The 72,089-nt window shown below is 45.2% G+C and overlaps 1 protein-coding gene across 1 annotated transcript; it reads left to right on the forward strand.

Annotated features, from left to right (window-relative positions):
• Window positions 1–12,086: 12,086 nt before the first annotated feature.
• LOC144752585 (uncharacterized) lies at window positions 12,087–52,437 on the forward strand. The gene is made up of 3 exons (XM_078640468.1): window positions 12,087–12,157; window positions 49,175–50,713; window positions 51,655–52,437. The coding sequence occupies exons 1-3, from the start codon at window positions 12,087–12,089 to the stop codon at window positions 51,716–51,718; spliced, it is 1,674 nt and encodes a 557-aa protein (XP_078496594.1). The 3' UTR covers window positions 51,719–52,437.
• Window positions 52,438–72,089: the final 19,652 nt, after the last annotated feature.

The following is a 72,089-nucleotide window of genomic DNA, read 5'->3' on the forward strand; positions in this document are numbered from 1 at the left end:
GTTAATTCATCCAGGAGGAGACCGGCGTAGTATTTCGCCTCAACATCAATTAAGGCTACAAGTCTGTAGATGGTTGCTGTATTCTTATCTCCCTTCTTGTAAATTTGAGATATCATGGAGCTTTTCCAGGAATCTGGAATACCCGCCCCTTCTCCTATGGTATTAAACACTGGTAGTAATGCGGACGCCCAATAGTTTGGGTCCGTTTTAAATAAAATTGGGGGGATGCCGGTGGGGCCAGGTGTACCCTCTGGTCTACCTTTTGCTACTCAGTTTTTAATCTGCAAAGTCGTGAAATGCAGATCTCCTGTTGACCTCCTGCTGGTGATTCCATGGGGGCTCAGCTTGTCGGGCTGACCAGACCCCGGTGGTGCTGTAGCTGGGCTTTCCCCTTTTGAGTTGAAGTGTTCCAGAAGGCGGCCTGCCCAAATTTCCTCTGTTAGGTGGGAGTTGATACCCTGCACATTGGCATTCCCTAAGTTGTTTATTGTTCCCCAGAAGTTTGCGCTTTGATTTGTCTTAGCGTCACATAAGAGCTTAGCCCACAAAGTATCTTTTGCTTCCCTTTTTTATTGCCAGATAATTTTTTTCTTTGTTGCTTTTAACTGCGCATGGGTTTTTGTAGAGTAGTTTAATTTCCCCTTTGTCTTAGCTTTGATAGAGCTTTATTTATATAATTGTTATATCAGATTTGATATATTGGAGATTGGTAGATGGTTGAGCTGGTTTCCAGATCGCGATCTTACAATCTGGGTGTTGGGTGGTCTGTTGCCTGGTACAGGGCCTCCTGACCTTTTGGTGTACTGTTACCCTATTTTTTTTATCAGTATTTCCCAGCTCACTTTCACATCACTATGTGCCTCTGCTTGGTTTTCCCAGATTGATTTAGCTATGGTTTGCAGTTTGTCTGGTTGGCTGGTTTTACAGTTGAGCCTTCTGAAATTCACGGGACAAATAGTTGCTGGATCCCCCACTGGGAAGATCAGGGGCCTCTCCTTTGTACACATCGAAATTTCCTGGGGCTGATGGTCGCTGTGCTCTTTTGTTCCAATCCTGAAACTAGAAATCCTGCTAAACAATTGCAGAGTAACCAACGTGTAATCTATTGTAGAGCTTGCCATAGCTTCATGATAAGTTGCCGCAGGCGGTTGATCTCCCGGAAAGCGACCGTTTAGCATCACAAGGCTCAGGTGCTCCATATCCTGTATAAAGTTCCTAGACTGGGCTGACAGATTTATCTTTTTGCCCTGTACCTGGATGGGAATCTTCCCTGCCATAAGTTGTTCCTCGAGCTTGTTGTCCCTTGATTGTGGTCCTAATAGATGCATGTCAAAATTTCCGGCCAGCACAAGGTTAATTGTTGACTCTTCCAAGAGTAACTTTGTTATTTCCATGGCCACCATTTTAACTTCTCTGGCTTTGTCTAGTGGGTGAATATAAACATTTACCACTATAATTTGTTGTTTGGTGTTGCCCTCATCTATATCCAATGCAAGAGTGTTGTGCCCGTTTGTTGGGGTTAGAATGGAGCCAACTTCTCTTGTCCCCCTTATGGTGCTAATTGACGAGTAAATAGATATGCCAGCCTTCAGGTGGCCAAATTTGGCTCCTTTGGTTGCTGGAAGGTGAGGGGTTTTATAGCCAAGTAAGTGGTAAGGTTCTTCCAACCACGTCTCCTGCATTAGAATTAAGTTGAATCCTTGGATATAGGAGAGAAATTCAGTGTCCGATACCTTGTTTCCTAGGCCATTTACATTCCACGAGCATATTCGAAGTTGTGGACCGCCCTCAGGGTCTTTGGTGCAGCTAAGTCAAGTGCCCTTTCCTTGTGGGTTTATTGTTCTAGCTAGCCAGGTCCAGTTGTCCTGTGGGGGTTCTTCGTCCTTGCTTTTCCCTCCCGATGGATGAGTGTCCATGCTACTCACCCCCTTGAGGACTGATTGGACTCTCCTGGGATGTGGATAGTCTGAATGAACTGGCCTGTTGGGTATGAGAGGTTCAGGATAGCCCGGTTGTTGGTGTAATAGTATTTTGATTTCCCAGGCTTTTAATTGGGGACCCTCCGCAAGGATCCTCCTTTCTATTTCCTCTCAGGCCCAAGTTGCCTTGGTCATCTCTCTTCTTGAAAGCTCTTCATTGGTTTTGAACTCAATTCCTTCAAGATCCGCTGAGTTGATGTCTGCCAGGCTCCTGATTGATTGAATCAGACGCAGGATGTTCCCTCTATTAAGGGTATCCCCCTGGCCTCTCGATTTGAATTCAGGAATGAATAAGATTGCGGAGATCTTCTGGTTCATGGTATTAATGGGAAAATTCTTGGTCTGGTTTATATGATCTAATAGTGGGGGGATCGATGCCACTGGCTGTGTCCACAGGGGCCTGCTTTTGTCTGACAAGCGAGTATGCCGGTGTGTTGCTAATTATGCCGACCAGGTTGCTGTTACTGTCGATCGGCATACTTTTTCTTCTCGTGGAGCAGTTTGCTTGGGCTGTTCTACTTTGGGAGCTTCTGCCTCTGGTTCTGGCGTCTCCTGCGATGACTCGGAAATGTGCCAGTGTTCTGTTAGGTCTGCAGGCCAGGTTACTGTTTCTGTTGGTAGATGTGCTTTTGGATCCGATTTTGCTTGGTTCGTTGTACTGCGGAAGCTTCCACCTCTAGTTCAGGTGTCTCCCTAGATAGCTCGGGGGCATCTCCTGGGAAGTCTTCGCTTTGTTTTCTATCTTTAACGAGGAGGGATCAAAAATAGCAATATCGACCGAACTTATTGTCCCAGAATCTGATCTGTTTAGAGGAAAGTAGTCTGTTATGTTCTTCTTCCTATTTCTCCCTTTTCTCTTTTTCTTGTGGTTTTGGGTCCGCTTCTCCTTGCCTTGTCCGTTCTACACGCCTTGGATGTTAGGGGCTTGTGTTATCAATGGTTCCCCTTCTGGCTGCTGAATGCAATCACTTTGTTCTGAGTTGATGCTTGCTTCTTTTACTTTGTTACCATCTCAGCTTAACCTTTCTGCCCAGGATAACTCTATTGGCTGGCCCTCAGCGGCAATTGATGTATTACGCCGGCGTGCACTTGGGCAGATAGTAGATCTGTTCTCCTTGGTGTGAGCCTTTAAGGGGGAAATGCCCCTCCCCTTATCCTCAGGGGCTATTTCTCCACTGGGTATTACGTCGATTTTGTCTGTTTTGAAAGTTTCTTTTTTTTAATTTTTTTTTTTTATTGAGAATTGACACGGTATCAAAAAGAAAAAGGATGCAAATGTTATACAATGATTAATATCGCACAGTTCATATATACGATCATCATGACAATACATAAATACATAATTACACTTCAGTATTATTACCAAAAAATGAAATAGATGGCCAAGATAAATATCATTATATAAATATGTAAATGTATGTCATAGAAAAGGATAATATTCATACTGAAGATTAATAGATTATATCAGAACAGCATTAGCGACTATACCCTCCCTCCATAGCTTCACTGGGGCCCACATTTTATAGCCAAGATCCCGCAATGTTCTGCCTTTATGTAAATAAAGCGAAGATTCTATGTTATGGATAGCAAGGAATCTAGCCAGCCACATTGAGAAGGTCGGGGGAGAGGAGTCCTTCCAGGCAGCTGATAGCAGAATCCGTAAAACGGCCACAGCCAGAAAGACAAGGGCCTCTGTTTCTCTCCTACTGCTCAGACCCAGCTTACAATCAATCCCAAGGATCATTACTGTTGGGGATAGACTGATCTTCGAGCCTAGCAGCCCCTCTAGGAATTTCTCAATCTCGGTTTTGATTGTGGTAAGTTTGTCACAGAAAAAGAGCATATGTAACAGATCAGCCGAGCCTTGTTGGCATCTCGGGCATTTACTATCCACCCTCATACCCCAGTCATATAACTTAGAAGGGGTATAATATAGATTGAAGAGAGTCATAAAATGTTGAGCCTTCAGATTAGAGGACCTAAGTACCTGTTTATCTAGAGATAGGGCTTTATCGAGATCTACATCTGGGTCTTGTAGTTTTGCTGCTTATGTTGCCTCATGTTTCTCCAGATCATCTGGTAGCTTGTCTATTAACTCCTGATAGACAACCCTAATCCTATCTCCGCCTTTCAGTAAGTATTCAAGATCAGGGCTAGGAGCAAGAGAAGCAGTGGCTAATACATCTGCATTGAATGTTCGTGAGATCTAGAGGTACTTAAAGCTGTGGCCCGTGGGTAGATCATATTTCTGCTGAATAGCTTCAAGTGACATAACCATGCCATTACACATAACATCCCCCACCGTCTGGATGCCCTGTTGTTCCCATACTTTCCAGGCCCCGTCTATACTTAGGTTCGGGAAAAAAACTGATTTCCACAACGGTGTATATCTGTTAATTCTGGGAATCTGTAGGGATTTCTGTATCATTTTCCATAGATCCCAGGCTCCAAACGGAACCTTAAGCCTTGTTTTCTTAAAAAACCTACGCCCAGTTTTTCTTAATAATGCACCTACAGCTTCCTTCTCCATTAAGAGCTCATATATTGAGGGGAGGGTATATAGGTCTGAGGTTGGATCCAAAGGGTATCTCTCCCTACTAACAGCTTCAAATAGGACAGACATCTGGGTCATTAAGCAGGCCCAGTGATAAAATCTTATATTTGGAACACCCAGACCTCCAAGTTCCTGGGGAAGACACATATATTTGGCTGCCCTTCTTATCTTGCCATATTGCCACAGAAAGCTGTTAAAGATGGATTAAGTTTCTTTAACATCCGTTCCTCAATTAGGAAGGGAATAGATCTATATAGATACAAAAGCTTGGGCAGCATAGTCATTTTCAGAACATTTGTTCTGCCTATGAGGGACAGATGTAATGCATCCATACGTTTTAAATCTGTTTCTATTTTTTTGAGGAGTGGATCGAAATTGTCTTGTATGATTGACCCTGTATCTGCCCTGATAATGACCCCAAGATAGGTAGCAGAGTCAACATACCGTTGATCCATTTTTGTTATATTCTTTGAGCAAATCACCTGTGTTTTTGCCTCGTTTAACCTATACCCAGAATAAAATCCAAAATGCTTAGTAACCTCAACTAGGATTCGCATGGTCTCTGCCGGATCTGGTGTAAGAACCGCCAGATCGTCAGCATATGCTAGTATTTTACTCTCGAACCCGTTGGTTATTACTGGTTTGATGCTGTTATTTACCAGTATCTGCCTGATCAGCGGATCGATATATAAAGCGAATAAAATTGGTGAGCAGGGACACCCCCGACGGGTGCCCCTTTCTATCTTAATTCTATCCGAGCTCAAGCCCATCATCTGTATACGAGCCAACGGATCACAATACATGGCCCTGATAGCTGTCCAAAATTTTGGGCCAAAACCTCTCTCCAAGAGTACACCCCAAAGATATTGCCATCTAACGCGGTCGAACGCTTTTTCGGCGTCGAGGAGGATCATGGCGACCCCCTCCCCCCCAGCATGGGCCTCGAATAACGATATAGCTCTTCTCACATGGTCCGTTGTACCGCGGCCAGGAATTAACCCATGCTGCCAGGGGGAGACGAGCCCACCAATGATCCTCCCCAACCTCGTGGCAATGATCTTCGCATACAACTTATTATCAGAATTTATAAGAGAGATCGGTCTATATGATCCGGTGCTTTCTTTTGGCTTTCCCTTTTTATGGAAGACGACTATATTAGTATCCCTCCATGTTTCGGGAATTTTACCCGTACAGATAATTCCATTAAAAAGATCTAATAATAATATGGCAACCTCGATCGTCATGCATTTGTAGAGCTCCAGGGGTATGCTGTCAGGGCCAGCAGCCTTACCTGCAGCCAGCTGAGATAATGCTTCCCGTACCTCTTCTATTGTTATGTTAGACTCCAGGTTTGCCGCCTCACGTGGCTTCAACTTGGGGCCTAAGTCCGGGTAGTGGCCACCTGGGGTATTCGGGCGTGTATCCCCTACTTCTTCCCTATATAGATTTTGATAAAATTTTGCGAATACCGATATGATATCTTGAGGTTCAATATGATCCTGCCCCTCATCATGTATACATGTTATGACATTTTTAACGCTATCTTGCCTGATTCTTAGGGCCAGTGCCCTCCCAGCCTGCTCCCCTGTCTCGTACATTTTCTTCCTGTACGTCCAATATTCTGTAGATGCCTTTTCAGCCATCTGTTTCTGTATTTCGGCTTTAATCAGGCAGATTTTGGTTTGACTCTGAGTACTCTCCTTCCCTAATGACAATTCAAGGCAGTGCTGTTCTTCTGACTTAACCAAGTCTCCCAAAAGTTTGTTCTTATCAACCTATTGTTTTTTCCTTACCTGGGCGGTATAACTAATAACTTCCCCTCTTAATGCTGCTTTGAACGAGTCCCAAACAGAGTTTCTTGAGGGACTATATTGATTTGCGTCAAAAAACTCGCGGGTCCATGTTCGTAGATGTTCTACAAATGAAGCATCAGCCAGTAATTTACGATTGAATGTCCAGGGCCTTCTCTTCCTAGCTGGACCTAGGCTATTGTGACTAATCACTAGCGGATTGTGGTCAGAGAGGACTTTAGGGAGCTTCTTTATGTTAACCTTCCCGATCTCACCTGAGGAAATTAAAGCATAATCTAATTTACAATATTTCTGATGGGGGCATGAGAAGTACGTGAAACCTGGATCGTCAGGGTGTTTTAACCCCCATATGTCAACTAAGCCGTGTGATAGCATCATAGATAAGAGTGCCCTAGAGACTCTTGGCTTCCTGCCGATATATGGTACACTATTAGTCAGATCTATCGATATGTTGAAATCGCCACATACCAAAAATAGGTACAGGCCAGCTTGACAATTCCCCCTCCAGTATTTCAAACACTGCAGGGTCATCCTGGTTTGACCCATAAATCCCACAGATCGTTAATCCACACCCTAGTTCCGCTATAGCCCATCGTCCCAACGGATCCGATTTAGCCCGTTTAGCCCCCCCAGCATTGTTTTGCCTAAGATTACTACCCCTCTTATTGTTGAAGTCTGAGAGGAGCATGATAATATCTCGAAGCCACCAAATCTTAGCAGTTTTCTTTTCGCCCAAGAAAGATGCGTTTCCTGCATACACAAGATGTCAATGGGTTCAGATTTAACAAATTCTATCAGTCTGGCTCTTTTTCACCAATCGTTCAACCCCCCTATATTGATCGAATACATACTAAGACTAAGCATTTTCGTTTTTCAAACATCTCATAATTTTTGAGACCAGGGATTGATTGCAGACAACGACCATTCTATACAGGTGACACCACAGAGATCTGAGTTTTATATCATCAATTCTCAATATATATATTTTTTCCATGTTTTCCCCCCCCACCCTCCACCACCCGTGACCCCTTTACCCTCCCCTAAGACCCCTCCCTTCCTCCCTCCCCTACCATCCCACCCTCTCCCCCTAGAAGCGCTCAGACCGAGGTCTGTGCGTTGATGAATGGATGCAGCAACGTGGTGTGTGTGTGCAACTATAAATCGCCAAAATCCTACCATTAACAAAACATATCCTACCCCCAGAAACCCCCCCCCCCCCATTCCCCTGTCCCCTTGCAAGGGTCAACACAACAGAAGGAAAAAGTAAGAACTAGTGATCTTTCCAGCCATACATCGCACCTGAATCTCTCAAATACTTTTTCCCAATATTAACAGATCATAGTGAGTCCAGAAACTCCTTTGCCTTCACCTCAGATGAGAAATATTGAGTCTTGCCCTCTCTCACAACCTTGAGCTGTGCAGGATTTACTAAGTAAACCTGCATATGTTTGTCCTGAAGAGGCTTAATCAGCTGCCGAAGTCTCCAGCGCCTCTCGACCGTTGCGTGGCAAAAGTCTGTTCGGACAAAAAAGGATATACCCTCGCTCGTTCTTTTGGCGTCGGGTCTGGCTTTATCAGATATAGTTTGTCTGAGGATAAAATTTCCTAAGAATATTAACACTGCCCTTGGTTTATCAGTAGTAGCCCCTGCACGGATTTTGAACGGAGTGCGGTGGGCTCTCTGGATTTCAGATGACCAATTCCAGTCTGATAGTTCTGGGAATGCATTCTTAAATAGGGTGATAATATAGGCCCTCGTGTCTGACCCCTCAGCCCCTTCCGGAACCCCCAGGACGCGGAGCTTGTTGCGTCTTAGTCTGTTTTCCATATCTTCCAGCTTCCACTGGATATCAACAACCTGCGCTGCCTGAGAATCAACTTTGAGTGACGCAGAGGCAGCTTCTGACTCAGTCGCCACAATCCGTTCTTCTAAATTAGTGACCCTGTCCCCCACATTGGCATGAGCTTTCGACAGTTTTCTAACAACAGTTTGTAACTTACGCATTGCTGACTGTGACTTCCTCGTATCCTGCCTAGCTTCTTCTCTGTGCGTGAGCATAGTCTGGTAAATAACATCCAATAGGGGGGGATGAGGAGCAGATGCCTCAGCCTCCTGGATACCCTGGAGTGGCGTAGCTGAGGAGTGATCCCAGGTCAAATCCTTGTGCGATTGAGTGCGGGTCTTCTCATTACCAGCTGGTCTTTTAGCCGTGTTAGGGGGGGTTTGATCCAGGTCACTGTCTGACTCTATATTACTTCCCTCCTGAGAAGAACTCCTCTCGTCGTCAGACCACTCTGCCTCTTCGGTCACGGAATAAAAGCATTCACTACTATCCTTCTCCTTCTCCTGCTCGCTTTCCGCACCTTCCGCCATGGTCATTGAAGTGAGAGGAGGGCATAAGAGTGTAGTATCTTTTTTCCTGCGATCAGCTTCTTTCACCCCGTCCTGACCGACAGTAGCGTCTACAGGTTCGATGGTCATTAGATCCCCCATACATGTTGTTACGGATGGAGTGCAAATATTTGTACCTTCGCTAATTGCAACCCCTTCAGCTTGTTCTTGTTCCTGTTCCTGTTCGATCTTCTCTGTACCAGTAGGTTCGGGGGTCAACTGGATTGCACCTTCACCCCTTGCTTCAGGCAAAGCGACAACACTCTCCGCAGCCAATTCTCGTAGTGCGCTACCTACACCCCCCGGTGGAGTAGCATATATAGCGCTGGTACCTGATTCATGTGTCACTTCTTTAGCCGGTATGTGGGGTGCTGCAATTGCTGTATTTTTCTGATTTTGACCGCTGCGAGCAAAGAGTTCAGGAATTGAAGAGGTCTGCTTCGATCTCACCGCCGTTTGTTTATCTATCTTAATCTGTTCAGGGACCTCCGACTGCTCCAATAGTGCCCCAGCCTCCAGAACAGCTTCCTTCATCTGTGCCGTGGTTACTGGATCAGCTGCCGCCTGAGAAGCCGCCCGAGCAGCCTGTGCCTTTTTCTTTGCGGCGGCCGCCGCTGCTTTAGCTGCTGCCCCGGAGGCTGCTTTTGGGGCTATTACCAGCGTCGTCTGCTCACGATATTGCCCACACCAGCAGGATCCACTCCCGAGCCCTACTTTCGCTCGAGGCTCAGATGCTACCGAAGACCGCCAGACACGCCCGGTACTTCGCCGTTGCCGCGCCCAGGTAGTGAGCGCCACCGTGAGAAGCCAGAGTATCCTGATCGCTCCTGCCGCTCCCGATATTGGTTTCACCTGCTGGCTCCTTCGGGCTCTGGCAAGGTGCGTTCTCTCGCTGCGGCTGCAAAAGTCGAGCATGAATGAACGGATCGCGGATTGCGTCCAGTATGGTAGGCAGAAACGGTTTAGCTATTCACTGCTATTCACTGCCATGCGGGGGAGATGAGGAGGAATCCGGGGGTATGTTGCACCACAACGCGCTGCTGCTCCGCGGCTCCTCTCACTCAGCCGTTTTGAAAGTTTCTTGGGGGTTTGTCCTGGCTTTGTTTGTTAGGATCCTGATGTCACTCATCAAATTCCCCATTGCTGCAGGGAGTGTGGACAGTTTGTCCACTATGGTGTAGCATGTAAAGTGTGCTTGCGTTAATTGTGTTCACTCCTGCATCCTGTGTATCTTTTCAGCCATGTTTGTGAGTCTAGGGTCAATATTAGCGATGTGATTAGCAACTGAATTGAGAATAGTTGATTGTATATCCATTTTGTCTGAGTGAAATTGCATTGCCTTGATGGACAACTGCATAGTATCCAGTAGGGATGACCACAACCTACCTCTATCTAGGCCATCCGCTTCCATGGGAAGGATTCGGTGCCAATTTTGAGCCTCTGGATGCCTAATACAAGAAGTGTTTGATGAATCATGCCACTCTTGTTCTGCCCACGTATCCGGCCCACTGCTGTCTGGCACTTCTGGTTTCCCCAAATGTTGGGTCAAGATGTTTCCTGTTAGATAATTGGGAGATCTGTTAGACACAATGCCTGAAGATGCAATTGTAGTGTTACTTTTAGCATCTGGCCCGTAGCGCTGAATTCCACTTTTTGCCTCACCTCGTCCTTCCCCCTTTCCTCCAGGGCTGCCTGAAAACCACAGGGCAACCAAATCAGACTCCAATATGGAGGAAGTTTGTTCTGAGTTTCCCTGTACCTCTGGTGTGGAAGGCGGCACTTCGGCCGCAATTGAGTTTAAAGAAGAAATGTCCCTAGCAATAGTAGTTTGCCCCTCCTTGAGAATTTGCGAATACTTGGAGCTTGAATCTTCTCTTCCTGTCACTGCTGTGACCAAGGGTTCAGGTGGTTGGCCTGTTCTTGATTCAGGTGGCGCGTCAGGAGCTTTTGGCACAGCCTGGATTAAACCGACCAGTGTTCCTCTCACAATGGATTTTGAGGGAGTCAAAAGGTCTTTGTTGAGTGAGGCTGCCTTTAGTGTATTTAAAATATGCCCTTCTTCTTGGGGTGCATCCAGGCATGGGGCAGCCCATTCTTCTTTCTTGCCCTCACCCTCACCCTCGCCCTCTTCATCTTCTTTTTTTACTGTATTCTGTTGGTTAGAGTAAGGTACTGTCTCTGGGCATAGGGGGAAATGGAGGTTACTCAAGCTTTCATTATTGAGAGATATCACTGCCCCTGCGTCCTTCAAAAATGAAAACTTCGAATAGATCTGGGGCTGAAAGCCGCCCCTGGACATAACCCGGTTCTGTATCTGATTGTCATCCAGTGCCACCAGACTACAGTGAGATGTATTCTCCTCCATAGTCTGCTTCTCGTTGCTGGAGATCTCGCTGAGGGCTTTGCTCTTCCTTTTCCTCTTGCAGAGTATAGATGTAAGTGACCGTCTTTCTTTCCCTGATCTCATTACTGTTGTACTCCTTAAGTCTCTTTAGGTCACCCGAGGTCTCCTTGGTTTTTAATTTTAGTTTTGGTAGACTTGAGGTGGCCTTAAAGGCTGAGTCCTATTGGCTCCCTGACCTCCTTGGGGCAGTTGGCTACTGTGGCTACAGTGGCCTGTTCTGTTGGTATTACAAGGCCTAGTGGTGGTCTTATAGCTGTGATGGTAGAAGGGCATAATAGGGGATAACAAGCAGTAAGTCTCCCAGTGCCTTCACAACCTTCCACTCGTCTTCTTCGTGCTTACTTCCCCCCCTCCATCGGGCTCCCTGTTGAATCTTCTAAGCCCCCGTCCTTTCCCAGCCTCCTTCGCCGGGGTCGTCGTAATCAGGGAGCCGGCTGAATATCAGAAGACACTTGGGAGAAGAGGGAAACAGTCACAGGGAGAGGGAGAGCGAAGGGTGGGGAGGGAAGGGGGGTGGGGAAGCAAGCAGGGCTCACAGTTGGGCCCCGCAAGCTATGCCCAACCTAGTTAGGCTGCTTCTACAGGTCCGCCGGGCACGCACTCCGCCACCACCTGCTAATATTGGCAGCACTCGCTGTCCCTCCTTTCCCCCTTACCTACTGCCTCTCTTCTTTTCCTCTTACCGCTGTACTGGCTCCTCTCCTCTGTACGAACCCTGCTACTGCGTGCTACTGTGTGCTGTTCTGCTGATCCCTACTCCTGGGACCGAGGCAAGGCGGAGGAGCTGCCGCAAACAGGAGCCGTGGGCAGTAGGCCAGAGGTATGTCCTGCCACCTTTACTGTTTTGCTGTTTTGCTTTGCCTTTGCCGCCCCATGCCGCCCTCAGGCTTGACACCACAAAGTGAGGCAGCCAAACTGGGCAAACCTGGCTGGCAATCACCCCAAGATGGAGAACGCTGGAGAACACCCAAAGCTCAACGCCTGGTGCGAGGCGGAAATGCCTGGCACCATTGCCTGGTGCCGCTGCGGAACACTGCATGATCTCTGCGCGATCTCCGGGATCTGGTGTCTCAGTGTCTCTCAGTGTCTCAGGGATACCGCTTTTGCCGCTGTCGGCCTCCCCTCCCCTCAGACCATGGGGGAGCGAGCAGGCGAGGGGCCGCCGCAACCGCAGTACTGAGACTGCAGGCTTCAAGGGAGCGGGGCGGGAAGCGGGTGATTGCACGGCTGCGCGGCCGCCCCTCCAACCTGCTCCACCCGACTCAACCCGGCTTGTCAGTTTGCTCTTGTCCGACCCCCTGTACCTCCAGCCGCTGATTCTTCGATCTCCGATCTCACCCGGATCAGTCTTGACCTCCGCTCCGCTCAACCTCCGCTCAACCTCCACTCAACCTGCTGCTGGCTGCTGACTCTCTGCCGGCTCTCCGTGTGTGTCTGTGAGTGGGTTCTGTGAGTGATGCTATGGATTTTGGGCACTTGCATGCTTAGGGCATATAAAAGGGAGAACCATGTACTCTACTCTTACCCATAAGATGACAAGAAAGAAACCACTCATTCCAGTCACAACAGATTGCGCTCCAATAGACCAACAGTGCATTCACCTCCATTAAGGATTTCACATCGGTTTTCAATGTGATATATGAGCGGAAACACACTTGCTTTGCTTCTGCGAAGCCAATAAAGTTAGGATCTTTTGTGCTATACATAGATGTAGCTTCAACTTGGGCACCTGCTATGTTTATATTTGTAAGTGCTTCCTGTTGAGGTTTAATTTCTATGTAATGGGCATCAGGGCCATAATGGAACCTCATTTTTTCCAAGAAGAGTCCACAGTTTTTCTAAAAATGTCTACCCAACTGGAGTATTTTATACTTGTTAATTAGTAAGTGCTACATTGTTGGGTAAATGTCTAGTGCATATTCTACATTGCAGCTGTGTCAAGGACTACGAGGTAATGTTTCCAACAACCTTGTGTGCATTTAATTTCTGAAATGTGATTGTTACACAAGCGTCTTCATCCGCAAATCTGTGTTAGCATGAATCCTTGTCAAGAGAAGTTGAAGTGACTACAAATAGGTTCTCCATCAAAGAGGGGTACTTCCTCTTAACTATATTAAATTAAGGGATAGGGGGGCTATGCAACCCACATCCCGGGCCGATTTTAGCCCCAGGAACCCCATTCCTCAATGCCCGGCCTCTTGATGCTGGGTACCCTGGAGCCCAACCAGGGCACATAGTGTGCAACTTTGGGAACCATGAGGGGAGCCTCAACCCCCACGATCCCTACCAGCTTCCCTCCACAAGCGGGAGCCATCATTGCTCCCTCATATAGGGAGCAGCAAAAAATGCTTCTCCCTGTGTGTGGGAGCAGCACAAAATGCTCATCTGTTTTCATGCCCGCTTGAAAGTGAGCAAGACAGCCGGCAGGAAAACAGATGAAAAATTCGCTCCCAGTGAGCGGGAGCAGTTTTCTTGCTCCTGCCCACTGGGAGTGGACTTACTGTTTGCTATCACCTGGCAGGAGCTGGCAAAGCTCCCACCAAGCGAGAGCAAACAGCTATAGCCCGGGTGGGCACCCTGGGACATAGGGTGCCAGCCCTGGGGTGTGGTGGTGCCCAGGGTCATTAATGGCTCGAGGAGGGGGGTCATGTTGCCCCCCTCGTTTCTGTTTACAAGGCATGCCCCAAGGAGGTGGTGGTCCCTGGGGCTGAATATGCCCTCCCCCTTTGTTTTGAATTTCTGGGCCCGGGTAGGTGGTGGTCTCCAGGGCCATACAGGAGTAAGGAGAAGGGTCACTGCGGCCTCCCTCCAATTAACTAGTAAAGCCCTGGGGAAGTTATGGTCCCCGGGGCTCTTAAGAGCCTGAGGAGGGGAGTCCACAGAGCTTTCCTCCAATATAATGATTAAGCTCCGGGGAGTTGGTGGTCCCCAGGGCTCTTAGAGCCTCAGGAGAGGGGTCTGTATGGCCCCCCTCCATTATTGCATAAAGCACCGGGGAGGTGGTAGTCCCCGGGGCTAAAAAGAGCCTCAAGAGGGGGGCCACTTGTGCACCCTCCCAACCTTATGTACCACTCAATGCCCCCACAACCTGGCCCACCTGGAGGGGCAGTCTTTAAACAAGCGCGGGAGACCATGCTTTTTTTTATTTTTATTTATGCAGACGATTCTCAGTACCTCCCATGATTTCGCAGCAAAAAAATGTTTAATGCTTTTTTTTGCCCTGATGGGATCCCTAGGGCCCCCAGCACCAGGGATAGGGGGTCTGGGTATTCCTAGCCTGCCGCCTTCTCTTTTGTAACGTTTTTCTTTGGGACTCGTCTGAGTCTGAGTCTCAAGATGGCTGGCAACACTACCTTGTTTAAGTGTTGGCAGCCAATCAGATCTCTGCACAAGATCATTAGGATTCGCAGAGGATCGTCTGCATCCCTAGATATACAAATGTCTTTTTATTTTAATTACTCAAAAACTACTGAACAGATTACCATCAAGTCACCAAAAGCACGCTTTCTGGCATTTTTAAAGCTCTTGCCCGCTGGAAGCAGACTTTGTGTTTGCTCCCTCATGGCGAGAGCAAACACAGGTTTTTCTACCCACACTGGTGCAGGCAGGGAAATGACAGTGTCCCGGGGGTGGGCTACCTAGGACACAGTATGCAAATTGTCTCCAGGGCATGGGCATCCCGTGACCATGGAAGGCTCAGGGAGGGGGCTGCGTGGTCCCACTTCATTTTAAAAGGTTTAGCAGCCCTGGGAGATGGTGTCCCCCTGGCTTTTTGAGGCTCAGGGAGGGGGCCATGTGGCCCCCTCCCCATTCACTTTATTAATTGCCCCCTGAGGTGGACTCCCCAAGGCCTTCCATGACTTGGGGTGGTGCAGCCTCCCTCCCCAAAAATGTAAAATATTGGCCCAGCTGATGGAGTCCCCAGGGCCTCTGAAGGCTCGGGGAGGGGGGTACGTATCCTCCTCCGCTTTTTGGCATTTCAGCACGGAGGTGGTCTCCCAGGTCCTCTAATCTCTCAGAGGGGGGGCCACAATTACCCCAACCCTTATGTTAATGCAGCCCTGGGGGAGGGGTCCTCAGGCCTATAATGGCTCAGGGAGGAGGCCCTGCACCCCCTTCCTTTAAATAAGCAATTCGGTTCCGGGGGTGGGCTCCCTAGGGTTTATAATTGAAGAATTCCGCTCTGGCTGCCATTTTGTTTTTTACAATCCAAGGGGATTGTGGCAAAAACTGCTGATTTATTTTTTTAATTTTGGCACCGGGGGGGGAACCATCTGCCCCCTTACATTGTATAGTTTTTATACTTTTTATATTGTCCTAGGATTGATACCATCAAATAAACAGTTCAGGAAAATAAGTGATTCTGCCATGCCACATTTAGTGGTATCTGCTAATATTACACAATTGATTTTGTTGACCACATTCCAGAGAACAATCCACACATATTTGGTAACACTGAACTCCAGATATTCAAGGCAATCTTTCTTAGTTAGCGTTCCATAATTTATTGTTGTCTGTGTGGAAAATATAATAACATATTGAACAAATTTGTTAACAGTAATGAAGATATTGCTACATTTTAAATATCTCTATGGACAGAAATGAGATATTGATGTGGGATTTGTGCCAATATATTGCCTTGAAAGTGTTAAAAATATAAATTGTATGATTGCACAAATAACCCAAATAAGCGCATGTGATGAAACAACATAAGGCTGTTAGTCAAGTCAAAGAAAGCTTTATTAAATTGCTATATCAGACAATCATAAAAGCACATAAAAAAAAGCATTAAAAAGAGCATATTCACGAATAGATTGGTTAATAAAGTACTACAAATGTACACATAATCTCTGATATGATACATGATTAAAAAAGAAGCAGTGTTAAATAAAAAAAATAAAAAATATCAGGCAATACATAATTTACAAAATTAACCTACATATGTACACATGATCAATAGTATAATAGAAAGTTTAGCCCCTTCTCTGCTAGGCCTTTTCCCCTCCTGTGCTAAGCCTTTTTTTGGCTATTTGGGGTGGTGGGTGCTTAGGCCCCTGTAACTTTTTGACCACATAAGGCATCCACGCCAATTTTGCGTCCTTTTCTCCCAACATCATGGGGATTCTAAAGGTACCCATGGTTTGTGGATTCCCTTGGAAGGGTCCCAGAAATTAAGCAAAATACAGTAACATTTTAGTTTGTTTCAGAAAAATGGGAAAACGGGCTGCAAATGAAAGCCTCTTGGTTTTTCCCTGCAAATGTTATCAAAAAAGGTTTGTGGGGCTGAAATCACCATTTTCCCAGCTTTTAGAGAATGACAGTCTTTTGTCACAGAACCAACATTTTTCACACAGTTTTGCAGTTTTCTGGGACATAGCCTATTTTTGCTATTTTTAGTGCTTCCAACCTCCTTCCAGTTAATGGTAAGAATGAGTATGAAAGCAATAATGTATCCTGGAGAGCTACTTGTGAAAAGAAAAGGGGGCCCCTGCCTAAATGGATGAACCCTAGCAAGGAAACTAAACTTGTTTAGAAAGAAAGAAAATGGCACCGGGTTATGTGCATCTATTTACCTGACACTAGTGAACGCTAAAAATAATAAAGTCAATGCCTAATTGAATTTGGTATGAAAATATTTTTCTTTTATTTTATTGTAATTATAAACTTTTTTCGGATATTTGAGACAATTGATAACTGACTGTATATTTTTTACATGTGTATAATACAAATTAGTGCTTTACAATTCAAAAACGAAAACAAGATAGATTGTTCCAAATAATACAGAATTAATTCCCCTTCAACGCGTTTCGGCGGTTAGCCTTCCTCAGGAATTCTGTATGTGCAAGTTGATACTACAAAAAGAAAATCATATTTACAATTAGTCTTGTACCATTTGACTTTTAAAATCTCAGCGTTCATGCAGTTGTATTATCCAAAAATGACAGCAGGTCTATAATACAGTTTTAGTCTAGAGGGACTACTCTGTCACCGTTAGGTCCTGGCTCGGTCTGACAGTTAATTTGATATTTAATACTTTCTATGTGCAACCTTCCTATACATATATATACATTCCTTCTCCCAAAGACATTAAATACAAATATACAATATGTACAATAATAAAAACAAATCACAGATTAAACAGAAATGTGAATGTAGTGATTCTAAGTGGGATCAGGGTATACGTTTCTGCAAATCACAGGACTGTGGACAACAATGGTAAAATGAGGGAACCCCTATAAAACTGCAGGGAAAATATCCCAAGCTGGTTAAGTATCTCCCAAGTGCTCGGCCCATGGATTGGCGCTTATCTAAATGTGAGTTGAAAATATGCACAGGCAGCATGAATGTATCTATCAGCATGACTATGTACCTGTTGGCAAGGCTAGGCAAAGCCTAGGGTGATTTCTTAGTCCGGAAGCTCTCAGTCGGGTTCTGACTGGTAGGTGATTCTGTAATGATTTCTGGATAATGTAGAAAAAGACAGCAAGTTGTATGTACCACCCAAGTCCGGATGACTGAATAACAAGTCCTATATGTGCAGGGTCTGCACTGGTAGCATGACTGTATCTATCAACATGGCTCTGTACCTGTTAGCAAGGCTGACGAGGGCCTTGGATAATCTCTTTATCTGCAATCTCTCAGTTTGATTCTGTCTGATTAGTGTTTCTCTAGTAATGTCTAGATAATAAAAAGGAAACAGAGAGTTTGTATGTGCCAACAGTTTCCATGCGACTGGATGACATGTCCAGTACATGCTGTGATGTGTGTACTCTGATCTTACCTAAAGCCACCTTAAAGTGCGCCGAAATGGGGGATGAAGGGTTGTGGCAATCCCCAATTAATACTGTGAGGTGCAAGCCACGGTGGGTTGCATCGCAATGCAGGTGAAAAGTCCCATCTTGAAGAGCGGGGCTGCAGTTATCTGTGAACCCAAAAAGTGCCAGTAATTAGTCGTGACCTAGGGTGTACCATCTATTCATCGTTTATGTGTGGCGCGACGGTAGCTTAATTTGCAGTACTGAGCACTCGTGAAATTAGTGCACCCCTCTTGATGGTTCTGGTGAATCAGATTCAGGGTCGGCATGCTGGTTTGGCGTTCTAGGGCATGGCGGTGCTATTTGGGAAAAGGCAACGCAGTTTGAGCAGGGAAGGGCTGTGGCTTAAATACTACCGATGCGAGTACTATCGCATGCTCCGAGCACCCGATGTTGCATGAATCACCGGCTATGCAGTGAGAACAACGTGGTGCGAGCCTATATTGCTGATCAACAAAGCGGTAAACAACCTCAATTGTTGAACTCTGACTCGCAGTGCTCGCGGTCAGAGTTAAGTTCTGAACCGTGTAATGAGCGCATGCTGTGCGCTAGCGTACGCACTCTCACGGATAATGTGTAAACAAAGGTGGACCTGGTGAAAACGTTGAACGCTGGTAAACTGAGCGGTTGACAAGATCAATTGGTGGGCTCGGGCTCGCATGACACACGGTTAGAGGTAAGCTCTAAACCGTGTTGTAAACGCATGTTGTGCGTTGGCGACCGCACTGTGACGGATAAAGTGAAAAACTAAGGCGGGCGCGATGTGAACGTGAATGCTGGTAAACAAAGCGGTTGGCACAATATTGCCTTGAAAGTGTTAACAATATAAATTGTATGATTGCACAAATAACCCAAATAAGCGCATGTGATGAAACAACATAAGGCTGTTAGTCAAGTCAAAGAAAGCTTTATTAAATTGCTATATCAGACAATCATAAAAGCACATTAAAAAAAAGCATTAAAAAGAGCATATTCACGAATAGATTGGTTAATAAAGTACTACAAATGTACACATAATCTCTGATATGATACATGATTAAAAAAGAAGCAGTGTTAAATTAAAAAAAAAAAAATATCAGGCAATACATAATTTACAAAATTAACCTACATATGTACACATGATCAATAGTATACTAGAAAGTTTAGCCCCTTCTCTGCTAGGCCTTTTCCCCTCCTGTGCTAAGCCTTTTTTTGGCTATTTGGGGTGGTGGGTGCTTAGGCCCCTGTAACTTTTTGACCACATAAGGCATCCACGCCAATTTTGCGTCCTTTTCTCCCAACATCATGGGGATTCTAAAGGTACCCATGGTTTGTGGATTCCCTTGGAAGGGTCCCAGAAATTAAGCAAAATACAGTAACATTTTAGTTTGTTTCAGAAAAATGGGAAAACGGGCTGCAAATGAAAGCCTCTTGGTTTTTCCCTGCAAATGTTATCAAAAAAGGTTTGTGGGGCTGAAATCACCATTTTCCCAGCTTTTAGAGAATGACAGTCTTTTGTCACAGAACCAACATTTTTCACACAGTTTTGCAGTTTTCTGGGACATAGCCTATTTTTGCTATTTTTAGTGCTTCCAACCTCCTTCCAGTTAATGGTAAGAATGAGTATGAAAGCAATAATGTATCCTGGAGAGCTATACATTTGATTGAAGTAGACAAAATTCTGAGTTCAGAAAGGTGTCATTTGTCTAAATCCATGAAGGTTTCTTTATAGAAACTAACAGTTAAATATTGGAAAAAATTAAAATTAGTTGAAAAAAACAGCCTTTTATGTCAACGTTTTCACCTGTAACTTCTTATAATTATGACTGCTCTTTCAAATCATTATACCGTTACATTTGCTGGACCTTCCTGGTTGTGGGAATATATAGGACTTGTAGGTTCACCAAGAACCCGACGAACCCAGAGCCAAAAACTGCGCAGCAACTTGCAATGGAATTTTATTATGTACCGGATTTAGAGCAATTATTCTTCAAAAATGTATGCATGGAAAAATCGGTATGAAAGACACCTATGTATTTCTGAAATAGGTACAAATTATAGAGTTTAGTAACACTACATATTTGCACATTTTCAAAATTGGGAATACTCATACTAGCATGAGAATTATTGGTCAGTTTTTCAAAATGACTGCTTTTTTACACAATGTCTTTCATTTGGAAGGGAGAAATGCATGACAACTCAATAGGTAATAACAGTTCATTTGCAAATCTGAATTACCTTAAGTCTCCCGATAAAAATGGTACCCCACTTGTGTGGGTCGGCCTTGTCCCGTGACAGGAAACACAACGTGGTCACACCTCAATTTTCGCAGTGATAAATTACCCTTTTTTGGCAGAGTGCCTAGCTGTAGTTTGTGTACCCTAGCTCGGCCGGAACCTAGGGAAACCTAGCAAACCCATACATTTTTGAAACTTAGACACCCTGGGGAATCCAGGATGGGGTGACTTGACTGCCTCCCACCAGGTTCTCTACCCAAAATCCCTTGCAAATATAAAAAATGTACAAAAAAAACACATTTTCTCCATATTTCTGTGGTGGAAAGTTCTGGAATCTGCGTGGATCCACAAATTTCCTCCCACCCTACGTTCCCCAAAGTCTTCTGAGAAAAATGGTACCCCACTTGTGTGGATCGGCTTAGTGCCTGCGACAGGAAACGGCACAAAATGCAACGTGGTCGCACCTCAATTTCGTAGAAAAAATTACAATTTTTTGGCAAAGTGCCAGCTGTAGTTTTTGAACCCTAGCTCTGCTCGTGCCTAGGGAAACCTAGCAAACCTATACATTTCTGAAAACTATACACCCAGGGGAATTCAGGATGGGGTGACTGACTGCCTCCCACCAGGTTCTGTTACCCAGAATCCCTTGCAAACCTGAAGAATTGACAAAAAAAACAAATTTTCTCCACATTTCTGTGGTGGAAAGTTCTGGAATCTGCGTGGATCAACAAATTTCCACCCACCCCGTGTTCCACAAAGTCTGCTGAGTAAAATGGTACCTCACTTGTGTGGGTCGGACTAGTGCCTGCGACAGTAAACGGTGAAAAACGCAACGTGGTCGCACCTCAATTTCGCAGTGAAAAATTACCCTTTTTTGGCAAAGTGCCTAGCTGTAGTTTTTTTAACCCTAGCTCTGCCGGCACTCAGGGAAACCTATTAAACCTATACATTTTTTAAAACTAGACACCCAGGGAAATCCAAGATGGGGTGACTTGACTGCCTCCCACCAGGTTCTGTTACCCAGAATCCCTTGCAAACCTAAAAAATGGACAAAAAAACAAATTTTCCTCACATTTCTATGGTGGAAAGTTCTGGAATCTGCGTGGATCCACACATTTCCACCCACGCCGCATTCCCCAAAGTCTTCTGAGAAAAATAGTACCTCACTTGTGTGGTTCGGCCTAGTGCCTGCGAAAGGAAACAGTACAGGGTGAGGGTTGTCTACAAGGGATTTTGTTTGTTAACTGGTTCAGTTTATTTGTTAGCGTAAGTCATTGAGTTTGTTATAAACAATCCAACTGAAATGTGTCCATAGGACAACAGTAATATGTATTGATATTAATCACAAAGAGAAAAATCACAAAGAGAAAAAGCACACGGGAGATCCTATTTGTATGAAAATATATTATATTTTATGTATCAGAAATAAATAATAAATGATTTAATATATGGTTTTGCAACTGTACTGCTTCGTTGCCATTTATATTCTGCAATAACAATGTGGCCTCTGTGGGCACACTACAATACGATGCTTACTCTTCTTTGTCTAAATGAGCTGTAATTTGAACTGTCCAAATGCTTTTTTGATTGTATAAATTTGTCGACATACATCTGTTATCTCATTAACTTGTACCCTTCTTCAGATGTTTTATGCCACAGTAATGTTTGTTTATTAATTTTTTTTTTAAATGTGAAATTGAGCGGGTCAAGTGGTACGGCTAATTTTTCAAACCACTCTCCCAGATTGTTGTTATCACCACCATCGTCTTATATACTTATAACTCATTGCCATTAAACACTATAGATGTTCTTCGACCTTTCAAGATGGCCGCCACAGAGTCTATAAGAATAATTGATAAATATGTTTGAACATTAACCATAGACGGCTGCCTTTGCAGTCCGTCTCCAGTTTTGTTTAAGTCTTTAATACTTCCGGGGCAGGGTATTCAAAAAGGAAGGGCCGAAACCCGCCGCCTTTCATATCCCGAAAAAACGCTTCCGGTTGCTGGACCGCTATCGGTGTGCTGTTGAAGCCGTTAATGTAAGTTACCTACCCGCCTCCGTCTCTGTATGACTTTCATTGCCCAGCAGACTGTAACGTGCGCTGCCCTTTAGTTGTTAGTCTATGCATTTGATTTGCTGGCAATAATATAGATGAGGATGGTCAGAATGCTTAATATTTCGACAATTTTTAAATATAATGCATTGTTTGCCGTGCCTGTAGCACTATCAGTTTCGGCATCTGTCACGGGTAATATATGTATTTATACTATGCCCGCAGCACTATGCTTGTCTGGCATGCGCTATGAGTAAGATTTGCCTTCGTAAGCTGACAACCACCGCAATACATGCCGATGTGGTTCTATCCCCGGCAGGTGTTACATGGTGTTACAAATGTGACCTGTTTAGCATTTTGCCTACTAATCACGTTAGACGTCCTGAATAGTGAGATGGTTGTAGACAGACTGAAACTGCATAGCGCGAGTTTTCCAAGTGCTCCTATATAGACTAGATAGAAGAGTTAATACTCCTCTTTTGGCCACAATAGCAGGAATAATCCTCGTAATTAGACCTCTCCACAGAGATCTGATACTGGCCATATTGTCTCCAACCTATGCAGAAGTGACCACGAGATCACCGTGTGGAGTGTTACTCAAGGATCGCGGGTTTCCACGTTGGTTGGATTTAATATGACTTATTAGTCTTGCTCTAGTCTTGTCAATCAATTGACTGTTTTTATAATTTACAAAAGAATCCTTCAGTCATTTTTTGGTTTGCTCCTAGTAATACTGACAACCTTCTACTTGAAGAGCTTTCTACCTGAAGAGCTTTCCCTCATTGTTGCTGGATCGCTGGCCCGCATCAATTAATACTGCATTCAAGAATTCTGCAGGTAGGATGTCTCCTGACACGATTATAAGTCAGCTGACACTTACACGACGCAGTTTATATAATATCTTACCTTTCCTCTGACAGATTGCTGCAGTTACATATCTCCACCCATAAGCTATACGTATCTAGAAATTCCGCTTCCATCGCAATTCTCTAAGTAAGTTCGTACCTATTCTAATGGTATAAAGGGCTTTGGTGGTGACTCACTTGTTTGTTGTTTGATATACAATTGGTTTTTACATCTGTAAAGATTGATGTCATATTTCGAAGAATGTCAAGTAACACTACTTTAGTGTTACGCACACAGTTATCCTCGGTGAAATATTTGTAATATGATGTTTGAGTTGTCATCATGTGTAGTTGATAAAAGAACTGATCGATAATATAATTATATTGTATCTACACAGGGGGCTTCCTCTGCAATACACAACTGTCCTGATGATGGTCTTATAGACAACTGCAACAATGACCGAAACGTCGACTTCTTCATCATCTCCCAAGAAATTTAGATTCCTAAGAGCAACTTTTGTTCATCATTGGTTTTAGTTGCTTTTTTGCATTTATAGGAGCTGATGTTTTGTTATGAACTGATTTGCTGATTTGTTCTATACATCTGTTCATGACACCTTGCTTATGATTAACTACTTGATGTTTCCCTTGAATTAATTTCTGATATATAAAATATAATATATTTTCATACAAATAGGATGTCCCGTGTGCTTTTTCTCTTTGCGATTTTTCTCTTTGTGATTAATATCAATACATATTACTATTGTCCTACGGACACATTTGAGTTGGATTGTTTATAACAAACTCAATGACTTACGCTAACAAATAAACTGAACCAGTTAACCAACAAAATCCCTTGTAGACAACCCTCACCCTGTACTGTATACTGCCCAAGCCTACAAGGGTTTATTGGGTTACCCAAATTCTCAAATGTTGCGTCAGGAAATGGCGCAAAACGCAAAGTGGTCGCACCTCAAGTTCGCAGTGAAAAATGACCCTTTTTTGGCAAAGTGCCTAGCTGTAGTTTTTGAACCCTAGAGCTGCCGGCACCTAGGGAAACCTAGCAAACCTATACATTTTTGAAAACTAGACAGCCAGGGTAATCCAGGATAGACTTGACTGCCTCCCACCTGGGTCTGTTACCCAGAATCCCTTGCAAACCTAAAAAATTGACAAAAAAACAAATTTTCCTCACATTTCTGTGGTGGAAAGTTCTGGAATCTGCGTGGATCAACACATTTCCACCCACCCCGCGTTCCACAAAGTCTTCTTAGAAAAATGGTACCTCACTTCTGTGGGTCGGCCTAGTGCCTGCGACAGGATACGGCGCAAAACGCAACGTGGTCGCACCTCAATTTTGCAGTGAAAAATTACCCTTTTTTGGCAAAATGTCTAGCTGTAGTTTTTTAACCCTAGCTCTGCCGGCACCTAGGGAAACCTAGCAAACCTATACATGTTTGAAAACTAGATACCCAGGGAAATCCAGGATGGGGTGACTTGACTGCCTCCCACCAGGTCTGTTACCCAGAATCCCTTGCAAACCTAAATAATTGACAAAAAAACACATTTTCTCCACATTTCTGTGGTGGAAAGTTCTGGAATCTGCGTGGATCCACAAATTTCCTCCCACCCAGTGTTCCCCCAGGTTTCCCGATAAAAATGGTTCCTCACTTGCGTGGGTGGGTCAAGGACCCGCAACAGGCAAGGGCCCAAAACCTATTGAGGCGACATCAAAATTACCTATCACAAACCAACCGGGTTTTGCAAGGGGGTTCCTATGAGTTTTTGGCCCGGACTCGGCGGCCATCTAGGGAAACCTACCTAACCCAAACATTTCTGGAAGTTAGACACCCGGGGGAGTCCAGTGAGGTAGGGCTTGCGTGGGTCCCCTATCATTCTCCTACCCAGAATCCACTGCAAACCTCAAATTTTGCTAAACAATTCACTTTTTTCTCACATTTCTGTGTGGTAAAGTTCTGGAATCTGCGTGGATTCTCAAAATTCCTCCCACCCAGCGTTCTCCCAGGTCTCTCGATAAAATGGTACCTCACTTGTGTGGGTAGGCATAGTGGCTGCAACAGGAAAAGGCCCAAATCGTACTGTGGAGACTTCAAAATTACCTATAGCAAAACTACCTGGTTTTGGAGGGGGGCACCTGAGATTTTGGCCCCGGGCTCGGCGGCCATCTTTGTAAAGTACCAAACTCAAACATTTTTGAAAACTAGACACCCGTGGGAGTCCAATGAGGTGTGGATTGCATGGATCCCCACACGTTTTCCTACCTAGAATGCCATGCAAACCTCAAATTTAGCTGAAAAAACACATTTTCCACGTATTTGTGTGTGGAATCACTGTGCCGGCACAAATTTCCACCCCACAGCGTTCCCCTTAGTGTCCCGAGTAAAATGATACCTCACTTTTGTGGGTGTCCAAAGCAAAACTGGCTAAAAACTTATTTTAAAAAAAATTTAGCACTTAGAATTCTCAGTGCTATACTCTAAATCCCTATGTTTTGGTCTCTTCCTAGTCACAGGCCTTTGGCCCACCCACACACGAGTGAGGTATCATTTTACTCGGGAGAACAAGGGGAACGCTGGGTGGTAGGACATTTGTGCCGGTACGGTGATCCCACGCAAAAATGTATGGAAAAAGTGGGTTTTTAACCTAAATTTGAGGTTTGCAGGGAATTCTGGGTAGGAAAACGTTGGGGGACCCACGCATGCCATACCTCGCTGGACTCACCTAGGTGTCTAGTTTTCAGTAAGTATGGGCCAAAAATCCGTTCCGCTCGCGTAATTTGCGGATTTTTGGCAATTTTGCGATCCTCGAATCTCGCGAAATTGCAAAAAATTCAAAAATTCGCACGCGGGCGGATTTTTTTTTTTTATGGCCAGCTCACTCAAGGGACCAAAGTTACAGGCACACACGGTCACTGGAGGCAAATCTTCTGGCCCTTTATGCTGCTGCAGTGTAGGAAAAGCACTATACATTTACACAACGAGGTAGCACTTACTGATTAGCCAGTAGAAAGTACTCCAGTTGAGTAGAGGTATTGCACAAAACGGTGGCATCTTCGTGGATAAAATATGTAGGGCAGGATTCATTCTGGCACGAGGCTCCTGTCACAACAATTAAACCTCAACAGGAAGCACTTACAGATTATCAGGTGCCCGAGTTGAAGAGCAAATTCTGTAACGTTTTAATCAGCCCAAAACATTAGTGAGCACGGTTGAGGCTGGGCAAGTGTGCTTTATCCCCGTCTCTGCCGTCAAAAATTAGCTGTAATAGTTCGGGGAGGTCTTTGCATCCATGAGTTTCTAGAGCGTGATCCCCGTGTAATTCCTGTCACCAGGAGGCTGCTTTCTCCTCATATGATGCCCCGTTCGCTCTCTGACCCACACAAGAGGCATGTGAACACACATTGAAGCCCCGTCCGTTTGGCCCCGCACACCCCACACTAGCGGTAGGAAACGTCTTCCCGCCCTTTTCCAACTATGATGGACAGCTCACTCAAGGGACCTCGGCGACTTTTGGCGCGGTGGCAAAGTTACAGGCACACATGGTCACTGGAGACAAATCTTCTGGCCCTTTTCGCAGCTGCAGTGTAGGAAAAGCACTATACATTAACCCAACGAGGTAGCACTTACTGATTAGCCAGTAGAAAGTACTCCAGTTGAGTAGAGATACTGCACAAAATGGTGGCATCTTCGTGGATAAAATATGCAGGGCAGGATTCATTCTGGCACGAGGCTCCTGTCACAACAATTATTAAACCTCAACAGGAAGCACTTACAGATTATCAGGTGTCCGAGTTGAAGCACAAATTCTGTAACGTTTTAATCAGCCCAAAATATTAGTGAGCACGGTCGAGGCTGGGCAAGTGTGCCTTATCCCCGTCTCTGCCGTCGAAAATTAGCTGTAATACTTCAGGGAGGTCTTTGAATCCATGAGTTTCTCCAGCGTGATCCCCGTGTAATTCCTGTCACCAGGAGGCTTCTGTCTCCTCATATGATGTCATGCTCGCTGTCTGACCCTTTATACACAAGAGGCATGTGAACACGCATAGAAGCCCCACCTGTTTGGCCCCGCACACCAGGAAACAGTCTTTTTTGGGCAAATCCACGAGTTCGCAAATTTCTTCGCGAACTCGCAGTTTTTTTGCCGATTTTGCGCTAATTTGCGGATCGCAGATCCGCAAAATTCGCTCATACTTAGTTTTTAGAAATGTTTGGGTTTGGTAATTTCCCAAGTTGGCCGCCGAGCCCGGGATCAAATATCCAGGTGACCCCCCCCTTGCAAAAGCAGGTGGTTTTGACATAGGCAATTTTGAAGTCACCTCACTTCGTATTGGGCCCTTGCCTGTCGTGGGTACTTGGGCCTCCCACACAAGTGAGGCACAATTTTTATCGGGAGACCTTGGGGAACGCTGGGTGGTGGGAAATTTGTGTGAGCCCAATGATGCCACGCTTTCCCACACAAAAATGTGTGATAAAACTGATTTTTTCAATTAAAATTGAGGTTTGCAGGGGATTCTGGGTAAGGAAACGTTGGGGGATCCACGGAAGCCATACCTCCTTGGAAGCCCCTGGGTATCTACTTTTCAGAAATGTGTGGGTTTGGTAGGTTTCTCTAGATGGCCATCGACAACAGGGCCAAAAACCCAGGTGACCCCCCTTGCAAAAGCAGGTGGTTTTGACATAGGCAATTTTGAAGTCGCCTCATTACGTATTGGGCCCTTGCCTGTCGCGGGTACTTGGGCCTCCCACACAAGTGAGGCACCATTTTTATCGGAAGACCTGGGGGAACGCTGAGTGGTAGGAAATATGTGTGAGCCCAATGATGCCACGCTTTCCCACATGAAAAAAATGATTTTTTTAATTAAAATTGAGGTTTGAAGGGGATTCTGGGTAAGGAAACGTTGGGGGATCCACGCAAACCATACCACCTTGGAAGCCCCCGGGTGTCTACTTTTCAGAAATGTGTGGTTTTGGTAGGTTTCCCTAGATGGACATCGACAACGGGGCCAAAAACCCAGGTGACCCCCTTGCAAAAGCAGGTGGTTTTGACATAGGCAATTTTGAAGTCGCCTCACTACGTTTTGGGCCCTTGCCTGTCGCGGGAACTTGGGCCTCCCACACAAGAGAGGCACCATGTTTATCGGGAGACCTGGGGAAACGCTGGGTAGTAGGAAATTTGTATGAGCCCAATGATGCCACGCTTTCCCACACAAAAAAGTGTGAAAAAAATGATTTTTTCAGTTAAAATTGAGGTTTGGAGGGTATTCTGGGTAAGGAAACGTTGGGGGATCCATGCAAGCCATACCTCCTTGGAAGCCCCCGGGTGTCTACTTTTCAGAAATGTGTGGGTTTGGTAGGTTTTCCTAGATGGCCATCGACAACGGGCCCAAAAACCCAGGTGACCCCCTTGTGGTTTTGACATAGGCAATTTTGAAGTCGCCTCACTACGTTTTGGGGCCTTGCCTGTCGCCGGAACTTGGGCCTTCCACACAAGTTAGGTGCCATTTTTATCGAGAGACCTGAGGGTACGCTGGGTAGTAGGAAATTTGTGTGACCCCAATGATGCCACGCTTTCCCACACAAAAAAGTGTGAAAAAAAAGTTTTTTTCAGTTAAAATTGAGGTTTGCAGGGGATTCTGGGTAAGGAAACATTGCGGGATCCACGCGAGCCATACCTCCTTGGAAGCCCCCGGGTGTCTACTTTTCAGAAATGTGTGGGTTTGGTAGGTTTCCTTATATGGCCGTCGACAACGGGGCCAAACACCCAGGTGATCTCCCTTGCAAAACCAAATTGTTTTGACTTAATTATGTGTTCAGTTCTACAGCGTGAGATTTTTGGGACAATATTGCAAGGAAATTGTGACAGACATTTTCAAGTTTGCAGGACATTGTGGATAAAAAAAACGTGGAATTCAGAAGAGAGACGTCACCATATACTCCCATGGTTTAACAATAATATCTACATTTAGTAGGTTATTCTTAGCTGGAATGTACACCTTAACAGAGACAATCAAAAGTCAAACATTCCAGCACAGCTATCTATTCCTCAAACACACACACACATACTGGTTGGATTTGACACGAGGGCGAGTGATGGTCCAGTACATAACATTTTATTAACAAGAGATTTCACACAAATGAAATGCTCTGTCAATAATAAATGCATAAAAACAGAACCAGTGACTCGCAACTCGTGGGCTGTAAAGCCATGACAAGGCACCAACTGTTTTACAGGCCATTCACGCACCTTTCATACCTGATACACACAAGACCATTCACACCATCCAGGAGCAAAACCAACACATTACAACATTCACAAAAAGGCACAAGGTACACCCAGCTTCAGAAAGAGAAAAAAGACAAATATTACTGCACAGTCATCTAATCCTCAAGTACACACACATACTGGTTGGATTTGGCACAAGGGTGAGTGATGATTCGGTATATACAATTGTATTAGCAAGTCATTTCACAAAAATGAAATGCACTGTTAATAATTGAAAGAATGAGAAACTGAATCACTGACTCACAGCTCGTGAGCTGTATAGCCACGTCAAGGCACCAACCTCTTTACAGGCCACTCATACACCTTTGATACGTGTAACACATACAAAACATTCACACCGCCAGCCGCGGGCCCATCACATTACAACACCCACACCAGCAGACAGCGCCATTCAAGGGCCTATCACTTTCACACGCCCACATTCTAGACACAGCAACTACACAAAGTGGTGAACTGCGTGGCGTGGCGCTCAGCTAGCAGTGTGTGTAGTGACCAACAGAAAGTAACTACTCACACACCACCAGCCGAGCACCAGTCCACCCACACCACCATCCAAGCACCAGGTCATGCACATCGTCAGCCTAGTGCCACTCCATGTACGCCGCAAGCCAAGCGCCACTCCACGTATGCCGCAAGCCAAGCGCCACTACACGCACACTGCAAGCCAAGCGCCACTACACGCACACCGCAAGTCAAGCGCCACTCCACGCACACCGCAAGCCAAGCACCACTCCACGCACACCGCCAGCCAAGCGCCACTCCACGCACCCTGCCAGCCAAGCGCCACTCCGTGCACACCGCTAGCCAAGCACCACTTCACGCACACCGCCAGCCAAGCGCCACTCCATGCACGCGGCCAGCCAAGCGCCACTCCACGCACACCGCCAGCCTACACACACCATCACATTTTGAATTTTTTTTACAAAACAAAAAAATTTGCAAATAGATACAAATCTAGTACCACAAAATCTGAAACTAAATACATTGCACTATTGCTAACCTTAAAACAGAATACAAATTTAAAAAATACAGACCAGGCAGTTCATATTGCCACTCATGGATACTCCCAAAAATTATTTTGTGTGTGGTAAGCTCTATAACAAGCAGGCACACACAGCCCAAGGGTAAAAGGACACCCAGGGCAGAAAACTGCAAACCTCTTCGCCAACAGACTCTACAGTGGGAAAGTCTTTTGTAGATGTGGGAGGAATGTAATCAGGAAAGTGGCGATCTTTCAATCGAGCCACATCCTCCACCACTCCAAATCTAGGAACACTTACTTGTTCCACAACAACAAGGCTTTATATCACAGAGTGCTGAAATGAAGAAATGTCAACTTGGACGTAGGAGAACACTCCTTGAACACAATAAAAGCATTAAAAGTTGCTAAGTTGAAAAAATGGATGGCCAACTTCTTATACCCAACATAAGCCTTCAGATTAGCAGTGTAAGGTTCCAACCTCTGATCTACTCTGTCAACACCACCCATGTGCTTATTGTAGTCCATAATACACACAGGTTTGTGCACATCAGCAACCTGACCCAAAACAGGCACATGTGAAGTACTCTCATCATGGATGGTAGTCAGCATGTACACATCCCTCCTGTCCACAAATTTCATAGCTAGTAGTTCTTCACTATGCAAGAAACTGCAATGACCCCTCTGAAGTTTTTTGCAAACAAGCTCTTTCGGAAAACCTTTGCGGTTAGAGCGGATTGTGCCACATGCAAAAGTGTCCACTTTAAACAATTTCTTAAACAATTGCGCAGCAGTGTAGAAGTTATCAAGGTACAAATGGTGGCCTCTGTTGAACACAATTTTCTCTGAAACTCCAAAAGTGGACGGACAACCAAGGGGGTCACTAGTGGAATCTCTACCACTTTACACACGAAAATAAAAAACATACCCTGTCTTACTCTCAGACAACATATACAGTTTAATTCCATAGCGTGCCCTCTTGCCAAGGAGGTATTGCCTAAAAACCAAACGACCCTTAAACAAAACCAAAGACTCATCAATAGATATTTCTTTCCCTGGAATGTAAATCTCTGAAAATCAATCAACAAAGTGATCAAGAACAGGCCGAATCTGAAAAAGACTGTCACAGTCAGGGTGACTACGTGGCAACGCCAAAGTATTATCCACAAAATGCAACATGCGTGGCAAAAGTAAATACCGATCACGAGTCATAACAGCTGGAAATATGGCTGTTGCCATCAAGGGACTGGAAGACCAATATGAAGCTAGGTTCGCTTCCTTACCAAACCCATCAATAAAGTCAAACCCAAAAACTTCTTCAGCTCTTCCAGATTTGTGGGAGTCCACCGGGTAGCTCTAGAGTGGGGCCTAAGTTTGTCACTGTTGACCCTCAAAAACTGTTCAGCATACAAATTAGTCTGCTCAACAATCTCACCCAAAAACACATCTTCCATAAATAACTGAAAATACTGTATAGGCAAAAAGTTTTCACAATCCACTCTACAGCCTGCATCACCGCCAAAGGCGGGCAACACTGGCTGCACCATGTTAGGATCAACCCAGAGTCCAGCACTTCCAGTAGGAAGACTAGCAGCCTCAGGCTGCAATCCAGATGCCTCTTGCACCATCAGCACAGCAGTATCCTCCTCTAAAACAGGCCCTTCATATGCACTGAGAGAACCTTCATCATCCAATGATTCCATGTGGGGAGAAAACTCACTGCCAGAATCTTCTCCTCCCTCCTCTCCCTCAGACGCACTGTCAATGTCATAATCCGCCTCATAGGAAGATTCAAGAAGCATACCAACCACTTGCTGAGCAGTCATTCTACGGCTAGCCATAATGATTACTTATAAAGGTAACTTGTCACACAAGTCAACAACAACAATCACTATGTAAAATAAGTAATGAACAAAATTTACCTTTATCAAAAATACCTATACACTGCAAAACAAAACCACTCACTTGCCAGAAGCAGCTAAACTCACCACCATGTACTCTGCACAGACACAGTATGGATCACCAATATCCCACTAAAAATGAAAGAGAAAAAAAAATACACATAAGACAATGCAAAACACATCACATAGATTTTCATGCACAAAACACTAACTAAATGCCACTGTGACACCTCTTACTAAAAAAATAATTCATACATTGCAATATTACTCATTTGGAGTACATAGAACAAAAATGTTTTCTTACCTAAAAAATGCAACTGCACAAAACTGCAGAACAACCACTGTCAAAACAGCAAACAAGAATCAAAAGTTTTAGACTAGATTTAAAAAGAAGAGAAAAACATTAGAATCAGATATACAAAAAATGCACCAGTCCAACCTGCCAAGCTAAGGGGTAGGTGGGCCTAAAAGTATAACATCAATAGGGGAGCAACCCTTGCCCTTGAGGCCACCCCCACCAAGACAAAAATTAAAACAATGCTGGTGTCCAGTGGCTTCTGCCCACCTTGGGGACTGTAAGAACTAAACACATACTGCTACTCTGCCACTCAGAGAGGGCAGAAAAGGCCACAATCATCCTCCCATAAAGGGGAACGACTCATGTCCAAGGGGCGAATCCCCAACATAAAAAAACCCTGGTGCCCTAGTGGCCCTACAATACAAAAACAGCAGAACTGCCCTTCAAGTTGATACCAAAGGGGATGATGGACAGAGCGCATGAGCAAATCTAACACTCACCCCCAGTCAACTGATCTTGGTTTAATCCATCATCATTGTTTATCTCACTTCACCAACCCAGTTCAGACATGGCCATATGCAAATCAGACTGACCCTGTGTGCTTTGATTGCCCTAAGTTGGCAGACGTGGGTCCCTTGCTCACTTTGACACTGGACTCAAGCTAACCTGGCTGATAACGGCTGATTAGCCAGTAACCGGTCCCGTTATGATTGTTTTTCTAAAACATTGACCCCCCGGGGGGCAGCCAAAGGCTTACAACATGCCCCCTAAAGGGGAGCGACCCTTGTCCAAGGGGTCGCACCCCAAAACAAAAAAAATTAGGGCTACTCAAAATGGCCCCCAAAAGAAGAGTGACCCTTGCCCAAGGGGCCATTCCCCTGCTCTTTGCCTCAGTGGAAGGTTTTCATAATAAAATATTTAAATTCTATTGCCCCCGAAAGGGGAGCGACCCTTGTCCAAGGGGTCGCTCTCCAAAACAAAAACAAAAAATAGGGCTGCACAAAATGGCCCCCAAAATGAGTGACCCTTGCCCAAGGGGCCACTCCCCTGTTCATTGCCCCAGTATGACTATATTTTAAAAAATAAAGAAATTCTGCCCCCCCGGGGGGGCAGACAAAGTGAAAGAAAGTATCCCCAAAAGGGGGCGCGACCCTTGTCCAAAGGGCCTCTCCCCGAACGCACAAACACTGCCAATTAAAAAAAAATAAAGAAATCCCTTGTGTCTAGTGGGCATTCCTGCTGCACGATCGCACGATCGTGCAGCAGGAATGCTCTAAAGAGGAATCGAGGGAAAGGAAAACCCTTTCCTTTCCCCCGATACCTCTTTAGTTTAAATCCCCCCCGCCCCAGCCTCCAAACGTACCTGTTTCTCCCCCGACGCGCAGGAAGCAAGTTGCTTTCCTGCGCGTCGGAGGAGAAAGGGAACCTCCAATGACGTCAGCGAGGTCATTGATGACGCGGGCCGGGGGGGGGGCAGGGGAAGGTCTTTCCCTGCCATCCCCGTTAACAAGATTGAGATCGGGCACCCAAGGTGGGAGCGCCAGCGTTCCCCCGTGGGTGGGGCTCATGATGAGCTGAGCTCGTCATGAGCAACGAGCACTGTATGCCATGACGAGCTCAGCTTGTCATCAGCATACAAGGGGTTAGAAAACAGTATTTGATTAAGACAATATTACATTGAAAATCTATATCTGATTGAAATCGATTAAATAAGCATGCTTTTCCCTTGACTGAGAACTTCCTTCAGAAAGATTGCAATTCTAAAAACACTATGCTCGTTATCTAGATGTTGTAGTGCAAGAAGAGCAGGTCGACAGTGGCGAAGCCCAAGTGTTTTTAAAATCGGTACTAAGTACATTTTCCTTACATGGGTATAGAATCTACAGAAAAGAACCACATGTATTGTATATTGGCTGGAGTTATTATCACAGGGGCAGGATCGAAGGTTACAAGTCCAATCATTCATTAAGGGTAAAGTAACTAGTCTGTGAAATACCCCCAGCCTGAATCTGGTTAATAAAAACCTATCGTATACTCCAGGTACAAAAGTCAAATAGGGTTGAAGGCTAAAAGTAAATAAAATCATCTGATGGTGCAGGACTGTTGGTTTCAGTATCTCGGAGGACAATCTAATAGAGTCCAGCAACACGAGGCCCCCCTTTCGTAACTCTTTTCTTGTTATTTATTGTCCCATACAGTTCTTCGGTCATATAAACAGTCTATAAGACCAAGATCTTGTGGGGAGTTACAGACATACCTTATCCATGGGATCTTTAAGACCCCATCTAGTTTCAAAATGTCTAGTAGGACGTCTCTGTTTAATTTGGCCTTGTCTTTGGTCCAAAGCCTGTGCCATAAAAGCAGAGGCTCAAGCTTTATTAAATCAGAGATGAAGGGTAGTCGCAGCTCCGCGTGACACATATAAGATGATATAAGATGGTACGGATAACCTATACCTTAAAAAATTATTTTCAATACGTTGGATGGGCAACAAGTCAGCGAACCCCCAGACCTCTGCGCTGTACACTGCTGAAGAGATACACTTTGCCTTATAGATTTTACTAAGCTCCTCGGGTGGCCTTTTTCCCAGTTTCCTGGAAAAGTTAGTAAGGGCAGATGTTGTTCTAAGGAGTACCAATTTTTTCACTGCCACAGTTTGCGCCCAAGTATCATTATGTGCAAAATTCCCAGATATGAGAACCTTTTGGTTACCCCGATCTTCTGACCTGCCACAAACATATCTTTAGATTTCTTTACACCAGAGCCACATTGCATAATAAAAATATTAGAGGAGTTTACTCTTAACCATAGATCTTTCATAAAATGGAAAAAAAACTGTCCAGCACCCTCTGTAGACCTACTTGTGTGTGGGACATCAGCACTGCATCTTCGTCGTAAAGAAGGGCTGGAAATGGATGTCCTGCCACCTGAGGAAAAGCGTGGTATAAAGATTGAAAAGGAACGGAGCCAAGACGCACCCTTGCCTGACTCCGCTCCTGATCAGAAATGCAGCCGACCGCTCACCCCTCAGTCCATAGTAGACACGCGCCTTGGTGTCACAATAAAAACGCTTACGAAAATCAATGATTGGGACATAAACCCCCATAACTTTTCAAATAGACCAGAGTTTGCTGCCGATGACACAGTCGAAAGCGGCTGTGAGATTCACAAACGCTAAAAATAGGTTCCCCTTCTTTGCCCTCGTGTACTTCCCCACCAGGATAGATATAAACCCTGTTCCACCATCCCTAATCCTGCTCGAAATCCGTATTGCAGGTCAGAGAGGACGGAGTACTCCTCTGTCCAGTCCTGGAGGTGTTCTAAAATATTCCTACCTATAACTTTAGTTACTGCGTCCAGCAAAGAGATTGGACGGTAGCAGCCAGGGTCCTGTCTGTCCCCCTTTATAAAGATAGGGACGATAGTAGATTCTACCCAGGTCGATGGTAAGGTGGTACTGCAGCTCGCGGTAATTACCTAAACCAGAATGGGTCCCCACAAAGAAATGTTTGATTTGAATAGATCTATGGGGACCCCATCTGGTCCAGGAGCCTTACCACCCTTGCTTAAGGATAAGGTCCGCTCCACCTCATCCAAGGTAAAAGACAAGTCAGAATAGGATGGAGGGGACTTCAAATTACAGTCTTCCAAAGTAAAATTACAAATCACACCATGGTTACCCTCGCCACTATATACTCTAGAGAAATGTTTAATCCATTATTTCTCGGCGATTGCAATTTCAATAGAAGGACCAGCCTTGTTTGACAAGAAAGGATCTTTAACTACCTTCCAAAAAGCTGAACTGTCGTTCATTATTGAGGCCTTATGTAAGGTCTCCCAGGCCTCGTTTTTCAGGGTAGTTTTTCTGGCCTTTAGATGTTTTCTATAACCCACTGTGGCACTCCTCACATCATCTGAATTTCTGGGAGTTTTATGTAGCTCCTTTTTTAAGAGGGAGTATGCGCGGGTACACCTGGAATCAAACCATCCGTTTGAGTGTTTCCTGCAGCTAGTACATCTTAAAAGAGATTATTTTATTGTGTTGGATATCACCTGGAATGAGACCATAATATTGTCTGGGGCACCTGACTCATTCAAACAAGTCCCGATGGCAGATCTACATCTGTCCACCACTATCTTTGTTGTTGCAACCTGGTCCACCATGGCCCAATGCAGGGAATACCCATTCGATCTTCGGATTGATATGTTTTCCAACAGCTGATCATTCTTATCAGATCTAGGTGCTCTACTCGAGGGTAATACCACTGACAGACACAGTGGAAAGTGATCGCTGAGAGAGTTACCTGAGACAGTAAACAAGTGCAACCTATGCGCATAGTTACATGATTTTAAAATGTAGTCTATGGTGGGAACCCCTACCATTAAATGTCCAAGGCATGGGGATAGATGGCTGACATAATTCATTTACAAAGCCCAAATTAAGGCTGAAAAATAATTCATTAAGTTGCTCACCCAGGTCAGAATGTCGAAAGTGTGATGAGCATGCTCCGTCTTCAATCAGGGCACCACATAATTTATCATTGTTGGGACATAGTGCATAGTTAAAATCCCCAGCCAGTATTAACATCAAATCTTTTACCTTATTTTTACAAGCAGATTGCAACGATTTGATCATATCTTTTACCACATTTCCAATGTTATCAGATGGAATATTATTGTAAAAGTTGGTCAAGATTATACATGGTTTAGTGTCCAGTTCAAGAATGACCATTTGATAGTAAGGATCATTAACAGACATCGTTATTACCTCCACTTTTAAGCTACAGGATATATAGGTGCATAGCCCACCCTTAGCTCTACCACTTAGACTATCTATGGCTGGAGTGTGGTACGTCCTATAACCATTCATATGGGTCGCCTCCCTTGACCAGGTATCCAGAAGGCATAAAACCTCGAATTGCAATATAAAGTCCCACCACAAAGAATTATTTAGCTTGGAAGAGATGCCCGCAATGTTCTATGAAGAAATATTATAGAAAAATAGTTTACCCGTTCCTGGGATGTTAGTAGGGGTTAATAGCCTCGGTGGATCTGTAGGTGTGTTACTATGTAGATGGAAATTATCTTTACAACCCACAGGATCCGTTAGGACTACTGATTTTGGAACTGTTGTCCCTGGGTCCTCATCTGTGTGGCCTTTACCAGTGGAAGTGGGCAAGGGAGCAACCTTTCCTGCCTTAGCTGATCCTCCATTGCCCCTAATTTCAGACTGAACAGGTAGGGTTTTAGATTGACCATACTCCTCTGGGTCCAGTCAATCAATCTATTCCAGTGAGCTCAAGACATTGAAACGGTTGCTTACTGGAACCAAATATCTGGGTTCCCTGTTACCCATTAAGTTTTCACCTGCAGGCGCACGCCATCGTGATATGAAAAGGTTGGGCGGTTGGTAGAAAAATCCCAATGGTAGTATGTTGATGTCATTGGGATTCGCAGACCCATTACCTCCCCTCTCCAGGATTGTATATACCAAAGCTGGCGAACTAAAAGCTAGAACAATACAGTCTCCCTTCATAGTTTTTGCTGAGATGCCCACCCACCCTATTCTCCGTACCATTTTAAATTCTGAGAAAAGGGTACTACTAATGCCAGTCCTTGCACTTAGGAAGTGTAGTGATGTTTTTTTTAGGTTGACCAGTGTTCCAAGGCATTATGTGACAGGGGAGGTACGTTAGCCAGGATGACTGTGTACAGGTCGCTTCTGGTGGCAAGTTAAGATATTGTTGGGAATTAGGAGACTTGTCACAGTATTTTTGTTAATGAATATCCCTCTCCATTTCCTTAGCTCGGATGTATGACGTTACAACGCATACTTTTACAACGCATACCGTTACAACGAATTTTTACAACGCAAAAACTTTTACAACGCATACCATTACAACGCATGTTTTTACAACGCAAATACCTTTACAACGCATACCATTACAACGTAAGTATTGGTAAGTATATAATATTTTTTTTAATTTAAATTAATTGTAATTAATATAATTTAATTTAATTTAATTTAATTAATATAATTTTTTTTACCCTGTACCCCTGTACCCCAAAAAAAACCAAATTAACCCAGACCCCTAAAAATACCCCTGTACCCCAAAAACCCAAAACTGTCCCTGAACCCTAAAAATACCCCTGTACCCCAAAAACCCAAAACTGTCCCTGAACCCTAAAAATACCCCTGTACCCCAAAAACCCCAAACTGACCCTGAACCCTAAAAATACCCCTTAACCCAAAAACTGAAAACTGACCCTGAACCCTAAAAATACCCCTTTGCCCAAAAACTGAAAACTGACCCTGAACCCTAAAAATACCCCTTTACCCAAAAACTGAAAACTGACCCTGAACCCTAAAAATACCCCTTTACCCAAAAACTGAAAACTGACCCTGAACCCTAAAAATACCCCTTTACCCAAAAACTGAAAAATGACCCTGAACCCCAAAAATACCCCTTTACCCAAAAACTGAAAACTGACCCTGAACCTTAAAAATACCCCTTTACCCAAAAACTGAAAACTTAAAAAAAAATAAAAAAACATATAAAATATTAACTATAATTATATACTTACCAATACTTACGTTGTAATGGCATGCGTTGTAAAAGTACTTGCGTTGTAAAAACATGCGTTGTAATGGTATGCGTTGTAAAAGTTTTTGCGTTGTAAAAGTTTCGTTGTAATGGTAGTGCGTTGTAAAAGTTGCGTTGTAAAGGTTGTTTCCCCCTTAGCTCTGCCTGGCGTCTTAGGGCCTTGCTCCTCTTACTGTAATACCGGAAGTACTGGATTCTACTGTGTGGGATCCTGTTATCAGGGTAGGGGGCCCAGGATGGCTAGGGACATTGGCTGTACTTTGAACAATGATGTTAGAAGGGCTCCTGATATGGATCTATCTATTTGCCTGTCAAATCTCAGAGGAGTGTTTGGGTTGATCAGGCCCCTTATCCTTCCCTCTATTGTTTGATGTACCATGAGTTGACGGAGAGCTGACATCTACGATGGTCGACGGTTTGCAGCTCACCATCTCTTCTACCTTAACCAACCTTGCTTCTACCATTGTTAATTTTAATAGATTTGGCTCCTATAATACAGTAAACATTGTTTCCAGTCTGCCCCAAAAATTACCCTCTTGTATGGCATTGGCAAGCTTTTCTTTCTCATTATGGGGGACGGTGTTAGGGGGACCCTCATTGGACTCCTTTTCACTTACAAAAAATCTCAGTCTTTTCCCGGGAATTTTTCGAGCGGGCCTACTCTGTTTCGGTCGGCCTCCATCCCTTCTTTTTCTTAGATGGGGGTCAACAGAGTGGTGTGAACTTGGGTTGGCTTTCTGGGCTCTAGTTGTTACTTTGGGTTTAAGGGGGCTACATTCTAACTCGGAAGACAAAGAGGAGGAAGCAAGTTCCACCACATCGGGGTCGGTACATAATGGCGATCTTTTCCGCATAGATAGTGCCTGTTGGATGGACTTTGATCTCACGTCAGTGAGTACAGGGGTCAAAGAAAGTCTACGGGGATTGGTCTCAAGGGATAATCTTTGTTCTGTGAGTTTGATCTTGTTGATGAAAGCCGATTCAGCCCTCAGCAAGAAAGCATCAAGGGTCCCTACAACACCCTGACCTACTCCTAGTTTTTGTTTACTCATATTGATATTAGCAATGGCGGAGCAACCATACAGTATAATTTATACAGCGTTAGAAAGTTAAACACACTTTACCATAACATTTGCAGGTGCCCCCATGACCAAGTACTTAAGGGGGTGACCCTGCCCTGCCTCGTCCGGCCGCGGACTGGCGCATCAAATAAACAATGCAGCAAAAGAAGTGATTCTGCCATGCCACATTAAGTAATAGCTGCTAATATTGGTTTTGTTGACTACATTTCAGAGAATAATCCACACATATTTGGTATTACTGAACCCCAGATATTCAAGGTAATCTTTCTTAGTTAGCATTCCAGAATGTATTGTTGTCTGTGTGGAAAATATAATAACATATTGAACAAACTTGTTAACAGAAAGAAGATATTGCTACATTTTAAATATCGCTATGGACAGAAATGAGATATTGATGTGGGATTTGTGCCTATATATGGCCTTGAAAGTGTTAAAAAATATAGTTTGCATGATTGCACAAATAACCCAAATAAGCGCATGTGATGAAACAACACAAGGCTGTTTGAAAAAACAAAAAAAAGAATGCTTCAACAAAGAGGCATGCAAGTAAAACAGCAGCAAAAGGGGTAAGACTGTCAGTACTCTGGACTGTTCTATCTATAATTCTGAACTCTCATTTGTCCGTTGTTTCCTTGAAAAGGTGATCTGCTGGATCCCATCCTAGAAACTGAAATCAAACGCCTGAGAAGCAGAACACATGGTCAGACTGGGAAAGGAAATAGGCCAGGGAACCAAACTAAAAGTAGCCCCATTAATAAATTAGACATCTAAAACAGTGGCTCATATGTGCAATACAATATACTGTATAAGTGTTTCCAAGGTATGGAAGACTGCAAGGATCGGAGCTTGCTGCAAGCAAAGTGTGGTTTAATATCAGAGAAATAACCAATAAAAATTGGGAAAGAACATAATGAGATCTGCTCAGAACTGACTGGACAGTTTTGCTTCCAAAGATTTCAGCCTCAATAAGTGCATTATCTATGCCACATCCGCTGAGATAACTTCTTGCACATTGCAATGCAACCTTTGTCATGCCAAATATGCCCATCATTGGATAAAGATCCTCAAATTCTACTGGACTGCTCATAAAAATGGCAGCTACAAATAAGGAAAACACCTCAATCGCAGAAAATTGGCAGGACAGACTTGTCTTCAAGCTGAGCACGCACATTTTGGAAAACTTTTAGAGGTGTGTATACTGTTGCGTAGTTTGTAACTGGAGCTGGTATTACTGGTAAAAACCCAACCTTCTTCAGTGGGATTGTATTCCGGGAGATCAGAGCATGAATTCCAGCCCATGGAGAAACAGGTTTTTCTTCACCCTTCAGTCCGCACCGAATAAGTGATATGATAAATTCAGGTAAATCAGCTTTGAGGACCGCAGCATCAGGTAGAAGAAGATCTCTGTCCTCAGCCACTTTGAAACTTTCTAGTAGACTGGGATATGTTAATGGCTTGTAGTGATTTTGCACATGTTGGCAAAGTAGTTGGGTTATAACTTTGCAGCTTCATGCGTTTGGTTGTCGTCGCTTTCTCAGAAGACTTGGATTCTTGTTGTGACTCACTGGTTTCTGCTATTTTTGACAAATTTTTACCGGGCTTGTTTCCATTGTATATGACTTGTAGCACTTATTGTTACAATGAAAAAAATATTTGATCCTCTTCACCCATCAGTTTCAATTTTTTGTGAACTTCGTCTTGCGGTATTTCTGCAGCATCTCGAGCTCTCTTCTGTCCAGTCGCGGCTGATGCTAGTTTTGCTTTCAGATTAGCTTTGCATATGACACATGTTACATGTTATGTTACATCTGCTTATATAGCGCGGCGGCTGCCCCAGCGAAGGGGCGTCCCGGCGCTGGACTAGACAGGAGAGAGCACAACATACAGACAGGCTATTAGGTCAACTTAGCAAAACAGGTGAGTCTTTAATGCCTTTCTGAAGGCAAGAAGGTCATTTATACTTCGGATCCACAGTGGTAGCGCGTTCCATAGTTTGGCAGCCATGTATTGAAAGGAAAGTCCTCCAGTGCGGGCGAGTCTGACACGGGGAATCATGACCAGATTTTGTCCTTCTGATCTGAGAGCTCTATTCGGAGTGTACTGCGTTATGAGATGACATGGCATGGGAGGTGAAGATTTTTTTAGAATCTTAAAGGCCAAGCACAGGGCCTTGAAATTAATTCTCTTTTCCACCGGTAACCAGTGCAGTTTTGCCAAGGTCTTGGTTACAGACTCGAACCGGGGAAGCCCTGTTAGGGCCCGCGCTGCCGCGTTTTGGACACGCTGCAGACGTTTTTTTTCCGCTTGATTAGCTCACAGGAGTAGGGAGTTAGCATAGTCTAAGCGGGAAAAGATAGTGGCTTGGATAATTACCTGACGTGTAGAGGGGTCGAAAAATTTTAATATAGGTCGTAGGTTACGCAGGATACCAAAGCTTGTGGCAGCTACTTTTTTTGTGTGGCCAACAAAACTCAAGGTTGAGTCGAACCACACCCCCAAGTTTTTTACCTCTGTTTTGGGGTTAGGGGGGGGGGCCAAGAGTATCGGGCCACCAGTCTTTTCCCCAAGCTTCGGCATTTTTTCCTACTATTAACACCTCCGTTTTGTCAGCGTTAAGTTGTAAATAATTGGCCGTCAGCCACTCAGTTACTGCAGTGAGGCCATGCTTGAAATTCAGTGCTCCTGCTCCGTTGTTAGCAACACTCTGTCACAGGGATAAAGATCCTCTGCCACCAACTGCTTCGCTCATGTTTACAAATTTAAATCAACGGAAAACCTAAAACAAAATCAATATAAAAATAAATTACCAATATGTTCGTTAAAGCACATCATTATAGAGCTGTTATTTTGGAAAATGGTGGAAGGTTTGTTCTGAGGAGTAATTTCCTGTCTCTATAAGACTACATGACCCCCAAAACCTATGTTTTGACACCAAAATGAAGTAAATAGGTTTCACGTTCCTGAAATATTACATCATCACTGCAACCCATCCGCCATTTATTTATAAAAATGTGGCCCGGATTAGCAATCTCTACCCAAGCTAAATTATTTCTCTAATGATACAAAAACACAAATCAAAAATGAAAATGTCTGTTGAACAATTTTTTATGGCGGTTTATCTTGGTGCCCCAGTGCCACTGTGCCTTATGCACTGTTTTTAGCCAGGCCCTGTCGCTACAACAGTTATCTTTAGATAAATGATTGCCAGCATCTTCTTTATCGTGTAAAAAAAGTTTTTTTTTAAGAAAAACTCTTAAGAAACTCACGTTTTCGGTAAGTTTTATGCTATATTTGATTCAACCTTGAACCAGCCCTCCATGATCCAGGTCCTGCTCGCTCGACCTACCTGCCCGGGGACAGTGAAGAAAAGAAAGCAGGTGTGGCTTTTCATCTCAGGCCAAGTAGCCAACATGCTGGTCGGTAAAGAACAAGTGTAGGCTCAGCTCTGCTACAGCAACATGGACGTGGTCCCTGCAACTTCAGGAGGTGGAAAAAAACGGACGAAAGTCAAGCAACACTACTCCGATTTGTAGTACTGACTGCATTTGTGCAACGCGTTAAACATATGGGGCCTTATTTATGAAGGCCTTGCGCCGCCGGTGCGCCACTTTTAACATGGGAAAAAGTGACGCAACGGCGGCGCAAGGCCTTCATAAATAAGGGCCATTATTTCTATAGCGCCATACGCATGGTCCGACCACACCTAACAGCTCAGAAGTAGGGAAAAAAAGAAATGTCAATCAACTGCAAGAGAACCCTGCGGGCGCTTTGCAGGGCTAGTTACTAGTGGAAAAGCGACGCAGGTTGCTATCAGCATTACCAAAAAAACTCAGAGACCATGGAGACTGACAGATCGTACTAAATGTGCGGAACCGCCAGAGCTTTCTGTGCGAATGAGGTCTAGCGCCTGCAGGGCAAATACCAGGCGTATATCAAGAATACCGCAAAGAAGCTGATCCATAACTGTGTTCAGGGGAAAATGTCTGTCTGTATTTTACTGACGTGCGCGTGTTTGGTGGGAGGCGGTACGGGAAAGCAAAGTGCCCATTTCATCCACCGCCACACACTCCCGGCACCACCTTTGCCTCATTCTTCCAGGCTCGTTTTCAGACCTGCTTCCCCCCTTTGTCACTGTCTTTCCGTCTTTCTCTTCCTCTTTCTTTCGTCCTTTTCTGCCGGACTCTCTTTTATTCCTTGGTTGATGAAAAATAAATTAAAGGCGCAAAAAGTAGTTCTTCCAAATATGTGCCCCACCTGCAACCCAGGCTCACATCCATCCATCCAGCTGTGCTCGCGTTTCTCTCGCGAGCCTTTCACTTCTGGTGCAAAATCGGGAAAAATCATTTTTAAAAATGCAAGGTGCGGTCGTGCGTAAACTTGCGTTTATTCCATATCTTCCTTCCGTTCCAAAAAATGCCATGTGCGTCTGTGTGCGTCAGTGATAGTGCTTGCAAGTGTGCAGTTGTGCACGAACGCGTGCGTGTGAGTGTATCCCTCTGGCTAGGGGTTGTGTGCGCACGGACACGGGTTTAGGCTGGCTGCTGGCCCAGTCATGCACTCTTCATTTCGTTACTGTCCCCAGGTTACAAATGAGGCCCGTGTTCATCTGCAGGAGGCGGCGCCCCTCTTTGAGTTTACCTCAGGCCGGTCCAGGGTGAAAGGGGGAGCCGGGCGTGACTCACTCATATTCCCCGCCCTATTAGAGCAAGTCTCCAGAGAGACCTCCTGGTCAGCACGGTCCCTCTGCCCTCGGTCCCGCGACCTCGATTGTTGTATTTATTAATAATACTGGTGCGTTGCCATATTTCGCCATGGTTTCAATAACAAACAGAGCTGGTTTCCAGGGCCCACCGACTGGTCGGCTGAGTGTATCCGCTGTATTCACAGGGAGCCGTCTCTGGGCCTGGGAAAACGGGCCCTGTTTACTTATTGATTTTCTGCCCGGATGGGACAAAGGCACGAAATCTGCTCATTAAGAAAAAAGGTTGTGTGAGGGAAACTGCACTGAGCTCTAGGCGCCTGCATGTTTGCTGTTGTCACTAGTTCTCGACATCCTCCCAAAAATAGGAAAAACAGTTTTATCGAAAGATTAGGTAAAAAAATGAATATAAAGCGTGTGCTGAAGGCTTTGCGGGTGGCCGGTCCCCTCCACGGGGACCTCATAATGACACTTTCATCTTTACACGTGTGTGATGCTCTTTCAAGACTGCGAATTGTGGCCGGAATGGACTGAGCTCGAAGGCGGACTTCGAACCAGCTGCCCGCTGAGGTGTCCGAAGAAGGGCCTGGGATGTACAGCCTCCGAGGCTCCACTCACCCCCGATAGCATCTTAGGCATCTCGGCCGGCAGTGGACGCTCCGGTAAAGCCTTCCTGTCGCCGTCTTTGTTTACCCGCCTGTCTGACGGGGACCGTCCGTGGACAACGAGCGTGTCTGCCCGGCCGCCAGGCGTGGCCAGGTCTGTGGGGGCAGAAAGCGCCAGAGGGTAAATGGTGAGGGTGAAGCAGAGGGAACAGACCCATTGCGAGGGGGCGGGGCTTCTGTACCTGCTGAGGAGAGGCACGTCAGAGGGCTAACAGGGTTAAAGTGGAGAGCAGACAAGCGCGAATGTGCGAGGACACACTCTCTCTGACATATGTGTTCCCTGAGATAGAACCCCCTTAGGATAAACGCTACCACATGTGTGTGTAACCAGTGGTAGAAGTGGGCGGGATCGGCAGGGCTTGGGTGCCCCTACTTCTTTAATGTATTAGAATTCGTTCCCCTACTTTTTTTATTTTTAAAATGCGTCCCAAGACGGCAGAAATAGCCAAGGCCTATAGGTAAGGCCAGGCGTTCCTGGCCGTTCGGGAACTTGCGGGTGGGTGGAGAGGGAAAAGGACTGTGGGCCATATGCATCAAGCAAAATTGCATTTTCAAACGCCGAAATTCGGTTTGCGAATGCAATTTTGCCAAATGGTATGTATTAAGGCAAAATAAGGAATCGCAAAATTTGCGATTCCTTATTTTGCGATTGCATGCAATGTAAGAAGCACCAAAAAAGTGCAATTTGGCCTTAAGTAATCGCAAATTACCACCAACTTCAAGTTGGTGGTAATTTGCAATTTCTTTGAAAAATACACTTTTTTGCATTTTTCAAAGTGCAATGTGAAGGGGGGACCCAGGGAGAGCCAGGCGCGAGCCGGTCTCTCCCTGGGCAGGTTCGCGCGAGGAACATCAACAGGTGGGGGGCTGATTAGCAGAGGGTTGAAAAGGGGAAGTCAGGCGGGGATTAGCAACTGCGTGGCGGGAGGCGTGTAGGGAGGTTGTTTTGCGGCGTGTATTTGTCGTACCTGGGTTTTCTCTGACCACATGGAGGACGTGGAGGAGGTCAGGAGGGCCGTGCGGTTCCTCTGCGATGCCGGGCGCGAGGACCTGCTGCGGCCGGGTGTCCCAGCGGAGGCGTGGGTCGGACTGGCCCGCCCACCTCGCAAGGCTTCCGAGGGCGTTTCCAGGGCCGTGGACGCTTGTTTAACCCCGGGCCCGGAGGAGGAGGAAGACGGCGAGGCGGCCACGCCTGCGGACGGGCACATGCTCGTTTTGCCGGTCGCTGCAGTGGAGCCCCCGCCGGGTGACCCGGGCGCCCCCCAGCAGGTATGTGCATTCCAGTTACTTGGTGCTGGTTCCCGCGGGGCGCCCGGGGGGAGGCGGGGGCGTTCTGCGGGCCGTCAAGCTCCGCGTTCAGGCGGCTTGGTCTCGGGGAAGACGGGGAGGCTGCAGGCGGGCCCTAAACCAAAGCGGGGGCGGAGCCTGGACTCCCTTGGGCACGCGCCGACCCCTCCCCCTGCCGGTATGCCTGTAGTCCCTGCCGTTACGGTGCCCAATTCTCCGGGGGGGGTTTCCCCACTCCTGTGGCTTAATGGCCAGTGTTTTATGCTCTCTCCTGCCATGCTGGGGCCTGGCCCTGCCCCCCCCCGCGATGTTGGCTCCCCGCACACGGGTGACGCCGGTGCTGGGCCACTCACTGCTGCATTGCCGGCTCCAACCCCTCCTGTGGTCCCCACTCCTGCCCCTGCTGTGGTTCCAGTGGGCACTGTCTCTAGATTGCTGCCCCCCCCGGCCACTGCGGCTGTGGCAGCCGGTTTGCCTGGCCCTCGGGCTGCCATCCCCACGCCCCCGGCTCCTGGTATGAGGGGTTTGTTCAACGAGGGGGCGCCCCAGTACCCGGGGCAAGCCTTGTTCCCGGTCCCCAGGGGGCGGCCAAGTGGCCACTTGGGGGGTCAATCGACTGGGTCGGGAGGTGTCCATGGTCTGGCGTCGGTGGGCCGTCCCTTGGGGGAAAATTGCGGTTCAGCTTTCAGGGACCATGTTGTCGCGCACCCTTCATCGTCTGGCTTGAGCGGCAGCAGTTTTCAATCTGCGCCTTCGGCTGGGCGGCTGTTGGCAGTTTCTACGGGCCCGGGAACTGTCCCCACGGCTGTTTCCAGTGGTGGGCTTTCAGGGGGGCTATCTGGAGCGGATACCTCTTCTACAGTTTTCTGTCCACAAAGCTTTCAGACCATTGATTGGCAGTTTTATGATGGGGGTATTGGTGATGGGGCTATGCCCAGTGGAAGTAATCAAGTTGAATTTTCTGATGCAGCTTTCGGTGGGAGTTTTCATGATGATGAGTTGGAAGAGGGGGAATTGAGGGACAAAGATGTTGGGCTTTTGGCAGCACGGGCCCAGGGGGGTGGGTTGGGGCAACCCACTGTTTCTCGTGTTTTGCAGGAGTCTAGAGCGGACCCTGCAGGTGTACGAGGGGCAGTGTGGTCTGGACCTTCTCAGCGGGATCGTGGGGCCGTCGCCCAGCAGTCGGAGCAGTTACCAAGAGGTAAGGATGGGTGGTGGTCAGTGTGGCAACCTAGGGAGAGTCTCCCGGTTAAGTGTACAAGATCTGTTGGTATGGGTGATGGGGTTGTGGTTGAGCGAGTCGCTCTGGCACCGAGGCTTGAGCGGCCCGTAATTTCAAATGTGCAACCTAGGGAGAGTCTCCCGGTTAAGAGTACAAGATCCTGTGGTACGGGTGATGGGGTTGTGGTTGAGCGAGTCGCTCTGGCACCGAGGCTTGAGCGGCCCGTAATTTCAAATGTTTCTACTGTGCAAGTTGCAAAAGAAGTTTCTATATCGGGGGATGGCGGGGTGGATGCCACTCGGGTAACGGAGGATAGTATCCTACCGAAAAAGTTGCCTTATTCTGGGGTGGGGATGCCCTTGGGGTCCCATTTATCTGAAAAAACAAAGAATCTGATCTGGTCTGGGGCTTTTGTAGATGTTTTTCGTCTTCTCCACAGGGATGTCCAGGCAAAAGAAGGGTCGAAAGAGGAGGAATTAGAATTGGCTCGGAGGCCTCGCGTTCCGAAGTCCATAGAGAATTGGACTTCGGCCTTTCTCATTTATGCCAGCGTTTATTGTCAACGTCATCCTGAGAAAGCGATAGACATGTTTAAATATGCAGATGTCATCCGCAAGGCTCACAGTTATTTTGGAGGCTTTGCTTGGTTGTCCTACGATGACGAATTTAGGGCGCGCATGGCCGCTTTTCCTGAGCGTTCGTGGGGTGCGGTTGACTCTGAGTTATGGTTGCAATGGATGGCATCGGCAAACCCTCCTGCTACGACCCACACAGCTAGCGGGCAACCTGTGTTTTATCGGCCCTTTTCAGCTCGCCCCGCTCAGTCTGGGGCGGGGGTTTGGGGCAGAGGTCAATCAGCCGCTTCTGGCACTTGCTGGCATTTTAACAGAGGTTCCTGTAACAGACCCGCTTGCAGGTATAAACATGAGTGTTCACAGTGTGGAGGGAAGCACGCCCTCACCCAGTGTTTTCCCGGCCAGAGATGGGGTGATCAGGGACGGGGTTCTGGGGGCAGGGGGCAGCACCATCAGTCTGTTTACAAGGGCCCCTACTCCTATTAGGCAGGAGGTTCTCGACCTCTGGCTGGTGGATTATCCGGATTTTGAGGCAGCTAAGATTTTGTCTTGGGGCTTCAAAATTGGGTTTCGGATTGGGTATCAGGGACCCAGGGTGGGCAGGTGGTCGGATAATTTGAAGTCTGCGAAGGAGAGTCCACATGTGGTGCGGAAGAAACTGGATGCAGAGCTTGCGGCTGGTAGGATTGCTGGTCCTTTTGTGCATTGTCCCCTGCCTGACTTGATTGTATCACCCCTGGGCGTGGTGCCCAAGAAGGCGGAAGGGGAGTTTCGTCTTATTCATCACCTGTCCTGGCCCGAGGGTTCCTCAATCAATGACTTTATTGATCCAGCTGACTCAACTGTCACTTATGCTTCGGTGGACGATGCCTTACGGCTCGTGCGCACGGCTGGTGTTGGGGCTTTGCTGGCGAAGAGCGACATTCAGTCGGCTTTCCGGCTATTGCCCATTCATCCTTGGGATTTCAGTCTGTTAGGAATGCATTTTGATGGTAGTTTCTACGTGGATCGGGTGTTGCCCATGGGCTGTTCAGTGTCATGCTCCCTGTTTGAAACCTTCAGTACCTTCCTGCAGTGGCGATTCACTTTTGTCAGTGGCCACGCGTTGGTCTGTCATTACCTTGATGATTTTCTTTTCATTGGGGAGGGTTGCTCTGGGCAGTGTCAGTCGGCTTTGAACATCTTTCAGGCTCTAGCGGAGGAATTGGGTGTCCCCTTGGCGCCGGACAAGACAGAGGGTCCCTGTACGTCCCTGACTTTTTTGGGGATCGAAATTGATACTCTGTCTATGGTGGCGAGACTGCCTGTGGCTAAAGTGAAGGAAATGTCTGCTTTCATACATCTGGTGTTGGGGGAGCGGAAAGTGGTTTTGAAAACTGTTCAGAAGTTGTTGGGTTATCTCAATTTTGCTTGCCGGGTTGTTCGGGCGGGCAGGACGTTCTGCAGACGTCTGGGTCTGTCCATGTCCGGAGCAAGCCTTCCCCATCATAGGGTGCGCATTACCACCGCTGTGCGTGCCGATTTGACTGTCTGGCTTCGTTTTCTGCAAGACTTTAATGGCGTGTCCTTGTTTTTTGCGGATGAGGACATGGTGTGGCAAGTACAGTTGTTCACTGATGCGTCAGGGGCTCACGGATTCGGAATATTTTGGGAAGGTCGATGGTGCGCGGCCGGCTGGCCGGCGCACTGGAAGGATCAGGGTCGCAGCATTGCGTTTCTGGAGCTCTTCCCGCTGCTGGTTGCTTTGCACCTATGGGGGGATGAGTTTCAGAATCGTTCCGTCTTGTTTCACGTGGACAATTTGGCTGTAGTACACCTTGTCAATCACCAAAAGGCTCGCGATTTGCGGGTTTTGCGGCTCCTGCGCGCATTCATGCTGCGGTGTCTGCAACTGAATATTGTCTTTAAAGCGCGGCATGTTCCTGGTACTTCTAATTGCATCGCTGACTCTTTGTCTCGCTTTCAGTGGTCCGAGTTCCGCAAGTTAGCTCCTGGGGCGGACCTGGCACCAACACCGATCCCACAGTACGTATGGGACCTGGGGGATTGAGGGTTCACCACTTGGTGGAAAATTCTGTGGCTGAATCCACCAGGCGGGGTTATGTGAAAGCCTGGTCTGAGTTTCTGCAGTTTTGCAAGGTTTCGATGGGGCCGTTCAGGGCTGGTTGGTCTGATGAACAATGCATCTTGCAGTTTGTTTTACATCTGGCGGACAAAGGCCTGGCGCCCACTACCATTTCGGGTAAATTGGCTGGGGTTTCTTTTTATGGACAGCTTTGGTGGGGGAGGGATCCGGTTGGGGGGGTGTTGGTTCGTAAATTGTTGAAAGGTTTGGCCAGGCTCCGGGCTGGGGGTCAGCAGCTCCGGCAGCCCGTGACGTTTGAATTGCTCCAGTTGATGTTGCCGGAACTGGAGGTGTGTTGTCATGATGCTTTTGAGTGTGCCAAATTTCGTTTGTGTTTTGTGTGGTTGTTCTTTGGGGCATTTCGGGCATCAGAGTTGCTGGGGTTGCGGGGCAGGGTAGGCATGACCAGCGGTGAGGTGGTGTTGGAAAGTGACAGAGTGCGACTTTGGCTGCGGGCATCCAAAACCGACCAGATGGGGAGGGGTAAGTGGGTGTTCCTTGGTAGGAGTGGGGTCTCTGCATGTTGCCCGGTTGGGGAATGGGAAGGGTTTGTGTCCTCTCCGCATTTTCTACAGGGGTCCATATTTTGTCATGCGGATGGTAGTCCCATAGTGGCATCTCAATTGTTGGCTGTATTACGTAAGGTCTTGTTGCGTTTGGGGAAGGACCCTGTTCAGTTTGGTACCCATTCCTTCAGAATTGGTGCGGCGACGGAGGCCGCCCGCCTGGGGTGGGACTGGTCCCAGATCCGACGCATTGGTCGTTGGCGTTCCAAGTGTTGTGAAAAGTATGTGAGGAAATAGTGCATTTTTGGCTGGTCTAACATTTCTTTCTCTCCTAGGTCCCTGGCTATCAGTCGCCGGATGCAAAAGAAGGGTGTGGATACTGGGGCACTCTTTTATTAAACGAGCAGCTTTAGCCGCTGCCAGCCAGCTTTGTGGGAGATCACTTGGCCTGAACAGTATGACACATGAAGTCTCATGGCATGGAACAGGGGGAATGCGCTGGGGTGGGCTTTTTCCCGCCTTGGCTGCTTTGGTTTCGCAGTGTTTGGGGGGCCCTCCGGATCTCCTGGTGCTACATTTGGGAGAGAATGACTTGGTTTCTCTCTCTGGGCTGACCTTGTTAAAATTAATGAAGCAGGACCTGGAAATCATCCGAACCACATGGGAGAGCACCATGCTCATATGGACTGAGTTTGTGCCCCGTTTGCACTGGCGTGGGGCACGGACCCATTCTGCCCTGGAAAAGGCTAGACGGAAAGTGAACAGGACAATGCGCCTTTTTTGTCAACATTGGGGGATATACAGTTTGAACCATTATCATTTACAAGTATCTGAACATCATTTATTTTGTGAGGACGGTGTGCATCTCTCAGCTTTGGGCCTCTCTTTTTACCTCCTTGAACTCAGGGACTTGATTAGCAAGGTTCTTCAAGTACAGTTGTGGTGTGCTCCTTCCTTTCCTTTAGGTGGGGCAGGAAAACGCTAAAGGTTTTCCTGGGTGGCGGGTTTTTGTTAGTGGGGGTGGGCAGCCTGGAGCGGGTTGGCCATCCTGAAGGGTAGCGTTGGGTAGGCTAGGGTTAGTAGGCAGGAGTTTGTTCGGGGTTTTGGGATTTAGGTTTCGTAGGCTCACTGTAGAGTTGAATTATGTAAATAATAAATAAATAATGAATATGTTTATGATATTGATGATGCACCTGTCCTAAAATAAAAGTGGCCTTTCTTGCTCCTAAAAGAAGGTGTGGACAATGTTTTCTTGCGCGAGGGGGGACCCAGGGAGAGCCAAGCGCGAGCCGGTCTCTCCCTGGGCAGGTTCGCGCGAGGAACATCAACAGGTGGGGGGCTGATTAGCAGAGGGTTGAAAAGGGGAAGTCAGGCGGGGATTAGCAACTGCGTGGCGGGAGGCGTGTAGGGAGGTTGTTTTGCCCCACCCACCCTCCCTCTTTTTTCTTTTTCTTTCTTTATTTCTGGGTTTGTTCTTTTGCGGTGCTCTAGGCACTGTTTTAGTTTAGGTAGGTTTGCCACTGTTAGGATGGGTGCCTTTGTTCTTTTGTAGGCGGGTTTTTGTTAGTGGGGGTGGGCAGCCTGGAGCGGGTTGGCCATCCTGAAGGGTAGCGTTGGGTAGGCTAGGGTTAGTAGGCAGGAGTTTGTTCGGGGTTTTGGGATTTAGGTTTCGTAGGCTCACTGTAGAGTTGAATTATGTAAATAATAAATAAATAATGAATATGTTTATGATATTGATGATGCACCTGTCCTAAAATAAAAGTGGCCTTTCTTGCTCCTAAAAGAAGGTGTGGACAATGTTTTCTTGCGCGAGCACATACATGCCCTTAGGGCATGTATGTGCGCCACATGTGCACCCATGTTTATTTGAGGGGTGCAAAAGGGTGTCTCTTTGACACCCCTGCACCCTTGAAATTGCATTCTCAATTTGCGATTCGCTAATTGCCAATCGCAAATTGGGAATGTCTTTCCAGTCATTCCTATGGGCCTCTAGACCCATAGGAATGAATAGGGAGGTATTCCTTAATTGCAAATCGCAATTTGTGATTCGCAATTAAGGAATATGTAGGATTCGCCAAATTTATTGCAAATCCTACATACATAGCATTTTGCGATTCTCAAATAGCGATTCGCAAAAATCGCTATTTGAGAATCGCAAAATGACTTTTTGATACATATGGCCCTGTGTCTTTTCCTTCTTGCCCAGAGAAGATGAGGACAGTGTCCACTTCTCCTGCTCTGACGCTGGCAGCTGCCCCCCTCTTTCTTCCTCTTATTCCTTCTCTTTCTGTTTCGCTCCTACTCACCTGCTGAAAACCACAACTTCCAAGAAATGGTTCTTACCCTCCCTTTACTCTGCATTCTTTTTATTTGTTCCCCTGTGAAATGAATCCAAAAATCAGAAAAACACTTTTGCTGCAAATGTCTCTTTCTGACAGTTTTCAATTCCGAAGTCCAGCCTGGGGATGGAGAGAAAAAAAGGTTCAAAATATAAAAAAAAAGAAATACATAACTAAATAAAGCAAGACAGAGAGGTCACAAAGTGGCCAGATTGATTTAATTCACACCCAAGCACATTAGTGCCACTTTTTTAGAGTTTGCCAGCGAAGCGCTACTTTTGTTTCTCGTCTTTTTATGAACAACATTGTTTTCCCCGGGTGGGGCAGTGCACCATTCCTGGAGGTACTGCAATATCTGGTTGATGGGTAGATTGGAAAACAAAATGTGTACCATACCTCTGTGTTTACAGATGTGGTCTTTTTAAACCATACTGCTTACGTTTGGTAAGGATATAAGCAATGGACATAGAAACAGGTCCTTCCCGGGTCCTTTAGTCATGTCCTTAACTTTTCAGACAAAAGCACTCACTGATATCTGAGTTATGAGTGTAAAAGTGTTACAGTAACCATGTTGTTCCTGCCTACATTTCACATGCTTTTGCATTCCCTATGAGTGTTTGCTTTTTCCAGGATGTTATTACTTTTTTTTTCTTCAGGCAGCATACTACTCTTGTCAAGTGCATAATTTCAATTGAGTAGCCTCCAGGGGGGAACAACCTTTACAAGGAAGGTTTTACAACGCGGTACTGTTACCACGCAACTTTTACAATGCAAGTCGTTACAACGACTTGCGCTGGGGGGAGCTCCAGGATAGTAAATAGTTTAATTTACTATCCAACTACTTCCCTACTATCCACAGGGACTGGAGTTGGAATAGTAAATTAAAATATTTACTATCCAGCGCCCCCCAACGCAAGTAGTTGTAACGACTTGCGTTGTAAAAGTTGCGTAGTAACGGCACGCGTTGTAAAAGTACGCGTTGTAACATCGTACATCCGCCTCCAGGTGTTTATAGCGGTGCACAATTGGGTTGTAGCTGAGCTGAAGACAGTGCAAGTTTCTCTCAGTGGGGCAGTAACGTGTTCAGTGGGGGAGAGGATGTGGCAGTATGGCCAGAGCTGCCGAATTTGGAACTGGGGAACCAGGTGCAACCTTCATGACCAGTCCACCAGACCACTCTCCTGAGGGGGCTCATTCCCATGCTAGACCTTAGAAGGACCCGCTAGACCATAAAAGCCCTGGTGTCTTAGCACCAGCAGGTGATCCCAAGCAGTGGTAAGTGTGGGTTAACCTTGAAGGCCTGTCCTCCACAATCCATACTGAAGTTCACTTCCAGTCTTACGGGCAGGCCTATGAAGCAGCACACCCTAGAGCAACAGTGACTCTGTCACTGAGGTCACAAGACCTTTGAGGCCAGTCCACCTCACCTGTTGGTTCCTCCATTGGCCTTGTTTCAGCAGCAGTAGCTGCAATTCACCAGGAATCAGCAGCGCAGGATTTGCACACACAACAAACTGAGTTCTCAAACTTTACAGTCTCTGCTTCATACACAAGCACTTTCAACATGTGCTGCCTGCTTTGGGGCCAATGGAATTATGCAGCAACGGAGGACAACATTATGCTGCAGTGTTGACTAAAGTATGCAGCAAAAAAAATGCTGCAGCGTAATGCAGTATACTTTCTGATACTTTATTATTTTGACATTTTTACACATACTAACAGTCTCTGCAAATATTTTACCTTATTAGTACCAGAGTAACATACAAATGCAGCAGTGAGAAAGGTGAACAATCAGTGCTTTGCAAAGGGCCATCCACTTCGCAGCAATACAAGTCACATTTTTTAGTGACTTTTGATCTGTTTGAGCTACAAACCATTTATTAGTTGAAATCATCGGATTATGCAGCAGATGATGTATTATGTGGCAGGTATGGCAGAGCCATAATTAAGTGGAAACCATTTGTAAACTAGGATATTTTGCTATTCATGTTTGAACTGCTCTTTTGGGAAAATGTAGGAGAAGTTCTGATGACAGAAACTCTATGGCTCAGAGACAAATGGCATGTGATTCCACTTTTAAGTCTATTTGGGACATTCTGTGATTGGAAATGTATCCCACTTTGTGAATGTATTTTAATGTCAATAACTCATATTAAACCCTAAATAAACATGTGTATCCATTGGTAGAATGAAATAACGTAATAAGCTGTAACTGGTCAGTGAACTGCCAAACAAATACTAAAAATTAGGATGTTGTTCTCTTTCTGGCCACACCTGTGACTCCGCCCACTGACCCAATTCTTGGGTTATCGCCGCCCTTTGAGAATCTGCCCACAGGTCCCCTACTTTTTGATCCCCACTTCGACCACTATGTGTAACAGAGGTGTTTCTAGAAGCGGGCCATTTCCTGGCTCTGTTTTTTCTGCTGCACCCCCTTCTCGCCCCACTTCTTAGCTCAGCACAACTGATTATTGTGCCAGAAGGCAACAAAGAAAAAAAAGACACTGCACCTTGTCACTCACATACATTTCTCCAAATACTTTTCATTGCAATAAACGATGACTGATTTAACCCAGATATTATAGTAACTGGGGATGAGTGTCTGAAAAGTTTCAGTGCTCCATCCATCATCTCCTTGTGTTTGCTTTGTTCACTCTAAGTTGACAGGGGACGCCCAGACATAGGTCCCTTGCTCACTTTGCCACTGGATTCAAGCTAGCCTGGCTGACGAGTGGTGTTAGCCCGAAACTGGTCCGAGGATGCTTGTTTCCGGTCCAGGGAGGACCTGGCCTAGCAGTTTAGGCTGAACTGTTTCCATGAGGAGCAGTGTCAAGACTGATTTACATATGGCTGGGTCTGAACTGGGGTGGCGAAGTGAGCAGAAGAAGAATGATAGATCTAACCCAGATCTAATAGTGACTGGGAGTAAGTGTCTGAAACGTTTCAGCTCACTGTCCTCCATCCTATTTGTTTGCTCTAACCTGGGGTTTTGCTCAGCCTCTAAAAGACGGCCCTACGCATGCACCCTCCCCAAATAAAATAAGTAAATAATTGAAAACACACTGACCTCTCAGGCCCTGGCCAACCACAGAAGGATTATAATTGAAAAGAACGGGTTCGCCCTTTTTAAATTTTTTTTACAGCCGTACCATAGTACTGCCACTTTACAGAGGAACTGCAATTTTTCTCTGTAATTTGGCTCCGGGGGAGGGGAAGGCCTTCTGGGACCACCCACAAGGCCTATGGAGCCAAGATATCCCTATTTTGCCCCACTATATGTTTATTCTTTTTCCTTCCTTCGACACAGGGACTGAGTATCTGAGTCCTAAAATGGCTACCAGACATTTTTGTTGATGTTTTCAGCAGCCAGTGAGATCATTATGATGTTCAGTTTCTCCAACAACAGATATATACACATTTTAAAACCTTAATTGCTAAAATACTACTGAACAGATTTACACCAAATCACAAAATTACTCTTTCGAGGTAAAGATTTGACTTTCTTCCAAATATGGTGTAATTCTGTTTAGATATTTTGCTGAAGTATAAAGTTCCTATGGGAAATTGCATGGAGAAGACACATTTTCGGGCTCCCTATTTTTCTCAGCCCCCGTTTGATAGATAACACCAAAACTTTGCAAGAAGGAGCTGAGGTGGATGTAATTTAAAAAAAAAGTTTTAGGAACATTCCTCAAATGGCATCAAAGTTATTAGCTAAAAAAAAAATCTATGTCCTGCGGAAATTTGGGCCTAACTATAATTTCATGGTGGCGACTTCCACTGGGTAGGTTACAGTGATGTTATAGTTAGGAAACAGAATTTAAAAATCTTGGAAATTCACTGAAAAAAAGGTTACAAGGACATTATAGTTAGGCTCAGATTTCACTTGTACAAAATCAGTGAAATTCAGCAGTTTTAATTACTTGAGCTAACTATAACTTACGCCGCAGTAATGTACTACTTATGACCACACATATTACATCGCTCATTGTAGTGAATGACATCAACAAACTTAGAAGAGCCGCACGGCAAAAAAGTCAACAACAATTTTACTGCTAATGATTGACTTTAACTAAATGCACTCATGAGCAACAGCTCGATCATCCTAAAACCTTCAGATAAAGGTGGAAACGTAATTATGACCAAAAGGCAATATGTCAGAGAGATGAACAGACAATTGAAAATTAAAGAGAATAACCAAGAGTTGAGAACTAATCCAATCGAAAAATATTAACATCAATATCACTTCATGCTCTAAGGGCGGTTAGACCAAGAGCAGCTATCGCTGGACGAGACACATAACTAAGAGTTGATCACTCAAGAATACCAGTGATCTACTGTCTCTCTAAAATATACAAAGATCTCTACACTCTCCAGGTAAGGCCCATTGTAAGTATGATGGGCTCATTACTTGAGAACACCTCTAGATTTTTAGATCTCTTTTTGTGCCACTATTTTACAAGCCTTTGCATCCTATATACAGCATACTAATGAGTTTCTGTGTAAGATCAATAATATACCATGGCGTAAGAGTTACATTATGGTGACATGGATGTTAACTCACTCTATACATCCATCGTACATCAATTTGGCATTTAGGCGTGCCAATACTTTATGAGAATCAGATCACTGGCATATGCTCAAAACAACACTATGCTTTTAACCCTGTTGTTCTCTGCCTTACCCACAATATCTTTCTTTTTCATAAGAAGATTTAACTCCAGAAACAGCCCCCATGTACGCCAACCTCTATATGGGTTAGTGGGAGAAAGAGGTGGCATGAACTGACTGTAACATACACTAGATGCACAGCATCGTACTTTGGGTGTGCTTCATCGATGATCTTTTTATTTTATGGGATAGGAATGAGGCACCTCTATGAGAATACATTGATGCCCTCAATAACAATCCATTCAATATACAATTGACAGCCAAATTGAGCACGCAACAGATCACATTTTTGAATGTCAAATTAAAGGTGTTGAACAAATTTATTCAAACGACAATCTTTTGAAAACAAAAACTTCCTGCAACCCCATCCTACAAGCAAATAGTAGTCATCCATCATTGTTGAAGTGGGGCATACAGTATAGCCAATTACTTAGAGAACACAGAATCTGTTCTACATATTCCCTATTTGAAATCGAAACCAAGGCCATGATTCAGAGAATTTCAGAAAGAGGAAATCCTGAAAAATTACTCAGAGAAGCCCAACAAAGAGTATTGGCAAAAAGGAGAGATGGATTTCTTTTTAATTAGAAACATAAAAATCATAAGGTTCTGTCACATGATCATACTAACGAGGAGTAAACTGCAAGTTTTATTATGGAATAGAACACAGAGCGTGGTTCAATTTGCTCCCTTTTAATGCCTGATTGGCATATATTACAACATGATGATCACCTCAAATATATGGTTAACCAACAGGAACTTGGGTTTCAAAAAGTGCATCAGTTGTAAATCCTGTAAATCTGGAGTTAACAGCGCTACGTATGACACCTTTGAGGGAAGAACTTGCTTGACTAAGGAAATGTTGTTGTTTATATTCTAGAATGTGGTTGCAAAATTGTATATGTTGGGAGCACAGTGAATAAGGTCAAGATTCAAATGCTATATCACATAAAGGGCATTAAACACAAAGATTGAGCATATCCAATGGACAAACACTTTTGGGAGCTGCATCAAGGAAATTTGAATAGCTTACAATATTATGGAATAAAACATATCAACGCTCACGCCCGAAAAGGCAACAGACAGTTGGAATTGAGGTGCTGTGAATCCAACATGATAATTTTATTAGGCACATAATTTGGACGTAGAACTATATGTACATCTGTAGAAACTCCCGAATCTTATGAACAGAATATGATTAATTGATGACTTTAAAGAGGTTGTTCACCATTGAGACCTCTACCAATGGCTGATACAATATTGATTTAAATATGAGCTCTTCTGGGATTTCAGTGCTGTCGCTTACTCAATTTTGTTTTTAGGTTGTTATGGTACCTTTTTGAATCATTATAGTTTTTAATTTTGAATCGGTTTTTGTATGAACATGTGATGTTTTTATGCACACGTCTGCAGGTATATTTCACATTCATTGCACTTGGTCACTTACACTTTATTTGGGGGTTTGATCCTTCCGCATTAGCACTTTATATCTTCAATGATATGGTGAGCCAATTATGGCTGTCAATATGATTGATATTGGAGACTAATATATATGCACTTTAATATGTAGTGGCACTTTATATTTTCAATGACATGGTGAGCAAACTATGGCTGTTAATACTATTGATCTTGGATACGAATGCATTTGCACTTTCATATGCAGTGGCACTGGTGCTTATAAGAGATGAATGCATCTGCACTTTAAAGTACAGCTGCACTTTAATGGTACAATAAGATATTATTGATTGGTACTTCAATGAATGTGAACTATGTAGTACGGAACTGTGGCACATAATTTAAATGGCTACAGTAATTCTAATCTAACTTTTGATATGCTGACATTTACTCAGTAAGAGTGGGGTTGGAATAGCCCATGTTTATCATACCATGGTGTGGTCAGATATGTATGTATAACTGATGCATTAAGCAGGCGTTATTATTATTATTTAAATACACATTTATCTCATTATGAGACACCAGGCAGCTATTTGATCAACAGCACTTTAGAGTGTTTTGCACTATTTCTGATTATGCAGGACTTGATATATTTACACATGTGTATATACGTTGGTTTATTTGACTGCATAGAGACTGTGAAAATTGATTTAAAATGATTTCATCCATGGTTCATCTTATGCACAGAAGTACCTTATATTGATGTGTACCGATTGTGTTCGATATATATGTTGTCTATTCATAATAATTTAAGAAAATATGCACTTCAAGTTGAAACATTTTTTTAAACCATGATAATAACAAATATGTGTATTGGTATATTGATTGACACATGTTTGTTCTTTTTAGAGTATTCCCATTATAAAATTAAACCGAAACAATTAATGTGGCAATGTGAAAACCAACTGATAGTCTGAATGTTATATTTATTTCACATACATGAATGGTGCGGTCATCATGGCTGCCGTACTGAGTTTAAGATGTATGCTCACCACAGAATTGATGTTATTTGAACAGGAAGTGCGAAACTGGAAGGACTGATTTATAATCCCTTGGTTGTGGGAATTGGGGTTGCCCAGTTGAAGACGTAAGTTGAAAAGTCGAAACACATTGGTGTCCTATTTCAGGTGTTTTTCTGAATAAAAAATAAAGCAACATTGAGCAGCTTGACGGTTTTGTGCCAGGTTTTGTGGGGTACGCTGATGAAGTGCAGCTGACTTACGGAGGATGAAAACTGTGGTTTTACACTGACTATCTGTGAGCAAGGGCGGATGCCCGAAACGCGTCAGATTGTTTGGTTCAGCTCGTAAATAAACTTGTGCCTATACTAAAGCTGTATTGGATCTGCGTGATTTTCCTGGGTCGCTATGGTTGGAGCCTGGGAGGTTGCACTTGTTTGGATATATATATATATATATATATATAGCACTACGCCCCTGCTCTATACTTCGCTCTGCTGGAGGGACTGACAGTCAAAGGGGATACAAGGAGCGGCTTCATTCAAGAAACAACCCGAATTAGCCCACCAAACCCTGCCGCTTATTTCCTGCCACCGACTTATCACACCACTTGGAACAGCAGTTACCCTTCCCCATTTCACCAACCCGGATTGTGAGAACATGTTGCATTCTGGGAGTTGTGGTGCGCAGACACACAACGCGCCACATCAGGTGAGAGGAATCTCATGGGGGAGGAGCGGAGTGGCGCTTACATCAGCAAGCGGCAGGCAGGCTTTTCGAGACATTTCATTTGGTGTTGGGCGCTGAGGAAGGCCACTGCGCCGAAATGCATCCGCCGCCACCAGATTGCTATTGGTTTGATTAAAGCCCCTCCTTACACTTCCCCTCTGGGCTGCTGTGTCTTTTCTTCGTTGAGGAGGGACTTTCTTGTACATATTATAGCGCACAGCCAGAGGCGCTTTGCAGCATGCCCCTGTCATTACCTGGGTCCGGACTTCACTGGCGGAGAAAAGCCTTTTGACTTTTTTGTTTTTGTTTCCAGTTATGGATTGGTCCGGTACCCGTCCCCCTCGCAGGATGATCTGGAGTGGTTGAGGTTACCTACCTCTCTTTGGGCACTACGCCCCTGCTCTATACTTCGCTCTGCTGGAGGGACTGACAGTCAAAGGGGATACAAGGAGCGGCTTCATTCAAGAAACAACCCGAATTAGCCCACCAAACCCTGCCGCTTATTTCCTGCCACCGACTTATCACACCACTTGGAACAGCAGTTACCCTTCCCCATTTCACCAACCCGGATTGTGAGAACATGTTGCATTCTGGGAGTTGTGGTGCGCAGATACACAACGCGCCACATCAGGTGAGAGGAATCTCATGGGGGAGGAGCGGAGTGGCGCTTACATCAGCAAGCGGCAGGCAGGCTTTTCGAGACATTTCATTTGGTGTTGGGCGCTGAGGAAGGCCACTGCGCCGAAATGCTTCCGCCGCCACCAGATTGCTATTGGTTTGATTAAAGCCCCTCCTTACACTTCCCCTCTGGGCTGCTGTGTCTTTTCTTCGTTGAGGAGGGACTGTCTTGTACATATTATAGCGCACAGCCAGAGGCGCTTTGCAGCATGCCCCTGTCATTACCTGGGTCCGGACTTCACTGGCGGAGAAAACTATTTTGACTTTTTTGTTTTTGTTTCCAGTTATGGATTGGTCCGGTACCCGTCCCCCTCGCAGGATGATCTGGAGTGGTTGAGGTTACCTACCTCTCTTTGGGCACTACGCCCCTGCTCTATACTTCGCTCTGCTGGAGGGACTGACAGTCAAAGGGGATACAAGGAGCGGCTTCATTCAAGAAACAACCCGAATTAGCCCACCAAACCCTGCCGCTTATTTCCTGCCACCGACTTATCACACCACTTGGAACAGCAGTTACCCTTCCCCATTTCACCAACCCGGATTGTGAGAACATGTTGCATTCTGGGAGTTGTGGTGCGCAGATACACAACGCGCCACATCAGGTGAGAGGAATCTCATGGGGGAGGAGCGGAGTGGCGCTTACATCAGCAAGCGGCAGGCAGGCTTTTCGAGACATTTCATTTGGTGTTGGGCGCTGAGGAAGGCCACTGCGCCGAAATGCATCCGCCGCCACCAGATTGCTATTGGTTTGATTAAAGTCCCTCCTTACACTTCCCCTCTGGGCTGCTGTGTCTTTTCTTCGTTGAGGAGGGACTTTCTTGTACATATTATAGCGCACAGCCAGAGGCGCTTTGCAGCATGCCCCTGTCATTACCTGGGTCCGGACTTCACTGGCGGAGAAAAGCCTTTTGACTTTTTTGTTTTTGTTTCCAGTTATGGATTGGTCCGGTACCCGTCCCCCTCGCAGGATGATCTGGAGTGGTTGAGGTTACCTACCTCTCTTTGGGCACTACGCCCCTGCTCTATACTTCGCTCTGCTGGAGGGACTGACAGTCAAAGGGGATACAAGGAGCGGCTTCATTCAAGAAACAAATCGAATTAGCCCACCAAACCCTGCCGCTTATTTCCTGCCACCGACTTATCACACCACTTGGAACAGCAGTTACCCTTCCCCATTTCACCAACCCGGATTGTGAGAACATGTTGCATTCTGGGAGTTGTGGTGCGCAGATACACAACGCGCCACATCAGGTGAGAGGAATCTCATGGGGGAGGAGCGGAGTGGCGCTTACATCAGCAAGCGGCAGGCAGGCTTTTCGAGACATTTCATTTGGTGTTGGGCGCTGAGGAAGGCCACTGCGCCGAAATGCATCCGCCGCCACCAGATTGCTATTGGTTTGATTAAAGCCCCTCCTTACACTTCCCCTCTGGGCTGCTGTGTCTTTTCTTCGTTGAGGAGGGACTTTCTTGTACATATATATATATATATATATATATATATATATATATATATATATATATATATATATATATATATATATATATATATATATATATATATATATGTATATATATGTATATGTATATGGAAAGCACACGAGGAATTTCAAAGCAAAAATGCTTTTGTGCAGACCCCCCTGCACTGACAGACATGTTTCGCGGCTGGCTTTATCAATGTCAGGTTTTTGTGTGCTCCATGGAGGCATTTAAACTCAAACATGCATCACATGATTAGTAATAACAGTCAAAGACGGACTTAGGCCGCATTTTTGAAAAATACATGGCGGCCATCTTATAGTGACTTATTTACAAGTGCTATCCCTGTGTAATAAAGTGAAATAAAGAGCAATAGTGCAAATTTAAAAACAAGATTACACCATTCTTTCATTATGTGCGATACTGTTAACGGGGAGCAGTAATATTTATTCGTTCATATCGCCAGTGTGTTGCCACCCTATTTGGTTTATTAAGCCCTGAATGGGCATTAAAACAGCTAGTGAGAGAAGTTCTGTGGCTGTAAATGAATGATACGTTAATGATGTTACTGTGAGTTGATATTGTTATTATTAATCCCTGTTATTCTGACGTGTCATTAAAGGTGAACCCATAGCTCCTCGTCATTATTCAACCCTACTGGGGCCTTGGTTTGGAGATCAATTATATAAGTTAATTCCAAAATCCAAAGCTTTCGCACCCTATCGCCCCCTCTGGCTGATTTGTCCACTTGGTCAATACAGTGGAATTTTAACAAATCATGGTTGCTCTGATGGAATTGCTCAAAATAACGAGCAACCGGATTACAAAAAAAAGACTCGAGTTGAAATGCGTTAAGTCAGAAACCTGCAGCAATAAAGAAAGTATATCTATACATGTGTCAATGGGCCTGTTTTACATGTGCGGAACAGTACGTGTTATTCGTTTGGAATATAAAGGTGTGACATGCCTGAGAGGCCCCGATCTGAGAGGCTGAGCATCCCTTACGTTGTTTATATATATATATATATATATATACAAAACACCCTCCGGATTTGTCGAAGGAAGGAGCCTCAAACAGGGACTGGTTCGAGGTTCTTTATTTGTGAGCAGATACAGCGTGATGCATTTCGGCATGAGCCTTCCTCAGACGCCTCTGCCCAACTGAAAGTCTGTGCGCCCAGCTGATGTGAGTCTCTGCAGCACTCTTAATTCATGAGTGCACGCCCCCTCCAAAACCATGTGGTAGTTAGTTGCAGCGTAGAACTACTGGCACTGCAAATCCCAGCATGCTCCAGATCTGGGTTTGAGTAACGTGGAGAAACCGAGGGAAAATCCTTGTGTTTATGGCATAAGCAGAGCTGGGCGAACTGATTTCAGTCAATTAAAACATGAGAGCCTCTCGAGTCCCCGCATAATGCTTCAACCTGTAGCACACGGGTCCGCCAGGTCGTGGGCTAGTAACAGTGTACCAACACCATCCGTGCAGTCACAGATTGCCATGTAGCAACGTCCCATGCTTTCCCATTTTGCTGCTGGTGGGCTGCCTGATGCCAACAACTTGACCGAAAAACAAACTGCTTGCGCAGACACCAGATAGCAGGCAGCCAGCTTAGGAAACGTGAGCTCCTTATCGCGTCTCTGGTCGACACGAAATAACAATCCAAAACACCCTCCGGATTTGTCGAAGGAAGGAGCCACAAACAGGGACTGGTTCGAGGTTCTTTATTTGTGAGCAGATACAGCGTGATGCATTTCGGCGTGAGCCTTCCTCAGATGCCTCTGCCCAACTGAAAGTCTGTGCGTCCAGCTGATGTGAGTCTCTGCAGCACTCTTAATTCATGAGTGCACGCCCCCTCCAAAACCATGTGGTCGTTAGTTGCAGCGTAGAACTACTGGCACTGCAAATCCCAGCATGCTCCAGAACTGGGTTTGAGTAACGTGGAGAAACCGAGTGAAAATCCTTGTGTTTATGGCATAAGCAGAGCTGGGCGAACTGATTTCAGTCAATTAAAACATGAGAGCCTCTCGAGTCCCCGTATAACGCTTCAACCTGCAGCACACGGGTCCGCCAGGTCGTGGGCTAGTAACAGTGTACCAACACCATCCGTGCAGTCACAGATTGCCATGTAGCAACGTCCCATGCTTTCCCATTTTGCTGCTGGAGGGCTGCCTGATGCCAACAACTTGACCGAAAAACAAACTGCTTGCGCAGACACCAGATAGCAGGCAGCCAGCTTAGGAAACGTGAGCTCCTTATCGCGTCTCTGGTCGACACGAAATAACAATCCAAAACACCCTCCGGATTTGTCGAAGGAAGGGGCCACAAACAGGGACTGGTTCGAGGTTCTTTATTTGTGAGCAGATACAGCGTGATGCATTTCGGCGTGAGCCTTCCTCAGACGCCTCTGCCCAACTGAAAGTCTGTGCGTCCAGCTGATGTGAGTCTCTGCAGCACTCTTAATTCATGAGTGCACGCCCCCTCCAAAACCATGTGGTCGTTAGTTGCAGCGTAGAACTACTGGCACTGCAAATCCCAGCATGCTCCAGAACTGGGTTTGAGTAACGTGGATAAACCGAGGGAAAATCCTTGTGTTTATGGCATAAGCAGAGCTGGGCGAACTGATTTCAGTCAATTAAAACATGAGAGCCTCTCGAGTCCCCGCATAATGCTTCAACCTGCAGCACACGGGTCCGCCAGGTCGTGGGCTAGTAACAGTGTACCAACACCATCCGTGCAGTCACAGATTGCCATGTAGCAACGTCCCATGCTTTCCCATTTTGCTGCTGGTGGGCTGCCTGATATATATTACCTACTGGCGGTCGCCAGTAGGTAGTTATAGTTAGGACCTAGTTTCCATAGGAAATCCGCAACATTCTATTGGGAATAACTTTGGCGCCGGTGGACGAATATTCGTGAATTTCTCAAAGAAGATGGCCCGCTCCGCTCTGCTCCTTGGGGGGGATTCGTCAAACGGGGGCCGAGATAAAAGGGGGTCCCAAAACGTGTTTTCCCCATTTTAATTTCCATAGGGCGGTTGGACTCACTTTTAGCCCGAACGGCTGAATGGATTTCCACCAAACTTGGCAAAATTGTAGGGACTGGTAGCCCGATGTGCCTTTGCTATGTCTCAAGATATGTGCTCCAGTGGATTTTGAGTAATTTAGGTTCAAAAAAATATATATATCTGTAAGAGCGCCCCGTTACGCGCAACGGGGCGCGTACCAGCGTGCTACGCGAGTTCGCGAGCAGAAAGCTGATTGGCTTTCGGGTGTCTGTCAACATTCCAAACAGTCCGGAGCGGCCGCCATCTTGTGTCTCGGTAGGATCGAGACACAAGAGGTGGCAAAAACAAAGGGGGAAATGACCAAAAGGGGGCAGGGTAGACCCCCCCTGACCCCCTAGGTTTGATGTGGGGAGCATAAAAGTGCCCCGCGGGGCAAAAAAAAAAAAAAGAAACATCGATTTTTGCGGGGGGGGGGAGCGCCCGGTACGCGCACCGGGGAGCGTACCGGGGAGCGTACCATGGGGAAAAAAGAATGACAGTTTTTAAAAAATGTAGCATTTTTTTATAAATTGGAGGTGTTCTAAAAAGAACTGTTTTTTTATTGTTTTTGTTGTTTTATATTTTTTTATTGTTTTTTTGAACATTTTTTACTTTTTTTGGCTTTTATGAACAATTTTATAATTTTTTTGTAATTTTTATGGGGATAAGCAAAAACAGGGAATTGTAAACGGCTCAACTGGAGCAAAAAAAAAAACAGGAAAAAAATTAAGGTTTCTTTGGGCACTTGTGGTTGTCACCAGCATGGTTGATGAGGTTAATACTTTGCTCACCATAGGTAATTGTTTTTCCACAAAATATACAAACGATTTTGTATCCACCAAACTTAGTTTGGATGTTTGGGACCATCTCCCTTTTCTCTGGACCCGATGGAGTAGGTTGTTTGCTTGTTGAGGTTCTGGAAGAAGATTGGGGAAGGTTTCTGGACATTTCTCTCACCTCTGCCGCAGAATAGTTGTTGGGATGCCTGCGTTGCATGTGGCGAATCATGGTGTAATTACCAAAAGAATACTTTTTTGTAGGATTCCCCCTGGAAAGTTCAGTGCCACAGATCAGACAAGTCACTTTTGCAGCATTGACTTTCTTTTGGCCTCTTGGGAATTTAAAAAACTCCCACACAATGTGCTCTCTTGGTTTATAAGGGGGATTGTCTTCAGGCAGGAAGTGCCTTCTCTCCTCCTCCTCTTCCTCTTCCTCCTCTTCTTCTTCACCACCAATGTGGTGTTGTGGTGGTCCTTGTGGTGGTGGTAGTGGTGCAGATGCTCCAGCTGCTGCTGCTACTGTAGCCATTTTTCAATGAATGGAAACAACAGGTCTTCCTCACTCAAAGAACAAAGTAACTACTGCTTTGGACTCCTGCCTTCCTACACAAAAAAACAAATCTCAAATTCACCACCCCCCGGCACCCTGGTTTAATGATTCCCTTCGTTCTGAAAAATCCAATTGCAAAAAATTGGAACGAATTTGGCGTTCAAATTATAATCCTGAGCATAAAGTAAACTATAGGTCAGCTCTTAAAACCTACCATGCGGCATGTGATACCGCTAGAGCTAACTTTGCTAACAGCACCATACTTACAGCTCAAAACAGACCCAAAGCTTTGTTTAAAATAGTCAAGGAGCTCTCAGGTGCCTCCTCTGTTCCCAAGGATCCCTGCCTTGACACGGCCCAGTGTAATGCTCTAGCCAATTTTTTTTGTGCAAAAATTGATAAAATCTATGCGAATTTCAACCCTACTCCAGCCGCCTCAACTCACGCTGCTCAAACCCCTTGCTATTTTCCTCCGGCTACGACGCCTTGCTCGCTGCCTACTACCACCCCACTTCATGCTTGGGACCCTATTTCCCCCACGCTTCTAAAAAAGTATCTTCAGGACATCAAATCTGGCTCCCCCCTTGACCCTCTGCCCCCTCAAGTTCTGAGTTCCCTTGACCCAGCCTTACTCCACATTATTTTGGACGTCCTGAACGCTTCCCTCACAGAAGCAATTGTCCCAAACGAATGGAAACACGCAATGGTGGTACCATTACTAAAGAAGGCTAACGCAGACACCAATAATCCTTCCAATTTCCGCCCTATCTCTCTGCTTTCTTGCTTCTCCAAGATTTTGGAGAAGCATGTTAATTCTTTGTTGTCTTCCTTTGTTGAATCCACTAATTTTCTCCATGGTTCGCAATCCGGGTTCAGGGCTGGTTTTTCCACGGAAACTACCCTCCTTGGCGTGTCAGAAACCATCAGACGCCAAGTGGATAATGGTGAGACGGTGGCACTCATTCTGCTTGACTTGAGCGCAGCTTTTGACACCGTCTCCCATTCCATCCTATTATCCACCTTGGAGGCAGTTGGTGTCGGTGGTGCCGCCCTGGCCTGGATTGCTAACTTTCTTTTGGAGCGCACTTTTCAAGTTTTTTCCTCTACATCTGCTTCATCTATTTTTCCTTCCCCTCACGGTGTCCCTCAGGGGTCTATTCTTAGTCCCCTTTTCTTTAACCTGTACGTTAGGCCGCTTGCTTTCCTGGCGGAACAAGCTGGCCTCACAATTTATTCTTACGCTGATGACACTCAAGTCATCTACTCTCTCTCCACCAATAAAAACCTCCCCTCTTCCTCTCTGCAAGTTGGACTGAAACATATATCGGACTGGATGTTGAAGCACAAACTAAAATTAAATGGGGATAAAACAGAGCTGCTCCTGTTTGGCCCAGACACCTCTCTCTGGGGCCCACACCATTGGCCTCCAGAGATGGGCCCTCTTCCCGTTCCATCTGTGTCTGCCCGCAATCTTGGTGTAATCTTCGACAACCAACTCACTTTCAAACAACACGCTGTGAAAGTCTCAGCCACCTGTACTACCATCATCAGGTGGCTGAGAAAGATCACCTGGATGTTACCGGCGGACACCTTGAGGACCGTAGTTCAGGCTCTTGTCATCTCACGCCTGGACTATGGGAACATCTTGCTCCTAGGTGCTGCCAAAGAGGTAATCAAGAAGTACCAGGTGGTACAGAATATGGCTGTTCGTTTGATCTGTCACCTTCCTGCCCGATCTTCGGTCGCGCACCACATGCGGAATCTGCACTGGTTGCGGATTGAAAGCAGAGTTAACTTCAAAGCACTCTGCTACATGCACAAAATTATGACTGGTAGAGCCCCTCGCTATCTCTCTGCTCTGGTGCAGCAATACATCCCCCCCCCGTACACTTAGGTCTTCGACGCAGAATAAATTTAAGATTCCGCGCATCAGAAGAGCCAAGATGGGAGGACGCTCGTTTTCCCTGCTGGCCCCATCCTTATGGAATTCTCTTCCTCAATCCCTGCGCACTGAATTGTGTTTTCTGAAATTCCGTAAGGGAATAAAGACTTGGCTTTTTAACAACTAATTTGATCTTATGATCCTTCCCCCCTTTCTCCGTTCAGTTTGCTCTAGCGCCGGGAAACCTCCGGGTAGCTGCGCGCTCAACAAATGTAATTATAAATAAATAAATAAATAAATTGAGGAAAAAAGGTGGGGGCTTTCATCATTTGGAAAACAAAACTGTTCTGAACCAATGAAAAGTGTTATTTTCAGGTCACATGACCCGGGCTTTCATCATTTGGAAACCAAAAGTGTTCTGAACCAATGAAAAGTGTTATTTTCAGGTCACATGACCCGACGCGCTTACGCTACACCGGTACGCGCTTACCGGTGCGCTCACCGGTACGCGCACCGGGAGCGCACCAAGGCAAAAAAAAAAAAAGGGAAAAATATACATTAAAAAAATAGTTTTACATAAATATACAATATAAAATTCATTATAAAAAATATTCTATTTCATACCTATAGAGATTTGCTATTAAAAAACTTTTGAAATTCACTGAAAAAAACATAGGTTTGAGGCCCTATATATAGTTAGGAATTAGCATTTACAAAACCTATGAAATTCACTGAAAAAACCATAGGTTTCACACCAGTTATAGTTAGGAATTAGCATTTAAAAAACCTATGAAATTCACTGAAAAAACCATAGGTTTCACACCAGTTATAGTTAGGAATTAGCATTTAAAAAACCTATTAAATTCACTGAAAAAAACATAGGTTTCCTACCAGTTATAGTTATATATATATATATATATATATTCCAGCTCCAACCGTCCCAACATCCAAGGAAACGATCACGCACTCGCGGGGGTATAGTTACTCAGTCAATTTTATTCGGCTTTTTCCAACAGATAAACAGACGCGTTTCGGACTGTAAGTCCTTCGTCAGTGTCATTGCATGCAATGTTAACTAGCACATTATATGCGGACTTTACTTCCTGTCACATGTGAAGGGAAACAGACACCATGATATACTGTGTAAATGGAGCGGCCATTTCTAAGTGGGTATTTCCCATGCGTGGTACTATTCCCACCAAGCACGTCTGACCCCTGATTTATACAGATTCCTACAATCACTTAATATCAGTGAAAATTGCAATCTCGCCGTGTATATATATATGCAGAAGACAAACCCCTGCTCACAACGAACATAAGTGTTAATAAAGTTTGTTTACTTCAGGCAGATAAACAGATGCATTTCGACCACATACTTGGTCTTGGTCACATGATCTTAACAGGTGATCATGGTTTCATTTTTAAAGGAGAACACAGCTGGCGTAACACACAACGCCAATTCGTTACTGCTTAATTATTACCAGTCCTTTTTTTCGTTTAGTTTTTTAGTTTGTTTTTTCCTTACTTCAACTTCTCTTCATTGTGTAATACATTGAAAAAAGATATGCATTTTTGTTTATGACACAGTATGGCGAAATAATAAAGTGTTTCAAACAGTGAAAATGTGAAACTGGACCATGGTGCAGTAAAACAACGTCATTCATTGTATAGTTTAATAGTTTGTACGTATGTGATGTAACTTAGTTCATACTACATCTGGAAATGTTCTAAGGTCACATTTGCTATTGATATACAAGACATCTAAAACAGATTGTTAATCATTGTGGCATTGAAGTTTTTTGCAATTCAAAGTTGAAGACAGTTACAAAAATAATGGTATAGTACTCAATTATTACCAAACAAATGACACAATGTTAATAGTGCAAAGATAAACGTTGTAGTCACAATGTATCTAATTCAGGAAATTTGCAAAAGAACACTATTTGTGTTGAAATGATAGCCTAATATTATGCATGAATTTACCTACATGGCATAAAAGGAAACTATTCGGCCAAGGGGACCAACTGGGACAATCGTTCATTAACCCAAAACATTTGTAGATCAAAAATTTGGGGAGTGAACAATCCTGGTCTAGTACCTGAATTATATAAGAGCAAATCATGTTCTCACTTTCCATCCACACTCAGTAAGCGTATACATTGTACTATGGTGCCTAGAGAGCAATCATTGTTTCCTAAAACATCGCAG

The sequence above is a fragment of the Lissotriton helveticus genome, chromosome 5_1 (assembly GCF_964261635.1).
Source record: "Lissotriton helveticus chromosome 5_1, aLisHel1.1, whole genome shotgun sequence".
NCBI lineage: Eukaryota > Metazoa > Chordata > Amphibia > Caudata > Salamandridae > Lissotriton > Lissotriton helveticus.

Bases quoted from the DNA above. Each gene is read 5' to 3' on its own strand.
- LOC144752585 (XM_078640468.1), top strand. From the start codon at position 12,087: ATGGAGAACGCTGGAGAACACCCAAAGCTCAACGCCTGGTGCGAGGCG. The intron at 12,158-49,174 runs GTGCCGCTGCGG...TACTCCTATTAG, and splicing joins ATGCCTGGCACCATTGCCTG to GCAGGAGGTTCTCGACCTCT. The intron at 50,714-51,654 runs GTACGTATGGGA...TTTCTCTCCTAG, and splicing joins GCACCAACACCGATCCCACA to GTCCCTGGCTATCAGTCGCC.